Below are 57664 nucleotides of genomic sequence, written 5' to 3'. Positions count from 1 at the left end.
GCTTTGAAATGAAGACAATTTACTAGTTGAATAGAGATAAAATTTAATCTGACTGTCAAGTTAGACAACAGTGAATGATAAAGAGTTAATTCAATCGGGATACTAACTGATGATATTTGCGTGAAGATGCTTCCAAATGATATTGATTTTATCTTGTACCATGGTGTTAGCAATGACATCAATCTTTGTTGTACATAGTTCAAAATGATTACCTGAAAATCTCATTTCCAAAGATTCCCAAGGAGCTAGATTAATGTGCGAGATAATACTACTGTCAAGATGAACTGTCATTTCATATCTATCTCAGAAATGCTGATCAATGTTACCATTAGGTTACTTGTCGTGAGTTTCATCATATTCATTCTCTTCTGCATTTGTTGCTACTATGTATAAATTTAACTATGGGTTTTGCAATTGATTGAGTTACAGTTTTCTCCATATTGTTATAACTCCATCTGATTTCATTTGTTAATTTGGAATGTTTGTTGTTATTTTTGTCCTTTGTATGTGTCACACTATGTGATATGCAAGTAAAACATGTTCATGATTTAGAGTTGCTAAATAGTTGAATCATAACTGAATTTCAAATCGATTCACTGCGTTGATCCTGAAGAGAAGAGAGTACTTACAAACAGAAGATATTGAAAGCACCTTCAATATTGATCAAAATTTCAATTTTTTTTTGCTAAGATCATTGTCCTTCTCCATTACTTGACACACATCCTCCTCGGTCTGAGACCCTGGTGGTCCCATTCAAGTGAAGCATGCATGCATGCGTATCTTTCTGACAATGTTGATGTTGTGGAAGATGATTGAGGACTTTTTTGTCAGTATAGCAAACAACATGAGTAGCAGTAAAATAGGATAGTTAGAGATGGATAGATAGATAGATTATATTATCGTATTCAGAGGTCAAATATGACCTATGAATGGGTAGGCTTTTCTATCAAAATCTGAGAGGGGTTGAATTCGAAGATAAAAAAAAACCTGTTATTTGGGGGGTTGCCATAAACAAGTTTTGACACTGTTTCTCCACCCTTCAGAAGCCTTTTTCTGTTAAGAGTGATCAAGGAAGATGTGGATATGGTAATGAATTATTTGAGCAAATTCTTGATCAAAATGGTTCACAGATGCCAGGCTTTGGCATTGGAAAGAAACGCCAAACCCTCGTGCAATAGCAATGTTGATGGGCTTACATTACAATCTTGTGGAAGATGGATGAAGCACTATTATTTCAACATGAATGCAATGTAATAATTTAGTTTGTCAGCAATGTTGAAGGGCTTACATTACAATTTTGTGGAAGATGGATGAAGCACTATTATTTCAACATGAATGCAATGTAATAATTTAGTTTGTCGTGCATCTATAGTGATATCAATTTAAAAGATGAGTAGTTTCATTAGAAGCTTTATAACTTCAGATTGATTACAAAGAGCCAAAGAGAGCATTGTTTACCAGTCACATTAAAAACAATAACCTCCAATAGTATTTGATGTCACGGTTATGTTAAGTCTATACACTATTAGTTTGGTGACAATAGAGGAAAGAGGTATTGTTGATAAATAATGGATATGGCTAGAGGAGAGGCTTTGTATAGGAGAAGGGCGGGCTAGGGAGAAGCCTAGATCAAAGGGAGGAGACCTCAATACAAAATCCACTAGTGTATGTTTTTGCTTGGTTGGATTTATGTACATACATGTACACCATAATCTACATTACTAAGATGTTGGTCATTTCCTATGAACCCCATTATCTACATGTTTGACCATCTCTTATGTTCTTGCATGTTTTGTGTCGTAATGTTGGATCCACAACTCTTTTTCCTAAATAACCCACAGAAGGGCTATGGCTATTTCTTCAGATGAGATTGAAAATCCAAAGATAGTGTTGTTGCAAATCAATAAGGACCTGCTTTGGTCTCTAGGTAATGAGCATATGAAACTCTTCTCTTCAATACATGTCCACTTGGTCCCCATTAAACTTTTCCGGCCACTATTTTCATTGCACGACCGCTTGGTCATGAGTTTGAAGAAAAGGCCCCTTGGCTCTTTTATAAGTACTTCTAGAACTTCAACTCGTAGTATTTATGTTATTTCTATATTCCATATATATGACTTCTTTGAAACAACTTGATGTTTTGTTTTATTTGGGTGTTGCTATGTTTCTTATGGAATTGAAAATCAGGTCAAAAAAAGATTGTGAAACAAACAATTGGCTTCATATCCATTAAATCACTAATGAAACCGACAACTGAATTCTAGCTTATGACAAAGTAATAAAACACTGCAATGTGTAAGTTTGTTCTAAAACCATACAACAGAGTCTTTCTAATTGACATTATCGTTAATGGGTCATAAAGTATTTATGGTCGTTGATAAATGAACATGATAACGAATTTTCTCATTGAGGAGGTTAACATTTATTCAACTAAATGCCTTTTTGGTATTTAGTTTCCAAACGTAATTATGTCCTCATTTTGGAGGTTCATGGTTATCCAATACACTCTTTTTGGCCCTTTGCATTCCAATTCACTAAATGTGGCAAAGATTTGAAAATGCATGCATGTGATGGTGAACCATCATAAAGATCTAAATTTTTTGACAAAGTGGCTTCGCATCACTTTGACATTTGGCTTGACAATGTATTTGTGTATTGAAAGGACAAGCTTCTTGGGTCCCTTCATAGACTTTTTGACTAATAGATATCATGCATCACTTTGACAATTAGCTCAACATTGTATATTGTGTACTTAAAAGATCAAGCTTTGTGGGGGCCCTTATGAGACTTTTTGTCGAAATGGCATCTTGCATCACTCACTAGCATGCAATGGGAATAAAAGTTGGATAAAAAGGACAAACTTTTCTACGTTTCGATAACTGATTGTAATTTCATATTGTACAAATGGGGGTTTCTACTTTTTGCTAACTCATTGTGATTTCATGTTGTACAAATGGGGGATTTCTAACTTCTATATGTACTTGTCTAGTACACTAAAGAATTGGGCTATACCAACAACAATATGGAGGTTATATGCTTGGCTACATACTAGATGTAAAGATGCCGAAGGACATGTGGAGAAATGTTTGTAAGCTGTTAGCCGTGAACACAACCACATGCAAGGTTCAACTCTTACATAAGTTTAATGACATGCAACAAAACAATATGTTTGTCAATTACTACACCCTCATTCTAATCCAACCTATAATCAAAGTTAATTGAAGAGAACGATGGCACAATATTCTTGTGGGTTGTAACAGATGATATTAATCACACGTGTTTACTCTAGTTGGCTATTGTGAGGGCCATAGCCAAGAAAAAGATAGAAAGAATAGGAAGAATTTAATTGCATTAATGAGAAGAAGAAGATTAAAAGGATATGCCAAAGACTGGCATCGAACCAATCATCAATGGCCAAAGAAACTTCTTATATAGCATTGTTGAACCCATACATATTGATATGGGATACATACACACAAGTTACAACCTTGCATTTGTTGATGCTTGTGGCATTTTGGCCATCATGCATTAGTTTGTAATATTACATGTATAACGTATATTATTTACGAGCCATAATTAGTAAATATTAAAAATGATAACTTTTTGGTTAAAGCTTAGATATACATAATATTTGGAGTCATGCGTTCAAATTTCTCTATAACTATTTTTTTATGACTATGGTATTACAGTTTACTCACACACACACACACACACACACACACACACACACACACACACACACACACACACACACACACACACACACAAATTATGACATTATCCCTTTCTATTGATGATGACTTCCACGAGTCATCATGCATGAACTAGGACTTGGTCTATTGGGATATTGATGATGAAATTCAATTATAACTTCCATGACATTAGCAAGATTTTCAACAAACTCCCAAGTTCGATCATTAGGTGTATAACCTAACCAATCAACCAAATAATATAATTTGTTGAGCACAGCTTTAGAGTTCAAAATGGTTTTCACCTCGTATTCTAGATCAACTACCTAATTACAATCCAAAATAGAGCTTAAAGCATAAGGTTCCAAAAGTGATGCATGAAACATTGGATGGAGGTCCATATGAGGAAGGAGATCAAGATGAAACATGACTTCATTGATTTAGCCAATGATAACTTATGAACCATGGTGTTGATAATCCAACTTATTGCAGGGTAGAATGATCTTTATGTTACTACTTATGAGCCATACATGATCCCCAACTTCAAACTTAGGTTCTTTTGGTGATGAGTGAAGATGAAGGTGATCTAGAAGCTTCTTACATGTGGCTTGAGCATTATGTAAATGATGAGAAAGAACAATGTCAATCTCTTGTAGCCGAAGTAGATGATTTTCAATGGCGAGATTTTTTGAGATTTTTGTATGTTCAAGCATCCTCTAATGGGGATAACATCTTGTGTTGGCAAACACCGGAGTATATCCACTAGAAGAATATACAAAATTATTGTAAGAAAACTTCAAAAAGTCAATCCAATAATCTTATTAGTAGGTGATGAAACAACAAATATATTGTTCTAATGTTTGATTTGTACTAATTTTAGTTTGACCATTAATCTATTCTATTAACTTTTACTATACTATATGTAATTATGTTTTATCATTTATGTGAGTTATTTGCATAAAATAGGAAACGAATGCAGCTCATGTACACATGGGCCATGTTTCACACTTGGGAAGAGGCAACATAATTGCCTGGATATAGCTCATTTTGTATGTTTGTTTTAACGTTTTATTATGTAAGCAAAATCTATTTCTATAATTGTTTGTAAGGCATGTTTTGACTTAAATGTAGAGGGGAGATCATGGGTGTTTTACTACAATTTGTGGGCAAAAGACAAATATTTCACAACCATGTGCCCTTAATTGAAACGGATGATAAATGCATTTTAGATAACAGTAATTGTGTTGTGCCAACTTGTCTCGTAACATTTCATCTTGTTATTTCATTTTTATAATGTTCACTTTAACACGTTTCAGACATTCATAGAATGGACAACATTAATGAAGTCAATTGAAAAGAACGGATCAACCAAAAAATCCAGATCCAACTAAGGATAAACTGAAAAGACTCTAGGGAGGAGAATAATGAATCATCAGTGGAGGAAGACGATAGTTAAAATTATGTTATTGAACATGTACAAATATTTCACAAACATGCATCCTCAATTGACTCTAATGATAAATGCATTTAAAAAAGAAAGTAATTGTGTTGTGCCAAGTCGTTAAATTTTTAGATTGTTTACTTTAGCCCATTTCGAAAATTCATGGAAGGAACAACATTGATGAAGTCAATTGAGAAGAATAGATCAACCAAAAATTAGATTTGGCAGTAATCCGGTTGAGGGATTTCCGACCGTGAGTCGAGAGAAGACCGATGGAGTTTCTGGTCAACGAGTTTTTGGCATGGGCTTTGTGGGATCGACGTGCAATGCACTGTCCCACGGGCGTGCCAGGTGTTACCCGTATAAGTGTACGGGAGGGTTAGGTGTAATGTGGAAGGTGTAAGGTGTAATATTCAATGTTAATGTGTGTGTGAGGTGGGGTAAGTAGGCGTAACTACCCCCATTTGGCTTTTTGTAATGTTTGATCAGATATTGTACTATTTAAACCCCACCCATGGGGCATGGAAAAAAAGGAGAAAATATATTAGAGTTACCCCTCAACTGTGTCTATCTCGATTCTTCCTCTCTCTTGTTCATTCTTTGTGCATCTCTCTCCCCTCACATTCGAACCCCCTTGGGAGGGGGTGGAGCCGATCTTGGCTCCACCCCCCACCCATAAACAGGAACTAGAATAATGAATCATCATTGGAGGAAGATGATAGTTAATTATGTTATTGGACATGTACATTTCCTTTTGTAAAATGACTAACTGTAATTTTTATATAATTCAATGGAAAAATGAATCGATTTATTTTGGCTTATCCAACTTATTTCTTTTGGATTTGGATTTTAAGAATGATGAAGAGATTCAAGGAGCATGAGAATTGTAAATTTTGGAGAGCATGACTTGAGGTGGAAGATCATGAGAGGTAGAAAATGTGCTCATAAGTGAGAGTGAAAGAGGGCCAAGAGCAAGCAAGAGAGTATGATAGAGATAATGAGAGAATGAGAGCACTAGGGTACAAGAGACACGTTTTTTGTATTTATATATTTTTATTCATTACAAGGTTCGACATAATACACAATGTTCAACGTGGCAATGTAATACTCAATGTATGCAACACATTTTTTGCGGACGATAAAAGCGGTTCACGTTTCTATGATGCTAAACGTGACATTTAGGAGTAAGACATTGAAGCGACAAGGTTATCCATGGCATATGACACTTTGCACTAGAGCTTGTGAAAGTGTATGGTCAGATGAATGCGAAAGTTTGTATGAGGACTTGCAAGGTAAAATGTGTACAACAAACAACACAGATATGCAGCACGTGGAAGAGGAGGAAAGGTAGACGATAGACATAGATTAATCTTCAATGAAAGTTCTCTCTTATTCTCTTCTCTGTAACTCTTTTCTCTCCAAGACTATCTTTACAACGTTATGCTTGAGCTTATATATTCAAGCCCTAGTTAGAGAATGTGTTCACACTAAGGATACAAAATGGAAGGAGTCGACCTTTTATGCCAACAAACTCCCCCGTAAAAGGGCAACAAATAATCGGGGTTATCTCCCCCATGAACCTAGATTACAAATCTAATCTATAGTTACAAGTATAAATACAATACTGTCGGCATTTGACCGAATCTGCAGAGGTGAAGTCGGGCTCTAGCCTTATTCAGCTAGCTATCCGAATCGCATGTCATCTGGATCGGCCTGTCTGAGTTGGTTGGATTGACTAGTTCGAATAATCTTGCGTCCGAATCGGCTCATGCCCAATTCTGATTCTTGGCCTCTCGTCGATCGTCTGCTCTCTGTATGCGCTTGTTCCTGTGCTCCTCGCTAAATCTTCGATCTGTCTTTGGGTTCATTTGCCCCTCAATTCATTCCTTTCCAGTCGGTATCCTTGCTCAGTGCCGCATCTTCAACCTCTTGGCATTCCGATTGTTTTGATTGTGCCTTTTCGGCTCGTCTGATCGGGCCGGTCTACGACTTTCTTTTCACTGCTATTTGTTTGGCTCTCTTTTGCTCGGTCGCTTGTCGTAGTCCCATCATTGTCCTCAATGCTCCGAGGCGTTGATATGGGAGTGGCTTCATCAGGCAATCGACGATGTTCACCTCGGTGTCGATCTTCCGAACTTCGACCTTCTTCTCTATTACGAGCTCTCGGATATGATGAAACCATAGCTGAATGTGTTTTTGTTGTCTATGATGTTCGATGCGTATGTGGAAGTATGTAGAGACATGTTGGTTATGTGCTCAACAAACAACACATAAGGTATGACAGGAGAATAGACAGAAGCATAGACACATTTTTTAGCTTTAAAGGAAGGTTTCGTTATTTCTCTGTTCTCTCTCTCCCTCGGAGACTCAAGATACAAGAATGATCAAGAAGTTCTCAGTTACAACGTTAGGTTATTGCTTATATACTAAGCCATAAATATTTGGACGTGTTCAGACACTAGGATACAAAGTGGAAGAAGTCGACCTTTTATGCCAACAACCTCCCCCGTTGTCGTAAAGATTGTGGTTGTGTGTCATAACCGTCGGTGGGTCTGTGACTCGGGGATGATCGTGTGGATGGTGCAATGACAAGAAGTCGAGAAAGCAAGATAGATGCAACATTATTGCGAAAAGAAATTTATTTGTAAAACACCACTTACAATATTTATTTGCCAAAAGTTGCTTGGCAAGACTTGAACTCATGACCTCTATTTAAGAAGATACGTTTAAGATAGACCACTTCATTGAGATAGTAGATAAACCACTTCAACTTCTCAGTTTTCTTCTTTTCCCTCTCTTTTCTTTAGTTTTTGTCTTCTGTTAAGCAGGCCCCTAACTTCATGAGCGACCTCTGCATCCCTTCCTCTTGCGAGCTTCCTCCCTCACTTCCTTCCTTCTCTCCCTTCTTCTTCTCCTCTTCCTTTTTACCGCTCTACCCTTCCCCTTTAGCCACCATGGGCGTGGCTTTTATAGGGTGGTCAACCACCCTACCACCCTCTTGAGGCGGTTGACAGACTGCCTCATGTAGGCGGTTATTATTATTTATTTATTTATTTATATTTATAAATTCTTCAAATTCGATTTTGTAGTTGTACATTTGAGAAATTACAAAAATGGCCCTTATTTAATTTCGAATCCCCCTTTTTACATAATTACATTTGTGTGCCGAGTTGCATTAGTCCTTCCGAAGCTTGTATCTTGGGCTTTTGAACTCGGATTCACGAACCAAAAATTCCTACATGCTCATCGTCATAAGATCCAGATGGGAAATGTGCTTCTATAGATTTTTGACATTGTTTTGACATCGTGAAGCAACAACATCATGACAACGTGCAACGAAAAGGAAAAATGTGAATATGGGAAGTAAGCATTGAGCTTCTTGTCAAAGAAAGAGGAGAAACAAAATACCTTATATTGATATTTCCAAGATGATTACAATAATATAGTTTGTCTATCGTATTACAATAGTATTTCCCATCTACCATTATTGCCCCCCTTGATAAGATTACTCACCCCCTTTTTATACATGAGGAAGGTGGGTCCATGAGTGCCAAGTGTCACCCATGCATGAGAAAAGTGTTGATCGAATATGCGCGGAAGCGTATGTGTGTGTGTATGAGGACCTGTTGTATGTGTTCAACAAACTACATAGAATGGAGGCAAGAAGATACAATAGAAGATAGGCACAATTTAAGCTTTAATGGAAGCTTTGTTATTGCATTCGTTTTCCCTCTCTCGCTCTCTCTGAGATCGCTATACAAGATGATCAATAAGTTCTCTCTTTACAATGTTAGGTTATTGCTTATATACTAAGCCCTAACTCTTTTGGATGAATTCACTCTAGGATACAAAATGGAAGGAGTCGGCCTTTTATGCAAACAAAAAGTGGGTGCATGAGTGCCAAGTGTTACCCATGTATGAGGAAGGAGGATGCATGCGTCCCAACTATCATCCATGCATAAGAGGCACCTACATTAGTGGGTAATGGCTTTAATAGCTAAAATACCTGATAGTGATCATAGCAAAAATGTGCTTTGAATACGTATTTAGCGTTAAAAGTGGGTAATAGCTTTAATATCTAAAATACATGATATAGTGATAATAGCAAAATGTATTGATAACAACTATTTAACTTTAAAAGTGGGTAATAGCGAAAATACTTGATAGTGATAATTATAGCAAAATGTGTTTGATAAGAGCTATTTAGCTTTAAAATATTTTACTCGATGTTATGTTTTTTTCGTAGATTCAACTAGCTATTTGCACATAATATTATCATCCTATGGCGAGTGGTTCTTATCAAGTTATTCGCTATCGCTTAGCTAAACAACCATTTACAAATATTTGAATCAGTTCGTATACTTAGGTAGTGGTTATTTTTTCATCGTGGCACGAAAACCTCACGACAACGTCATCTCTACATCACTAACTTGACATTAAACATCATGTCATGAGGTGCTTTATTCCTATGATAAATACTGCTACTTTTTCCACACCATCTACTTGAAAACTAACTAAGTGTCTAGGTTTTAGATCCTAGACATGTGATCTTGTTCAATTATCCAAGCATGCATCACATTTAAAGAGTAAATATTTCATTATGCCTAAAACAATTCCATATAGGCTTTCTACCTTCCATCGTGCTCATCCAATGAGTGTAGATGGGCGTAGGAAACTCTGGAGTAAGTGTGACTATCATGTCCTAAGGTAAAAGGCTAGTTGGTTGGGTTAGTGTGAACTCTCCAACCTAAAATATACATAGAGAACGAAGGCTTAAAAAGTCATTTGATTAGGATGATAGGCCCTTGTTGGATCTACAAGACTTCTAGTATCATTGCATCAATGTTGGGTACCATGTTGTAGGAAACCAAAAATGGTGGTCATCTTGAATCTCCACAATGTGTATTTTTTGTTGAGCTTTCCCACTATACGCACTACCAATTGTGACCTTGAGTTGTCAATGTGTACATTTACACTCCACTTGCTAATGCTAGAATACTTATGATACTACTCTTAATTTGTTGACTAAGTAATGTTAAACATTGCATGTAAATAGAGTTCTATACAAATCTTAAAATGGAGCTATCAAATATTATATTAAACAAAACATAGAGCACCCTTATACCACACTTATATGTTCAAGTGCTCATGACTAATTACATGTACAACATAGTTACTACATTTGATAAATGAGCTTACTTCTCAAAACCAAGGTTTTTCAAATACATTAGAGTGTTAAGATTATCAATTTGGGCCTAACTGGTTAAGCATTGCCCAAGCCAAATTGGTTAAGCTTTAACTGGTTTAGAAGATTTCAAACTTAAACCGGTTAAGCCGTAACCGGTTTAAGCTTAATATTAACATCTATAAATTTGCAAGAATAAACATGAATATTTCCAAAAAGGGTTGTGTTTCATAAACCTAAAGTATTCAAAACATCCAAAAATTCATCACTTTTCCAACTCTTAATTAAGAAACTAGTTAAATCTTAACAAGCGCTTGAATGTTAAGCATACATGCATATGTATATGTAAAGAAAAACAACAATTTCATATGTATTAATTGCAAACTTGTCTTTGTTAATATGAGAATCTTCAACACACATACAAGAAGATGAGTGACTAAGGTGTAGCTAAGTTGTACCTAACCCTAATTACTCTACTTGCTCAAGTGACAGATTAAGAAAATCGAAGGAACGATCTCTAGCTTAGGTCACATGAGCAGAGAAAGGTCAATTGAGGAGATAGAGAAGAGAAAAGATCAACTACAAAAGTCACCAAAGGAGGTTTCTCCTTTGAAAATTATGCAATTACAAAATTTACAAAAACTGAAAATGAACATATATAAAAATACCTCGGGGTCAAGAAACATTATGATTCAAGATGGAATAGACTTTCTTCTCGGAGGGTGACTCGACCGAGTTTATATCCCATAGGTATATGATTATTATAATGTGATAATAAATGATTGATTACAAGTGTTGTTATTGAGAGGGTTGGGTACTTTGAGCCACTCATGTAATTTTAAGCATGCGCAATTAACCAGGACTTGGTATATTATTTGAATATTCTATTGTGAGTGTATGATCAACAAACTCATGAGTAATAGCCTTGTTACCTATGGTACAACTCCAGACATCTCTTAACTTTATAGATTGTTGAAACATTATTAGAGTTGATTTTCCATCTAGCATACAATCTAGACTTGACAATTTTCTCTCTATTTTCATGCATTTTAAAAATATAGCTCTACTAACTTTACTTGTGTGAATAGAATGTAGTATCTTCCTTAACTTCATAGTAGGAGTAATAACCTCTAATGCAAACTTTACACCAAGTTGATATGTATGAACCATGCACCTTAACATATGACATGAATATAAAATGTATATTTGTCCATTGTGGCTAAGCAACCGTTTAGCCTATTCTTTTGATGTAGTTATATTTTCACTAGCACCATCAAATGTTGTGGATGGAAAATGCAAGGGAATATCAAATTAACTTAGACTCTAGAATAAAGCTTGTTAAACATGTTTTCCTACCCCACCTCCTAGAAAGACATCTAGAAAGTCTAAAAGCACACTAACTGGCTTGTTTGGCTCTAAAGAAACCCAATGTAAAGTCAAATTTGAATAAAATCCTTTCAAACTATTAATTGTCCACCCTTTGTCATGGTCATGACAATAATCATGTCAAGATTCAAACTATTGACCTCTTGTATTATAATGAAGTGTTATGTTTTAACCAACACATCTTAGTATATTATCTATAAATTTATGTTCTAGGAATTTTTAGAAGCTTCCAAAAAGCTCCAGAAGTTGGAACATTCTAGAAGCTTCTGCATAAAAATAGGTCTCTACATGGAACTATATGTTGAGCCCACAAACATGTATAAATACACGGGTTCACCTTGATCGTAGTCAAGGTGAACAACACCAGTTACGAAATCCTTTATTCAACTTTGTCTATCTCTTGCTTCTCGCTCTATCTCTCAGTATCCTACCTTTTGCCTTGCTCTGATTTGCTCTACTCTATATGTTTGTGACACTCATCATATGTCATAACATATTTTTCTTGATGCCTACATGCTTTAATTCCTTCTCCTTAAATAAGTGTTTAAATAAGAATGTATGTGTTGTTGAGTCCATGTGTGTGAGAGTGCATGTGATGTATGCGATGTGTGATCGCCACTTGGCGCACATGTCTCATGTGTGATGCGTGAAAGTCATGTTGCTTGTTTGATTCACCATGTATACAATACTACATAAGACATAATTATAATAATATAAATTTGTAGAAAAACTTATCGTAATGGTTCACCCTTGGTCGTTCATGTATGAGTTTATGGGTTTGAGCCTAATACATGGCAATGTTAATAATATTTAAATATGTTTTCATTTCATGAAGCAACAATGTTTACATATATCTCTTTCCTTTGATGGAGAGGATGTGTTGCTTAGTTCATGAAGATATTTTTCTTGCCCTTGTTTTACATCTAGGAATTGAGGTCGATGCCACCTCAGATGGTGAAGATAAATGAGTTGTAGCTTGATTATCTTCCATATTTATGCATTCGAGGATCTATATCACAAATTAGAATAATGGAGCTAGAAAACAAATAAATAAATGCATGGTATACGACCTGCCAAAGAGTATATGTCTACACTCTATGTTATTATCCAATATAAAAGAAAATGCACCTTCATTCTTCAAGTAAATTTGACATGGTATCAAACGCATTAGGTAGTTCTTGTAGCTCTACCCTTACAAGGGACAAGCTTGACTAGCTTCTTTGTTGGTGAATACATATATTATGCTCTTTGATGATATTTCTCACTCGATTCCGTTGTGTTTCTATATTTTATTTGTTGTTTGTGACTTTGATGTGTTACATAACCATTTTTTCATAAGCTTCACTTACAATGCTTGGTATGTTGTTTGTTGTATAACATACTCACTTTCCTCATAGTTGTGTATACCCATTATGATGTTGGCATTGAGTAAATTATCACACGGTTTTGGATACACTTCATGGATTTTCTTGCCTTTTGGCATTATCTCAACATTTTCTGACATTTGGTCTTGCGAGAGACATTATTTAAAGGTTTCATCAATTTGCACTTCGAGATGCTTACTCATGGATCACCCTAGTTTCATTTGCTTGTCTATCTAGAGCATCTATGAAGTTTTCCTCATGCTTCCATGCTCTTCTTGCTTGTAGAATTCAACTACAAATCATGACACAAAAGAGTTTAGAAGTCAATAGAAGGAGTTGCGTTGTCACGAAAATCTGCCAGTGTGTGTGGATTGTGAGGCGGAATTGCCAAGGTTCTAAACCAGAAGAAATTAGGGCTTAACAAATTTAAATACTTAATTATACTTATGGGCAAGCAAAACTTGGAGTATGAGAGGGGAAACATGAAAAGTTTTATTACTCAATTAATCACGACAACACTTAATGCTTAGAAGAAGTCTACAAAAGGGTGATCCAAGGATAATTAAAAGAAATTATAAATGACTTAACCAATTTAAGGTGGTTAAGCACGTTCAAGCCAAACCAAACTGAGCTCAAACTAGTTAAGAAAACTTAGGTTTGAATTGAGTCGAACTGAACTGCCAAATTGATTAATCAAGGCTAAATGGTTTGGTTTATGTTGGACTCACTTTTTAACCATGTAGTCCATACTAACTATATACAAAAGTTCAATGGACATTAATTCACTTCAATAATCAAAGTTTATTATGAAAGTTTTGTAGGCATAACCTTATGGATCAATTTGATTGCAAATTATATTATGTTAAGGGTTGGATAGTCAGGAGTTTGATTATCTTAGGATTTTGGATAGACCCATATGGACTTATGACACATGAGAACACATGATGATGTTGGAGCCTTAGATGCTGAGTTAAATAAAGGAAACTAGCTACACCCCTTCAACCCTTAACCCATTAAAAATTAGCTATAGAATTGGTTCGTAAGGTTATGCCTATAAAATAAACAATGCAAATCATATCTTCGTTGACCCCTCATGAAGACATTTCATCTACCAAGTGGCGAAAGAGCTCATGGAACATGACACCACATGCACAAATGATTGAATGGAAAGCTATGTTAATCGATAATATTGGAATGTCAATGCAAAAGTAGTGCAATACTCAACTAAAAGAAACTTGTATCTAAATGGTCGTATCAATTATTGGGATAATGTGGGGAAGGAAATAAATTGGAAAAGCAAAAGTGGCATGGCCATGTACATATATGTAAGTACAATTTGGGATTTCTATGTCAGCATAGACAAAATATGCACATGACATCAAAAAATGTGCAAGCATTCCTTTTCAGAAAGCTTTATAGGGACAAGGAAGATCATGGCATTGTGGCGTATGAGGAGTCAAATGAAAATGAAATTAACGGAATATGATAATCCATTGTTGGCTTGAATAAACGAATGTTAAATGCTAGTGATAATGTATGTGACCTTTTATTTCACATCATAACCTTGAATGCCAATAAACTAATAGGTTAGGAAACAAGAAATATTTATTTAAACAACCTAGTTCTTTAGACGATTATGAGCAAAAAAATCAAAGTATGATATTCAATATCCATTGATGGACATTGTAATTTTTGGTGACCTAGTATTTCTTTTTAATGTTTCATGAGAAGATCCATATCGTAAGCATTGGAGAATCGTGATTTGTCCGTGAAGGAGAGATAATAGTCTTATCACAAAATTCACAATGACTTTTGTTAAACATTCTCCTTTACATGTTTGGAAATTGGAGAAGTTGCTTGAAACTTGAAGGAGTATGTAAATTAAACCTCACACCTATGCTAGTACATTTTATCAAGAAAGATCGACTTTATGCATCAATAAAATATTGTGAACTCAATATGGTTCAACATTACATATAACATAGTACTCGTAGAGAAAATAATCATAATGATGTGAGAAAACATGGTTTTCTTCAATTAGATATAATCATATAAGATCATGGATTTACATAACATCAATAGGTGATATGTTGAATATAATGTATTTTAAGAGAATTAGACGTGTTTCATCGTTCCATCAAGAAACGTCTTCAAATAAACTAGAATAACCCAAATCATAAAGTTATATAGCATAATAAGGTTACATTTGATGTTCCATCAACTATTCATGAAAGAAATTAAATATGGAAGGAAAATGTTTTCTACATGGGTTGAACCATTGTTATAAGGAGAAGATGTCGAAGAAATATTTGTGTACGGCTATGAAAATACTAAGTGCATTTGTTGGGTTATACATTTGACGATTGGTGATGGATTAAGTGGATTTGATGGGTTATACATTTGACATTGGTGATGGATTATACATTTTATGTGTGGTAAATCCACGAGAACTATTTTCCCTTTATAATACTTGTCACTTTATAATGAACAAAGTTTGAACCACATGAAGAATAATTGGTATTCAATGACAAGTATATGAAAAACTTGTCATTTTATCTTGAATATTGTTACCAAACATCACAAATTGAATTACACATGTGATGTATCTTCTAGACACTAACAAGTTTTTTTTTATAGAGAAAGGAGATTTTCTAACAAGAAATGGTTAACTTACCAACAAAAACTACATAGTATGTGAGGTATATGGCCATAAATTCATTATTCAAAATCAAATCATTTATGTTGAATGGCCAACAAGTTTATACAAAGGAACACATATAACATTCGTGCTATTATATGCCCTATGACAATCTCCAACAACTTCCATTTGTACTAGCGTGATCCTTGTCACATTAATAGTATATTGAGTGATCATCTAATACATAGGTCTATTGGGGCCATATTGTTTCTTCCTCTTTCCGATCACTCTCATTAGATCTTAGTTATTTTGTGCTTCCTCACTCGTATTAGTCCTTAATGATCAAATTTAACTAAGAGTCTTGGGTTCTGGTTTTGATTCCCAATGCCCATATGTATATGGTATAACAGGAAACCAAACGTCGGTTACACCTTGATGTTTGCTTGTACATGTAGGCTTCATAGAAAAGAAGAAAACTAGATATTTGTGCTTAGTAATTCTTGAATAATAAAGTTCATAATTGTATGATCAAGTTAGAAATAATGTTGATGCAAGCAAGGAATGGGACATTTCATGGATTAGGTATGTTCATGTGAGAGATAAATATTAACAAGACTAATGTGCTTCATTGTCTCATCCTCGAAGGAGTCCACACCTAAATTGGTAGTTCGAACTACTGATTCAATGGGATAAGAGTGCACAAAACTCTTATATTATGAATGTATGTGATTATCTTGGATTTTGTTAGTAATTCATTTCATCCGATAGTCTAGGCTAAAGCCATAGAGATTTGGTGAAGAATAATTCATGCAAAATATGACTAATTTTACACAAACCGATGAAAGTTAGTATATACTGGAACGACCACAATGAGTGAAAGTAATCAGGTACAAATGGGCAAATTTCTTTAAGTTGGAATGACAAAAAAATAAGTTAAAAAATGTTTCTTTGTCCTCGTGTACTCTAAAAGACAAACACGATAGTTTTAAAATAAACACAAAGTCACCATTTTGGCAAAAGATAAACAACCATAAAAGTAGGTAAGGTAGGAAAGATCGCCATATAAAGTGTCTCGTACATACTCAGTCTATAAAATGAAATATAGATGAGGTGGTTCATTTGATAAACACAATGGTATGCATATGGGTAAAGGTTATTCAAAAGTGCATGGAAACTATATTTGTGTGATACATATGCTTAGTTGAAGAAAACCCACCAAAGTAATAATTGTTGGAATTTTAGCACCCAATGCTTTGGAAGACAATTCAAAGTGTAAAGACGAAATGTGTTAGTAACTTGGATGCTAATATGTGACGAGGAGTTATGAAATGGCCGTTGTGTTTTGAAAGACGAAGTAAGAAATTGTTATTTCATACTTCAAGCATGTTTTTGGAACCTACACTACATATACACATGTTGCATGAAAATGTCTTGATCATCCTCAATAAAATCTACAAAAGAGCCATCTTAGTACTAATCATGAACATACTACCATAATTAAATAGCAATTAGTAGTATCATATCATATTAATCATCTCATAATCGACAACATGTCACGAAGGAATATTCATAAATCGTATACATGCTTGATCAAGATAAAATAGTTTATATCTTCCTTGATCCTTTTTCTAGAGCCAGACTTGATCCCCATGAGGGCACTATTAGAAAGAGAATGATTACATCTTACGAAAATTTATTCAACACCACCAAAAATTTCTCTTTACACTTGGTTCTCAATCTGAACGAGTCACACGGTTCTTAGTGAAGTTGGGTTTTCTATTCAAATGATTGCTAAATATTTATTAACAACATAGAATTGATAGAACAACTATTTTAGATTTATTGTTTGGTTTGTGGTATGGTAGTGAAACTTCCCCAAATCATACACAACGTGAGGCGCCAATACATAAGCTAAGGATACATTTGACAATTGTCCAACATTGGATCAATCACGAGCTAGGACATAAGCTATTGGCCTACAATTGGGTCGTGATGGTGGCAATCATCTTTAGTTATTCTTTACCTTGACGACCTTGATATGATAAAGTATACTTTTTTGTTTGTTTTTTAATGTATGGTTAGCGTGATTTTGCATTGGTTTTGGTATTTATATGTTTGCTCTTGTCCTTGTTTACTTGCACTTGGAGTGGTCAGTGTCATGTTCTTCTTAGAATCCCGATCTCTTATTTCACTTTATAGAAATTGGTTACAAAGGTAAACAACAATGCACTTTTAAAAGAATATGATAAAATGAAAAGTCTTCCATGTTTTTGTTATATTAATGTAGATGAAATTCCGATAAGAAAAGTTGTATTTGATGTTTTCCCTAGGATCGTTTTCCTATGAATATGAATCCATATTGTGATATCAAACTTGAGGATATGTTGCACAACAATCTAAAGAATATTTCCATGATAATGCTTGCGTGAATCGTTACAATTTCGAATTACAAATTTCACCATTTTGTAACAATCAATTAAATATACTAAGATGTTTGAATAGTCTTTCCACTTATCTACATGCATGTAAGTCAAACTACCTACATTATTTTATAATGTTTTACTTAGGTCATTTGATTCGCTATATATTACTTTCCATAAGAAAGTTATTGAACGCTTGGAATAGATGTACACGAAATTTCAAATGACTACCTACAATTATAAAATTATCGAATGTACAAAAGTCGTAAACAATGTCAAAATATCAACTGAAAAACAAAAGATTACCATCATATAATGTAGGTTTTGATTTTTCTCGCCTAGTGTTGGTTGCATTGTATGGGTTAAAGAGATATGTTAAATGAAAAGTAAAAATCATCGATACATTAGAACCAAACAATAGAATGTTCCCATGATGTATAGTCAAAATGGGCTCATCGATTACTCAAACAAGTTGGCGTTCTTTGACATATATTTTCCTCAGTTTTGTTTTTATAGCTAATAAATCATTTAAAGGAACACCATTTATTTGGTCATGGGTCTCCCCTTTAAAATACAAAGTTTCCACATATAAATCATTGGATGGGAAGTTTCGGACAAATGAGACATATAGACCTAGATGTGCATATGTTTGTGTATTATGGAGAAGACCTTCCAAGATTGAACCTACATGGTATATAAATAAATATTAGCATGTTGCGTGAGCATGTGTTGATTATCCATGTAAATCTACATGAGACATGTTTTCACAAGCAATAGTCGTGAAAAGATTGCCACAATCAAAGAGAAGTTAATAACATCATATCACACTATTCATTTCGTGTTGTGGACTCATGTCAAGAAGGGGAAATACGTCAATCAAGTACATATTTGCTCAAGATGAAATTGTTTGTCTTCCTCAATCCTTTTTCGAGTGTTAGATTAGTCGCCATAATTTGCTGTTGGAATGAAAAATGACCATTCTTAGGCGGGACAATTTTTAGTTTTTCTCTTAGGCTCTACTTAAGTTGGGTCTTATCATAATTGAAAAACACATGAAATGAGCTTGTAATTTTCTGGTAGCAATTTTAATCATATATTCATGATGATATATAAACCAAAACACTAACAAAAATCTAAGTTGCATGTGTGTAGATAGAAGCGTGTCATGCAGACCTTTAGGGCCTATGTAAGTTCTTTCCGTACTATTCCATAATTTCAAAGTTTGTTCATTACAAAGGCACCCCTTTTCATATTTTAAAAAGATAATTTGGAATTCACGCAATCGGTCGTTACATTTCCTTTTGTACAGGCTGCCTTGCAAATTATAGTAGGATATCTATAGTTTCTTGCTAAACTCATATCATCTTAAAATTTCCTTGGGAGTTCATATAAGTGAAGTTTATCTTGAAACGAGACATCAATATTGAAATTGGCATTTAACTTTAACAAGGCTAAACTTTTAGCCATCGAGTGCACATGCACGAGGTGATTTACATTTGTAGTTCATACAAACTCATATTTTTATATGATGAAGCAAGGTTTTTTATATACTTTGGTAGGGAATGACTTGATATCCATGCGTACTAATCATGATAAATAATGAAATCCTCTGTACAGATAATATTGGATCACCACAATGAGGCAATTCCCGAAAGTCTTAAGAGGTAAGTTTGTAACTATAAAGATATCAAGAAATACTGTAGAACGGTTTAAAGGAATGAGTAGGTTAACAATGCAGGGATTTTCATGTGGTAAACCTTTAAGGGTCTGATGTTTTAGAAACATGACCAATAGATTAAGCCTTAAGCGGAAGTGAAAATGATGGAACTATGGTTTGGTTTCTCAAATATTAGCTAGTGAGAATATTACAAGTTTCTCTATATTGTTTATGCATGCTAAGTCAAAAAGGGATTCCCTAAGTTGCATGAAAATGAAAATTAGGGAGTCTACAGGAATTCTCTCTCTATCTCTCAACAACTTTTTGTGTTCCATGCTAACATATTCTCTCTATCTCACCAACTTTTTGGGTTCCATGGCACATGTTAGCGATTATATGCTCACAGTGTACATTCGATCATGCATTATAGATGTAGTAGCATCCAAATTGGATAAGGATGAAGTATTCTAAGAAATTTGCAATAATCTTACAGTCGTGTAAACCTAACACGTTGGGTCATTAACAAAGGTTAATGGAAAGATTAAATCAATAACATTGTCACTCCCATTGTACTTAATAGCGAGAGTAGGGAAATCACCCTCCTAATGCTTGTCATGGTCTTGAAATCAAGATTGGTGCTTAAAGGACCAGCTCAAGCAAATTGTATATGCGATATGCACATGCTGACCTAATTAGGAAATTGCGGAATCGGAGAATCTCACACTAGGATATGAAACATTCTTGGCCATCCCCTAAGGTTTCCCACAACAAGTTATCACGTGAAAAAAAACCTTACAAACCTTCTCCAAGTTGAACACAATGCCTTACAAGTCTCTCTAGGCACATAATGTATGTTTTAGACGTACGTGTGGGAGTGATGATAAGGAAAGTCACGAGCCACATGTGGCTTTATTATGTATGCATAACATAGGCGAGAGTCGGTCACTAATATTTACAAAACATGATCTTGAGAATCAATGAATGGAGAGTCTTTTCGATAAAGCCCATCTATTCAAGGGGCCTAGGAAGAAGTAAAATATGAGCCCTAGCTACACTCATAAGACAACATTACACCGAACGGTTGATGTTTTGAAACACTGATGATGCAGGCTAGGCTTTTGTCACAATGATCATGTTACCTCTTCCAAGGTACTAGTTAGTAGTCATCTTCATATTTGTTAGTCTAGGACATCGATGGTTGGTTGGCTACATGTCTTGATCATAGCTCGGGATGGTTGGGAGGATTGGGTTCTTCCATCCAATCTATTTACCTTTTTTTCTTGAATTTGGTACGTTGATTAGTGAGAGATTCTTAATAGACTTCACCCAACATATTAGGAGAGTAGACGAAAAGGATTCTCATGACCCTCTTTTTGTGATTGCCCATGATTTATGACTTGTTTAGGACATCAAAAACATAATCTTCTCTTTGGATTAGTGACTCTACTTGATGCTCTAGTGATCATTAACAAGACTTAGTTTTGATTGCCCAAACCCTCACCCATTCCAATATATATCATGATCCCATAGGATCTATCGTTGGTTCATTTCTCCCTGTTTTTTATAGTCCCAATATTTATAAATTCCTTTCCATGGGTCATTTTTCTACCCCCATATAAAGGAATATTTGTATGTTTGGTTTTGGTTGCATGGATTTATATTTGATCACACCGGATTATAAGTAACATCGATGTATCTCCTTCTCTATATATATACCCACGTAATTCATCACAAATTATTACGGTAATTGAAGTGTGTTTGAGATGATGTTCTCTATGAACGAAAATTTCTACGAAGGTGGTGGAGAAGGTGCAATGCAAAACATATATAACTAACTATAGGGGACCCGAAAGAGAAGAGAATTGCCAAAATAAGATCGTATGGATGACTTTTTTCTTGTCATTAAGCATGAACAAAAATAATATAGTGGAACATGAAGCACACTTTGTATAATATGTGGGAAACAATTGTCAATGAAAACCCTAACCCATGACATTATCAATGTTTGGAATTATACAATTATATAAAAGTATAGTTATTAAGATCATCATACAAATAATACACACACACATACATACATACATACATACATACATACATACATACATACATACATACATACACACACACACAAATATATATGTATATCCACACCCCCCCTTTCCATTATTGAACCAATTGATGGCTTCTTCTTCTTGTTCTATACAATCATCCAAATTATGATTTAGCATAACACACATCTCTCGCATAATCGAGTCCTCTTATTGGGCGCGAATTAGTTGGTTTCTGTATATACATATTAGTGGGCGATTTGATTGATTGATTGATTACAGAGACGCTCAATCGAGAGCAAATAAATAATATCTATGCATCTATTTATATCCATAAAAGTGGGAGATCTAATTGATTACAGAAGCATTCAATTGAGGGCAGATTAGTTATATGTAGCTATATAATCTATATTTGGGCGATATTGTGTTGGATCTCAGAGAGGATTGCTTATATGATGAAGGAGATAGTAGGAATTGAGGTTTCGAACTCAGGTCGATGGATTGGGCGATCGCCCCTCTCGTCTGTGTCTAATTCTACGTCCTCATCTATCATCTCCAGTTCTGTCTCTACTTCTTCTACACATTGGCGCCAAAAAGCAGAGGATCTCCTATGGCTGGCTTCCGCTATATTCATCCTCTACTATGGGGATCTCCACTCCAATTTCTTCTCCCTCCTGGCCCACGACCCCCGGATATGGAGGTAGTTAATTACTATCCTGATTCCTATCCATTTTTAAACACTTCCATTCCCTTGGCTATATATATCTATCGGCGCGATTAATGGGTTTGCTATATATATCGGTGCGATTAAATGGGTTTGCTATATCTATCGGCGCGATTAAATGGGTTCGCTATATATATATATCGGCTCGATTTTAAATGGGTTCGTTATACATATATATCGGCTCGATTAATCGGTTCGCTATATGTATCGGCATGATTGATCGGCTCCCTATATGTATCGGCACGATTGATCGGTTTGTGCTTGTCGAGTCGATCCCCCCTCCCCCTATGTGTGAAGCCCTTCTTGTTCGCCTTCACGAACCCCCATGCCCTAGGGCAAGGCCGAAGATAGTTTTACTATATACCTAAGTGTACATTGCTTCCCTTGTGTCTTCGGATTCGTACTCTTGGCACTTGAATTTGATCTTTTCGCTAGGTCTAAGATACATTTGTGTCGGTCCACAAGCCCCATAATCATGCCTACCCTCCCCCCTTGTATGCCTAGCAATATATCATTTTGCTTAATTTCGTCGTGCTCATTTGTCTTAAGTATTTAGATAGATAGGATAACAATGTATTAAGACAAGCCTCCTCTTAAGCCTCTAACCATCAGATACACTCCCCCATGTTTTGTCTCAGTTATAGTAAGGCCTAGCTAGGGGCATATGGGTGTCACAAACTCCCCCCCCCCCAAAAAAAAAACAAAAAACAAAACATGTTTTGTCACTTATAGTAAGGTCTAAGGGAATATGGGTGTCACAAATTATCCGGACCATACATCCATTGTGTACCTCGTAACCACCTGCTTCCATTGTACTTACCTAGGTAGGCATCACATGTGGTGCCCATGGTTAGGAGCTAGGGAAATTGATTGAATATCATAGGGAAATGTACATGGAAATAACCGTCTTTCTATAAAGGAAAACTAAAGCTTATGTATGGGAGGATTAAAACATCTTGATATTAAATACTTTGTGATTAGCAACGCTATAATCTCACAAATAATTATTGCTAATGAGCATGTCTTCTCTTTCAATGAAGTTGAGGCTAAGTATGTGTATGTGTGAATGTTTATTGGCTTGGTAGCCTATTTGAGTTTTGTTGATCATGTTGTGGTTAACTAATGTAATTTACACTTATTCACTTTGCTAGGGGTCCACTCCACATTGGTTCGATCTGCCTATTGGTGGATTTCTTTTTGTTGCTTAGTCTAGCCATCTCGTTGCAAACAAAGCAAGAGAAAGCAGAACTACTCATTCTCAATTCCATTCAAGCACCCACAATCATTGGATTTGTAGCATTCATATTGTAAGAGAACATTTTTCTCTCTCCATTATTTTCGTACATAACCATATACTATGTATCATTGTACCTTCTGGGTTCTTAATAATTAGTTGTAATGGTGGGACACATCTTTAAAATTGTTGGATGCAAAACATGTAGAATTGTTTTCCTTACAATGGATCAACAAGTTTTTTGTCACTTGCTATAGGTTTTGTGCTGCGCTTTGGCCAATTTGGAATATTCTTACTATACCGATGTTGGTAAGCCTACCTTCTCCACGTAGTTCATGACACAAATAATGAACTACTAGTACATAGAGTGTTGGGTTTTTGAATAATTAAACCAAGTATATGCATGCACTATACATTGTGAGAGTTTGTATGGTTTCTAACTTGGCTTCTTTTTATATTTTTTATTTATAGTTTACCTTGTTCATGGCCTCGGTGGTCATGTTTCCATATCTTCTACCTTACATGGATGTGAAAATGGACTTAGAGTCTTTTGGTTACCTTTCTTTTAGATCATAAGGTTATGCGCCAATGACTTTAATGGTCTATATTAATAGTACATAAAGAAAAGGGGGATTATATTGAGACAATATGCTATCTACATTCTTATATCCTTGATATCAAAATCACGTTGTATACCATGTCCTTGCTAAGAAACTGTAAAGATTTACACTCGATGAACATATTTTGATTTAGATTTTCTATAGAAGATTGTGTTAACTCCACACTGTCTTCAATCTCTAAAGTTGTAATATAAGCTTCTCTTATATTTGGATAAAAACCCCAAAAGAGGCTCAACGCTAGAAATAAAGTATATTATGTTGAAGGTCAATATCTTGTCACATGTTACTAAAAAAACAATATCTTGTCACATGTTCCTAAAACTTTATACGATGCTCACGAATGAATACATGTGAAGTTGTTTTGTGCATTCTTATTGTCCATATGCCTGCAGTGGTATTGTTTTCCACCCTTGAGTTGTGGAAAATGATTCGTAAAGCTAATATTTTTAGGAGCAAACTATTACAGTGCATCGAACAACACAAACAATTGTTTTTAACAAACTTCGCATCCAACCTAATTGATATGCAAAAAATTATTTTTAACAAACTTAGCATCTAGCATATTTGCTTGAGACTTCAACACACCACCTTTACAACCACACCATTATGCTTACACGTTTAAGTTTAAGAATTTTAAATAACAGTACCTAAGCTTCTAACTCTATAATTAACAATTCTTTATTCTAAATTGTGGGGATTTTTGAAGTGCCTGGTATGATTTATAAAGGTTTTGAATTAGGCTTTTACCTCTAATATCTTGGTTCTCTTCACACAAGCAGTTGAAGAAACAAAACCATTTCTCTAAATACATGTACGACGTTGTCGACTCTTTTGAATCGCTATCTTTCTTCCCACTCCACTACTAGAAGCATTTAAATTTTTTAGTTATGTTCTTTTTATAGTCGAAATATTCCTCATGAACTAGATTTGCATAGACATTGCGACCTTTAGTTTGATATGAAGCAAAAAAAGAAGTAACCAATTCGTGTTTTAGCATTATCTTAATTGAACAAACACGAAAATTTGTAAGTTTTTCCCCCACATTCACGCTTTTATTTAATGGCATAAGTGGAACTTCGTCGTTGTTAATGTTACATATAGAGATGAGGTGAATAATATGCTTCATGAATTCATATCATTTAAGTTGCGCCCTCAATTAGTCGTAATAAATCTAGTGATCGTGATGTCTAATTAGCTTTGCTTACCATTGGATTCAAACCAATGGCTTGTGTATGAAAGAGGTATATAATTGTTCGTTCAAGTAACCGTTTTATTTTTGTGATCACATCTTACTTTTGGAGCTTGTAATCAACACAATATTTCATTCAAGTTACATTAGTTTCACAAACAGGTAGGCCAATTGCCTCCAACAAATAAACAAAATCCTTAGGCCAATTTGGATGGCAATATTGACATGTATTGTCTAAGAAAGATGTAGTTGTAAAGTGTGGTAGGCCCACTTCATGAATTCTACAAATTCTTCCTCTTAGTATGTCATAATCAACATAAAAATGCTATCCAATCAATGAAATTTTGTGAATGAATTTCATTAGTGGTTATGTTATGATTATGGATACCAACCATAGGCAAACTTATACAATGAACGAACTTGGAGACAAAATCAAAGACTACAAGAATAATAAATATAAGTTTTAATAAGTCTTCCATTTGATCATGTATAATCTCCATTGACAACTTGTGATAATAGAAGAAAATGAGATAAGTGCATACAAGGAATGATAGAATTGTATTAGGTTGAATAATGGTTGTAATCATAGTATGAACCATACGCACCATACGTAAATTCGCATTCGTGAATGTTTCAATCATTCTTGTAAGAAAAACACACTCAAAGAATGATCAATACCATACTTTTGGATTAACTATTTATTATGAGGTAAATAAGCCTAATAAATGAAAAAAAACAAAAAAAAACATTAAAAATTGGGGAAAAAAACAAAAAACACACACAAGAATGTTTGAATAATATTCGCATTTGTTTTCCAACGTAGGAAAATGAATGTTATCCTAGACGAACATGAATTTTACGTACTATGGTTGTAACACTTATGATGAATGCTATCCAACACTTGGTAAGCCATATTTATACTAACTACAAATGTGTCATTTCATGAAGAGGTGTTTCTTCATGTTTGTGACTTTTCACATTCTGCAACATCAAGAGTTTAGGGTTTAGATTACATTTTGTAAGCAAGACCAATTTCTTTATAACAAAGTTCATGCTTCAATTTAGGTACAACTTTGGTTAGAAAGTCGGTTCATTGATCTAAGCTTGGCGTGAAGCATAAATCTATGTGTTTTCCCCCTCTTTCTTCAATGAGTTCTTTGATATAGAAGTAATTGTAATCGATGTGTTTAGTCTTTTCATGATATTGATTAGTGCTATGCATGATTGATTTTCGACTCGTAGTTGAAATTTTGTGATTGTCGATTGTAGTTTATGATAGAGTAGATATTCATCAAGCTTAAATTCCATGAGTAGTTGTTGTATCTAGGCTCCTTCTCCAACGACTTATGCCACAACTGCAAATTCACATTTTGTTGATGATAGGGGTATGGTGGTTTGTTGTTTGGATTTCCATGATATTTCTTCTTTTGCAAGTAGAAACACATAACCAGAGGTAGAGTTCTGTGAATCCAAGTCATAGTTCCAATTTGAGTCAGACCATCCTTCGATTGGTAATGGAAAGTTTCCTCTATATCAATACATACTACCAAATTTGGAGGTGTATTTGAGGTATTGCACAACTTTAAGAAGTGCCTTTGAGTGTTGTTGTTTGGGTTTGTGCATGAACCCGGAGAGAAGGCCTGTGAAAAAGGCAAGTGACCAAGTAGCGAAGGCTACCAAGTATTTGCCGATAAGGTAGTTCTAGAACACGATCATTGTTGTTTTCCTCTGTTGGACTCATATCAACAAACAATTGTTGGTTTAGTAGTGCGGGAATAGGGCTTGGATTAATGTTCTACATTATATTTTCTTAGAATTTCTTGAATGAATTTTTATTGATGCATGAATACGTCTTTGATGTGTTGATCTCTTTCTACATGAATGCCCAACATGTATTTTATTGGACTACCATTAGTCATTTCGAACTTATTACAAAGTTCATCCGTGGCCTTGTTCATAACATACAAGCAAGAAGAGATGAGTAGAAGATCATCTACATAGACCCCTTTGTGGTGGAGAATAGAACTCCACAAGAGTAAGAAAGTAGAAGACAAGCATATGCATCTAGGAAAGAAAATCAAAATGCATAGGAAGCAACGAGCTATGGTCCACAATAAATATCTCAAGATTGAAACTAATGTTTTGGAATTATAGAGGATTTCCATGGAATAAGGGTTTAGGACTGAATGATGTAGCTGAGCGGTGTGGATATTATATTTTTGGTTGAAACATGAGGCAACGCGTACACCTCAGATAGATAGTTACCTCATAAAATCAATATGGCCTTGGTCCAAAGGGAATATTGGGCATGCCGAGATAGCATGTATCTACCATGAGAGCTTAGATAATTTTATCAAGGTATGCAAATATGATGACTATAAGAGATACATATGGATTGAGGTTAATTTGGGAGAGATGTATCATCCCACCTTCCTACAAAGAAGCTAAGATGTATGTGAATGAAGTGGAGAACCATTTGTTAAATTTTTCTCTAAGAAACGATGTTAAAGAAAATTGGGACCATTTGAAGGATATCATTCGTAAGGTTGGATATTGATCAATACTTTAAGAGGCATGTTGGTGGGCATAAAATGTCTAGTTTTCCATGTAATTCTTGGTTTGATGATGCATGTAAGATGTATCTCAAATGGTTTAAGTCTATAGAAGGGGAAAATGAACTTAGGATTGTCGCATGTCACCTATATAAGGAGGTAGTGAGGAGAAAGAAAAGAAGATATTTCCAAATGCAAGAGACGAAAAACAAAAACTTGTTTAAGCTCAAACCAAAATCAGCATGGGGACAACTTAAGGGTAAGAAAGAAGACGTTAAAGGTCACTTTACGAATGAAGTGATGCTAGAAAATGTACAAAAGCTATATATGTATGAAGGTGTGGCTCCTATGGTTGAGAACTCTAAAGAATTGGGTGTGATTCTGTGCAGTGAAAAAGATATGTGTGTGTGTGTGTGCGTGAGAGAGAGAGAGAGAGAGAGAGAGAGAGGGAGAGAGAGAGAGAGAGAGAGAGAGAGAAAATATGTTCTTAAGTTAAAAGGACTTCTTTTGTGGCAATTGACAGTGCTAGAGAAGTCACAAAATCTAACCCAAGAAGAGAGAGAACTCTGCAAGGTCACATATCATCATATTCGCCATTTGAATTGGTGTGTAGGGCGGCATTGAGTTTGGTGTCATAGTTTTCTTTAGATCCCTAGATAGAAGGGGTTCTTGTAAACGTGAGTGTTTGCGGAAGCGTAAAACAGAGAACAACACAGAGAGAGAGAGAGAGAGAGAGAGAGAGAGAGAGCAGAACGTAATTTCCAAAATTATATCAAGACTCTACGCATTTCACACTGTGCTAAGTAGTACTATTTATACAAGTCCTCTTAGGACTGACAGAAGTACCATGTACTTCAATGCTCACACGAGCATCTAACACTTACTACGAGACTATAGATACCTAGTAGTCTATCCTATTCTAGGCTTCCGATTGGACTGCCGGTTATGGATTGCACCCGGCCTCCACTGCTTGCCAGTTTGGTTGCTCACCGTCATACCGATCCGTTTCGCCCGATCCGTCTCACTTACCGGCTTCGGCTTATTCAGCCGATCCGGCTCCGATTGAGCTTGCCGCTCAACACTCCCCCTCAAGCTCAACCTGAGGTGGGGTCGTAGTGTCGACCTCTGTGGCAGTCGGTTCTTTCAACCGACTTCTCTTGGCGTCACTCCGCCTTGCTCACGCTCCTCGTCCGGTCCGGTCCCGTTTGCCGCGACCCCTTTGGTTCTGCGCGCCTCGACCCTCTCGGTCGGCATGTCTGCTCAATAGGCCCATCTCAGTAGTCACGTTGCTGTGACTCCGGCGCTTGCCGATTCGTCGGTTCTCCCACGATGGCATCAACTTCCGCTGTGTCCGTGTCCCCTTGGTCTTCAGTTGATCCGACTCATCCGGATCCATCTGTTGATCTGAGTCAGCTGTCTCCGACTCGTTCCAGATCTTGTCCGAATCGGTACACTCCGATTTGACTTCCGGCTTCAGGCCTCTCACCACATTGGACCACTTCCGTGTCTTGGCCTTCTCCATGCTTCCCTCGACTTCTGCAGCCGGTGAACCGAAATCGAATTCTTCATTCGACTCCACATCATGGTCAGTATCGTCGTGATGACCTCCGCACAACATGCACTTCTCTTCCTGAGTGCACAACTCTTCTTCACAGTCGCTTGCTCCGACCTGTTCGGATGTGTCGACTTCCTTCGCCGACTCGGCTTCCTTTATCTTCTTGTCTCCTCTTCTTCCGGCTCTCCTCTTACCGACGGGTTCAACAGTATGTTGGCCTTTGCCCGTTTCGGTAGAGACTTTGTCTTGCCTTCTCCCCCTCAAGTGCGGCACGTCGAGATGCTGAACACCAAGCATGTCGGTAAAGTGCTGCAACTTGTCCGATCCGAGCGGCTCGGTGAAGATGTCGGCAACTTGCCGATCCGTATGAACATACCGTAGGTCAACTTCACCGCTCAGGACCCACTCACACACGAAGTGGTAGTGGACCTCGATGTGCTTTGTGCGAGCATGGAACACGGGGTTCCTGGCGAGCTACAAGCTGCTCATGTTATTGCAGTAAATCGAGATCAGGGTCAGTACCTCGATCCGCAAGTCTCGCAGCAGTCGCCGAAGCCAGATGGCTTCACAAGTGGCAACGATAGTGGCCCGGTACTCAGCCTCAATGCTTGACAAAGCCACTGTGGGTTGCTTCTTGCTGGTCCACGCAACGGCTGCGCTACCTATGGAGAACATGTATCCGGAAGTGGAGCGGCGATCAGACGCATCGCCGGCCCAGTCAGCATCTGTGTAACCGACAAGCTCTTTGGGTATACCTCGCCGGTATAGCAGTCCCCGGTCCTTAGTGCCGCTGACATACCGTAATATTCTTTGTGCGCACTGAAGGTGCTCCACGGTCGGCTTCTGCATGAACCGACTTACCATGCCGACTGGATAGCTGATGTCGGGTCGGGTGATGGTTAAGTAGATCAGGCTTCCGACAACCTGTCGGAACCGTTTCTCATTGCAGGCCGGTCCGTAGTTGGGACGGAGCTTCTGGTTCCGATCCAGGGGTGTGGAGACAGGTCGGCAATCCGACATGCCGAACTTATACAACATATTCAACACGTAATGTCATTGTGAGAGCAATATGCCGTCGGGGGTCCGGAACACTTCGATCCCAAGAAAATAATGGAGGTCCCCCAGGTCCTTCATTTCGAATGCGTCCGACAACTGGGACTTGACGCGGTTGATTTCCGGAAGACCCGGTCCGGTGATGACTAAATCATCCACATACAAGAGTATACATACCGGACCGTCAGAGCCTTGCCAGATGAACAAAGAAGAGTCCGACTTAGAGACAACAAACCCCAGCTTACGCAACCGGTGCGTGATCTTCGCGTTCCAAGCTCCGGGGGCTTTCTTCAAGCCGTAAAGCGACTTCTTCAGTCGGCATACCGCCGATGTGTTCATCTCTGATTGAAATCCGGGGGGCTGAGTCATAAAGACTTCTTCTTCAAGCTCTCCTTGAAGGAAGGCGTTCTTCACATCCATCTGGTGAAGATGCCACCCCCTTGCCGCAACAACTGCCAGTACCACACGAACCGTCGTCATCTTCGCCACAGGAGCGAAGGTCTCGTCGTCGTCGATTCCGTGGGTCTGCGCGTATCCCTTCACCACTAACCGGGCTTTGTACCAGTTAACAAAACCGTCGGCGTTGTACTTGACCTTGTGCACCCACTTGCATATGATCGGTTTATAGTGACGGGGAGGATCAACTAGGTCCCAAGTTTCGTTGGCATCGAGTGCCCGCATTTCTTCGTCCATAGCGGCACGTCAATTTGCGTCCTTTGCTGCTTCTGCATAGCTCTCCGGCTCGCGCACTTCTGTCACCTTAGTCATGTATGCATAATGATGCGCCATGTATTCATTGTACCCGTACTGCACGACGGGATCCTTCTGACGGGTTGATCGGCGCAACGCACCGTCACCTGATTTGAGGCCCTTCTTGGCCAGTTCGGTCTTCGTTGCCGAAGATCTGCCTTTCTCCTTTCCGGAGTCGGATATGCACCGATCCGACTCATCGTTGCCGGTTTCGAATTCCGGCATCTTCCTCTTCCCCTTCTCTTTGTGCGTGAACCGTTTCCTTGGTTCCTTGCGGGGGGAGAGCACGACAGAGTCTCCACCACTTGCCGTCTCTTCATCTGACTGGTCCAACCGACTCAGTCGCTCGTTCGATCCACTCAACGCAACGATTCCGGACTCTCATCTTGAGTCCCGGCTTCATCATCCTCTTCCAAGGCTGATTCAGGCTCACTGGCCTGATCTTCCGGCATTCGGTCGGGATCGGAAGTCAGAGTCGGTACAGAGTACCAGGATGCCGATTCATCGAACTCGACATCCCGGCTAACTCGGACTTCCTTCGTCCGGGGGTTATAGCACTTATACCCCTTTTGCTCTTGAGCATAGCCGACTAGGATGCATTTTTCCGATTTTGCATCCAGCTTCCTCCGCTTCTGATCCGGCACATGCACATACGCTAGGCTGGCGAATATCCGAAGGTGTCTTAAGTTCGGCTTGCGCCCGAAATACAGCTCATGAGCTGACACCTTGTCACCAATGCGGTTTTGTATGTAGACGGCCGTCTGGACCGCCTCCGCCCAGTAGAACCGGGGCATGCTCTTCTCTAGCATTGTCCTTGCCGCTTCGACGAGTGTCCGGTTCTTCCTTTCGGCCACACTGTTTTGCTCTGGTGTGTATCTGCAGCTGAACTCTCGCCGAATTCCCTTCTGCTGCAGATAACTAGTGAATTGGCCGGAAAAATATTCCTTTCCGCCATCCGACCGAAGGCATTTGATCTTCCTCTCCGATTCCCGTTCCACCATCTTCTGGAGGCTCCGGAAACAGTCGAAGACTTCGCTCTTCCACTCAATGAGGTAGATCCAAGTATGTCGAGTATAGTCGTCGATGAAGGAGACAAAGTACCGGCTCCCGCCAAGGCTTACACTTTGTGCCGGTCCCCACACATCCGAATGGATGAGATCGAGCTCGTTACGGCTCCGGTTCCGTTCGGTGGGGAATGGAAGCCGGTGTTGCTTCCCAAGTTGGCAGGCTTCACAAATTTCGGCTCTCCGGCCGCTGAACTTTGGCAAATCGAAAATGACTCGTTTCGTTTGCAGGTCTTGAAGCCTCCAGTAGTTGACGTGGCCTATCCGCTTGTGCCATAGGTCGATGTCCGACTCGACCTTCTGTCGTTTCGCGAACAGAGCGGTGCCAATGTCATTGGTGTTGAGGATAAACATCCTCCCGTCTCTGCGCCCTTGCGCAATGACTTCGCCCTCATCTTCAATGAAGCACCCGAGGTGCGTAAACCGCACCTGCATCCCTTGGTTGACAATCTGACCGACGGACACCAGGTTCTTCGTGATCGTCGGAACGTGTAATACGTTCATCAACTTCCCTTTCTGTCCGACGTGGCTTAGAGGGACTTCTCCGACGTGCACGATTGGGTGTGGAGTGTCGTCTCCGGTTTCGACTGCTCCTGGTTGATCCGGTTTCTCCAGAAAGGAGAACCACTCTTTGTGGCTCGTCATGTGGTTCAACGCGTCGGAATCAACATACCACACTTCCTCCATTTTGGAAGTGGTCTTCTTCATTGAGTTTGCCTTGTGATTCATCACCAAGGCTGGCCCCTTACCGGCCTTTCCGGTTCCGGATCCTCCTGATCCGTTTGCGTAGTGCGAGTTTTGCCGGCCATCCTTACCGGTCTTGCCGGATCCGGATTTGTCCGAATCGGCACGCTTTCTCCAACACTCGCTTTCCCTGTGGCCTTTTTTGCCACAGTACCAGCATTCCGTAGCAGATTTGTCTTGCCGGCCTCCGGCACCGCCTTGACTCCCCTTGCTTATGGAAGTCCCGGAACTGCTGTCGGCACACTCATAGTGCCTCCGTTCCTGCTTTTGCCGGCCGCCTCCATTGCGTGCCGACCCACCTCTTCTACCACGCCCACAGTGCCGATCCGTTCCCGTGTACAACATCCGGCTGTTCGGGGATGCACTGGTAGATGCACCGGCGTGGTTCTCCTCTACAAGGAGCATCGACTGTAAGTCGAAGAATGTGGGGGTATTCTCCCTTGTACACACCGCAGTCCGGAACGCTCCGAACTTGGACGCCAGGCCTCCGAGACATACCTGCACCAGCTCGTCTTCCTCTACGGTAACATTGATAGAGGCGAGTGAGTCGCAAATCTCCTTTATCCGGCCCGTGTAGTCTGCCACGGACATGTTCTTCTGTCGAACATTGCTCAACTCCTGTCTGAGTTGCAGCTTCCGGGCAGTGGTGCTTGCGGCGAAAACCTTTTTCAGGTTCCCCCAAGCATCCTTCGGTGTCTTGGCGTCACGGATGTGGCTGAGCAGCTGATCGCCAACACTGGATGCGAAGCAGTACATCACCCTGCTTGCCACCTGTTCCCATACCGGGAAGTCCTTGTGTGCCGAGTCTGGCGCCGCATCATTCGCTCCTTCGACATAACTCTAGTACCCGTGTCCAAGTAGGTACTGGTGCATCTTGTAAGAACAGGATGCGTAGTTGCTCCTGTCGAGCTTTTCCACCGGGAGCGACGTAGCCATGCCTCTATCCATGTCTTCTACTGTGTCTGTTTTCGACCTGTTAGGGTTTTCTTCTCAAGAGTAAATGTCTGCAATAGAGGTTCTCAACCCTCGCGCTCTAATACCATGTAAACGTGAGTGTTTGCGGAAGTGTAAAACAGAGAACAACACAGAGAGAGAGAGAGAGAGAGAGAGAGAGAGAGAGAGAGAGAGAGAGAGAGAGAGAGAGAGAGAGAGAGCAGAACGTAATTTCCAAAATTATATCAAGACTCTACGCATTTCACACTGTGCTAAGTAGTACTATTTATACAAGTCCTCTTGGGACTGACAGAAGTACCATGTACTTCAATGCTCACACGAGCATCTGACACTTACTACGAGACTATAGATACCTAGTAGTCTATCCTATTCTAGGCTTCCGATTGGACTGCCGGTTACGGATTGCACCCGGCTTCCACTGCTTGCCGGTTCGGTTGCTCACCGTCATACCGATCCGTTTCGCCCAATCCGTCTCGCTTACCGGCTTCGGCTTATTCAGCCGATCCGGCTCCGGTTGAGCTTGCCGCTCAACAGTTCTATAGTTTGTTGTAAATTAGTCATGGTGGTGTTTTTTCTTTCGTAATGAAAGCCATTATTTACGAAAAGAGAGAGAGAGAGAGAGATGACACAAGATATATAGAAAATAGGAAAACTATATTGTTGATGGGTCCCACGGGGGTTTGAATGTGAGACAAGAGAGGGGGGGGGGGGGGGGGGGAGAGAAATAGAGAATGAGAGGGAAATCGAGACTAACACGAGTTGAGGGTAACTTCACTATATTTCCTTCTTTTTTCATGCCCCATGGGTGGGGGTTTATATAGTACAAGATTGAGTTGGTACAAAAAGCCGAATTAGGGGTAGTTACACCTACTAACCCCACTCTTGTACATATGCACACAAAAAGCCAAATGTGTACACACACACACACACACACACCCTTCCTCACACATTACACATTACACATTACACATTACACCTTACACATTACACCATTAACCCTCCTGTACACCTATATGGGTAACACCTAGCACGTGTTGGGAAAACAGGTCCCTCCGGATGGGAAGAAGAGAATGAACCGAATCGAAGACACATAGGTAATTCAACCGAGGCCGAAATCGAAATCGAAAACCGAAATCGAGAATCAATTTAATAACTGTTTCGGTGGACTATAATTGTAAATAGTCAGAATGTGCCCTTGGCGGGCCATATTTGTAAATAGCCTTGAATGTTGTATTAGTATATAAACATCTAGGGCAATCATTATCAAGGTGTAGAGTTGTTGTATATTGATACAAAAGGTAGTTGCCTCTGTAACTATGTGAGAGAGAGTGAGTGAGAGTTGTAACTCTGTAGCCGTTTGTCTGACGAAGGAGAGCTTAATGTTTTTACCTTGGAGCTTCTCGTTGTACTCCTCACTTTATAGTGATTTGTTTGGAGCAAGGTTGTTAGGTACGGTACGGATACCATACGTATTTAACGTATTAATACCCGTATAGTACCTCCCAATTTAAAAATACGTTAAATACGTTTTCTTAATATGTTAAATACTTATAAAATACGTAAAGTGTGTAAAATACGTATTTTACATATAGTACGTTAAATACTTCTAGAATTTGAAAATTATTTACCTTTCTAAAAAATATCTATAATATTGTAAAAAACATCTATGTTTACACAATTTTGTGATGTACAATATAGTTCTACATCCTAAAATGCATATAAGACAGTTGAACATTTCACATCCTAAAATACCTGTAGTAATATGGATGTCGACATTCCCTTATTCTATAAATTAGTGTAAGTGTATATCACGATGTTCTACTTCAAATTGTAATTATTTGCAATTATGCCTTCATACATTGAGGAATTGTCTACAATTATCACACTCATGATAGGTTTCTCTTTTCTTCGTTTTCTTCTTTTTCTTCTTCTATCTTCTGCGATTATCACACTCAGGACAGGTTTATGTCTTCTTTTCTCTCTTCTTCTTCTTCTTCTTCTTCTTCATCGTCGTCTTTTCTATTCTTCTTTCTTCCTTCCTTTGGCTTCTTTTTCACTAAAATCTTTTTTTTCTTTTGCTTTTTGTTAGGGTTTTACTTACATTTTCTTTATAAATACGTATTATACCTGTTTTTTTATAAATACATTGAATACCATATTGGACAAATGTACATGATATTTGACTGAACAACATTGAGGTATAGTACGTACTATACAAATAATGAGGTACTATACGTATTTAAACGTTAAATATGGGTACGTAAACAACCATGGTTCGGAGTTCGAGGACTCCCGTGGTTTTACCCTTTCGGGCTTTCCACGTTAAAAATCTATGTCTCGTTTTCTATTTTCTTCTGTCTAAGCATTACCTTGCTTGTTTTCTTTGCACCCGAACACGTATTTGTGAGCATAACCGGTTGTGGCCGGTCACGATCCTAACAAAGTTGTATTAGAGCGATGGAAGACTCATACAACGACATGTTCAAACTTACCGGCTCCAACTACTCAGTGTGGAAGTCGAAGATACGAGACATGCTTGGTTGCCGGTGTAGTTCGAAGATAAACAACCAGACAAGATCGATGCAGCGACCTAGGAAGTTTTGCATCAGAAGGCAACCACATATATAAGGTGTTTTATAGACATGAGTCTATATAACAACTTTGGTGAAGAAACAGAAGTGGATGTCCTGTGGAAGAAGATCGACATTATGTTCAAAAATAAAAATGTCATTAAGTGAGTATCAGCCTTCTAGAAGATCATGAGACTGAGGTATCCGGATGGCTCTAGCATGGCAGAGCACATTAATGCCTTCCAAGGACTGATGAACCAAACCACCTCTCTAGAAGTACCTCTTGCCAACGACGTACTAGCACTGTTGTCACTGGGATCCCTTCTGGATAGCTAGGAGACGCTCGTTGTCACACTGGGCAACATGGGACCGGAAGGGAAACATCTATCCCTAGAGTAGGTGAAGTCAAGCTTACTAAACAAGGAAGCTCGCAGTAAGGACCGAGAGTCCATTGCCGACCCGAAGGACTTAGTCACGGAAAGTGACACAAATCGAGGAAGAGGCCAAAATCGACGTCCCCAAAATCGAGATAAGTCGGGGACAAGGTCGAAGTCGAGGGGAAGGCACACGTGTTTCTATTGTGGGAAGTCGAGGCACTTTGAAAAGAACTTCCGACACTTTCGAAAGGAGAAAGGGGGAGCTGATGGTGTAGAGCCGAAAGAACACCTCAACAATCGTCGTGAGTGTAAAGGAGCTGTTGTTCATTTGTGAACAAAATGAAGTCAACATCGCCGGCGAAGAATCGACATGGGTGGTCGATTCGGGTGCATTGTTTCACCTAACCCCCGACTGAAAGTGTTTCTCATCATACAAGGCCGGAGACCACGGTCTTGTAAAGATGGGGAATGAAGGAGCATGCCGAATTGTCAACATTGGAGATGTGTGTCTGGTAACGTCGATTAGTGCTGAAAAGATGTATGACACGTTCTGAAAGTCAGATTGAATCTGATATCAGCCGGTCGGTTGGATGATGAATGCGTCATGACGTTTCTGCAAGGGGAGTCTGATCGTGGCTCGAGCCCGGAAAACCAACATGCTATATATAATGAATAGTCGATTATGCCGAAATGAGGTAAACGTGGCACCTGACACAACCGGTGAGATCTGGCTTAAGAGGCTATGCCACATGAGCTAGAAGGGAATGCAGATGCTAGTAGAAAAAGAACTCTTACCGAATGTGAAGAAAGTGCATGTAGATAAATGTGTTGATTTCCTGGCCGGCAAATAGAATAGAGCCACATTCCAACCGAGGCCTCCGATTTAGAGGAAAACCTCCTTGGAACTCGTAGACACCGATGTATGCTATGTAGACGCGAAGTCTCATTCAGGTGGACAATACTTTGTTACCTTCATTGACAATTACAGTCGTAAGTTGTGGGCTAACATGCTAAAGACGAAAGATCAAATACTAGGTATTTTCAAGGAGTTCCAAGCGAGAGTCGAGAGAGAAACCGGCCGAAAATTGAAGACAGTCCAGACAGACAATGGCGGAGAGTACCACAGATCGTTCGAAAAATATTGCCAAGCACAGGGAATCCGGCTCGAGTACACCGTGCCGAGGAAGCCAGAGCTTAATGGGTTGGCCGAGAGGATGAACCATACCATAATGGAGAGGGTCCGCAATATGCTTGCACATGCAAAGTTACCGAAGACATTCTGGGCTAAGGCATTGATGACGGCATTGTATGTGATAACCGACCACCCTCAGTACCCTTGGACAGTGATATTCCACAAAGGGTGTGGAGGTCTTGTACCGACATCTAAGGGTGTTCAACTGTCTTGCCTATGTGCATGTTGAAAGGACCAGAGGGGGAAGCTAGACCCGAAATCTCGGTCATGTATATTTCTCGGCTACGGCGACGACGAATTTGGCTATCGGCTATGGGACTTAGTTGAGAAGAAGATGATTAGGAGCCGAGACATCGTTTTCATGGAAGAGAAGAAGATTGCCGATTGGGAGATTGAGAATAAGTCTCCAACTACCGAATTGAGCCAAGGCGATGCTCAACCAAATCGAGTAGAAGTCGATTCGATCGAAATCGAATCCAAGCCAGCCAATCAGCCGATTTAATACTCGGCAAAATCAAGAACCAGCTGAAGAACAAAGGGAACTTGTCGAACAAGGAACCGAATTCGACTTGGCCAAAGGAATCGAAGAAGCATTGATTGTGCGAAATGGAGGTAGATGATATCCCCTAAGAGAATGAAGCCGACTGAGAAAGAGCCTGTATGGGCTGAAGCAGGCACCTCGACAATGGTACCAAAAGTTTGAATCTTTCATGGTGGATCACGGTTTCGGCAAAACACAAGCTTATCATTGCATCTTTGTCAAGAAGTATGATGGAGGTAATTTTCTAATCCTCTTGTGGTATGTTGATGACATGCTAATTGTCGGACAGGACCCGAACAAAATCAGAAGCTTGAAGAAGGCCTTGAGTAGGTCATTCTCGATGAAAGATATGGGTCCAACAAAACAAATCTTGGGAATGCACATTGTTCGGGATCGAACAAAGAAATTGTTATGGTTGTCACAGGAGAAGTACGTGATAAAAGTGCTTCAGAAATTCAACATGGAAGGTGTGAAACCCGTCAGCTCGACAATGCCAACAAACTGTAAGCTGTTCAGAAGCGAGAGTTCGAAATCAAAAACCGAGAAGGCAGAGATGTCAAAAGTCTCTTATGCCTCGACAGTCAGAAGCTTGATGTATGTAATGGTTTGCACCAAGCCGGACATCGTGTATGCAATCAGAGTGGTTAGTCGATATATGAGCATTCCCGGAAGAGAGTGTTGGGCTGCTGTGAAGTGGATACTTCGGTGCCTAAGAGGCACCCCGAGCGTTTGTCTCCAATTCGGCTTAGGTAACCCCACATTGGAAGGTTATACTGATTCAAATATGTGAGTTTTAGACCATGAGGTCGATACAAGGAGTGTGAACGGTATACAATCGGTGGGTGTATGTGAGAGGGAGAGTGAGAGATAAAGAATAGAAATGTGAGTCAAGGAGAGAGAGGCTAAAGCGGAAGCCATCAAGGAGATAATTTGGATGAAGGAGTTCATTGGAGAGTTGGGAATTCGGACTCCACTGCGATAACTAGAGTGCCATCCACCTTGCGAAAATGCTGCCTACCACTTGAGGACAAAGCACATCCAACGGAGGTACCATTGGATCTAGGAGCGAGTGGAAGAAAAGGAGTTCGCTTTGATGAAGATCCACATGACCGTATATAGATTAGACTTGCTGACGAAAGTGTTGTCAGCAGAAAAGCTGAATGAGTGCCGATAGAGGGTCGGATTAATGAAGTACCCCATGCTAGAGTGAAGGGGGAGTTTGTTGGGAAAACAGGTCCCTCCAGATGGGAAGAAGAGAACAAACTGAATCGAAGACACATGGGTAATTCAACCGAGCTTGATAGGCCGAGGCCGAGGCCGAAATCGAAAATCGATTTAATAACTGATTCAGGGGACTATAATTGTAAATAGTCAGAATGTGCCCTTGGCGGGCCATATCTGTAAATAACCATGAATGTTGTATTAGTATATAAACATCTAGGGCAATCATTATCAAGGTGTAGAGTTGTTGTATATTGATACAGAAGGTAGTTTCCTCTATAACTCGGTGTGTATGTGTGTGTGTGAGAGAGAGAGTTGTAACTTTGTGACCGTCTGTCTGACGAAGGAGAGCTTAAGGTTGTTGCCTTGGAGCTTCTCGTTGTACTCCTCTCTTTATAGCGATTTGTTCGGAGTTCGAGGACTCCTGTAGTTTTTCCCTTTCGGGTTTTCTAACTTTGTAGTCGTCTATCTAACGAGGGAGAGCTAAAGGTTGTTGCCTTGGAGCTTCTCATTGTACTCCTCTCTTTATAGTGATTTGTTCGCAGTTCGAGGACTCCCGTGGTTTTCCCCTTTCAGGTTTTTCACGTTAAAAACATGTGTCTTGTTTTCTGTCAGGAATAGTACTAAAACATACGTGAACTTGTTTAGGGCAAAGTGTACATAGCCGACCACTCTCATCACTTGTGCCCCAATGCCCTGTTTCACATCGCAATGCATATGAGCTAAGTCGCATGGAAGCAATGGTTCAAATGGTAGATAACGGTATGGGCTCTAACATGTATCGATGTGTACGATTTCCCCGTTCCACAAAGAATATGGTTTTGTAGTTAGGTGCAACATGTGTAGTATAATGTGTGAAGCGTGAGCCTCCACATTTGTCCAATGTCATGATACATTGGTGTTGCAAAAATGCCTCATTTACAGAGGAATCTAATGATGCATCATGAAGCAAGTGTCTCGCATCCCATCTACAAAACCATTTTTCTATATCTTGCATCCAACCGGAACACAAAATTTTGCTTTTATGCGTCTTTTGGATATTTTTGCTTGCTTCCCACGCAATTCTAGGAAGTCGATGTGAGGGACTTTTTTGAACCTTAAGCATGTATTCAACAACCCTTTCCATGGCCATGATCTCAATGGGAAGCGATCCCGTCTCAAGGAGGAGGAGGGTGTAGGGCATTTGTTTCTTAACTTGTAGAAACTTGGTAAGAAAATGCTTTTGGACATTTTCAAACTCTTTCCACATAGATTTAGGGATGCTACTACCCCATACTTCCACCCCATAGAGAAGAACCAGTGTCACCAAAGTGTTGAAAAGATATTTCTTGAGGACCCAACACTTAATATCTCCAAGATTGCATGTGTTCTCAAATGCATAGTATGCTCGCTTACCCGCTTCTAAGCGGCGTGTAGCACATTCATTCCATCTATGATTTGAAGGAACTTCAAGGCCAAGATATTTGAAGCTTTCCACACATTCAAGTGGCTCATTGTTGTACATAATGCATGGTTTATCTCTTTTTTGGTTCTTCACAAGCATAATCTTTGTTTTAGAGCTATTGACACTTAATTTAGTATGCATGCAAATTTTTTCCAATGCCTTCATAAGCTTTTGTGCATCTCCTAAAGTATTTGCAAAAAGCACTACATCATCTGCATATAGCAAAAGTATAATCACAACATTCTTAATGGCAACTTCTTCAACACATTCTTCCTTTGCAAACTTGGTAACCATTTTTCCAATTCATCAATGCATAGACCAAATAGTGTTGGTGAGAGTGGGCATCCTTGCTTAACACCAATAGTGCTTTTGAAAAAATCTGAAAGTTTATCTCTCATGCGCACACAACATATATAACCTTCTCATAAATTCAGGAAATTGCAAGCATATATTCACTTCCTCCATTCGCCTCCAAAGATGCTCACGAGGTACCATATCAAAAGCTTTCTTGAAGTCTACAAAGCAACAATATAAACCTTTACCTCTAAGGCGACTTTCCTCCATTAATACTCGAAGGGTGATAAGGTGATCAATGGTGCTATGGTGTTTTCGAAAGCCAACTTGTCCATAAGCTCTCTTACAACTTTTTTCAGTCCATACACTTATCTTTGATTCCATTATACATCCAAATAGTTTTGCCATTAATGAGCCAACCATGATGGTTTGATAGTTGTTTACATTATTTATATTTCCACCTTTATGTAAAGGTTTGATCCAATTTGTAGTCCAATCGTACGGCATACCATGTTGCAATGCATCATTAACATATCGCTTATCCATATATGTGCTTCCTTTCCCGTCCATTTGAGCATTTCAACCTTTATACATTGAAGATCGCTTGCCTTTCGAGAGGCCAATTTCTTAAGTCCTATGCATATATCTTCAATTGTAAAGAAGGGAGGCATATGTGAAAGAGAACCATAACACATCATCTTTCTGACAAGTGATAACTCATATAAATTCTTACAATGCATAGACAAGTCGTGAAGAGTTAAGCCACCATAACTCTCAACACGTTTCCCCTTTAGATTTCCCCAAAATTTAGCACATGCATGTGCTTTCTCTTGCGTTTGGATAAATTGTTGAGTAACTTCCCATATTCTTCTCTTTCTTTGAATAAGCCTTTTATACTCATGCAAATGCTTTTGGTAATTCTCTTTATCCTTAACTACATCCAAAACCATAAGGCACTTTCGAGCTTCACGACATTCTTTATCAAACTATTTTTTCCTAAGTTTCTTGGTGCATTTCCAAGATGTGCGGTTGGTCGAAAAACATTTGTTTGTACATGAGAGAATGACTTTCTTGAAAGCTTCCCATTTGCATTCTAGTGTGGCACCATGTTGTATCTTTGTCATTTGTAACATATCCTCAACCATCTTGGAATACATGGGTGCTCGCTTAAGGTTCATGCTCAAGTGCGGTTATTTATTATCTTCAATAGCCTTCTCACAATCAAACCTATGCATACATTTGAGATCAATACATAAAGGTCTATGATTGGATTCCAGTGTCCATTCACCAAGTGAGAATTTATGTATACGATCCAAAATACCTTCGGAAAGTAGCACATAGTCAATCACACTATTTCCGTTGTGTTTTCTACATGTAAAACCATTAGTGTTGGGCCATAAGGAAATACCATTTGCAATAAGCAATCCGGTACTATTGCACATTTGTAGGAGTAACTTCCCAAATTGGTCCGGATCTTTTTCATCGCTAGAAGAGCGGTTATACATTTGCATATCCTCTTGCATCCTTGAGATATGTGGCATGAAAGATTCTTGTGAATCAAGTTGGAAACTTCTTGTACGAGCATTCATGTCACCAAAGACAATAACTTCCCCTTTGGATTTGATATAAGCAATATCATCTTCTAGATTGGCAAATGGTTGATCTTTATCCAAATAAGCATAAAAGTTAGAATCCTGATGAGGAATGTAACATCCAACTACAAAAGTGGGCAAATCATTAGGTGTTTCTATTTTGAGCCATATGTAGCATTTATTTTCATCATTTTTTATGATTGACACATATTTCTCTATTTCCTTCTTAATCAAACATGCCACCCCTCCTTGTCCTCTTCTTTGTCTTGGATTTTTCTTCCATATCAAAGAGTGTACATTATAGTTTCCTAAACCTTGAATCCTTTGAGTATCATGCTCCCATGTTTCAACAAGAAGTGTGATATCCGAGTCATCGGTGAACTCCTCTATGCCAAATCCCGCATTCCATGGGTATCCATTGCAATTCCAAAAGCATAGTCGTAAAAGGCGTGGGTTAGTCTCATAGATCACGTGTCCCTATTTGCCTACATTTCCATCTCTAGGCACATCCTAAGTGGAGCCGATGGTGATCTTCACGATTGATCATGTGTCGTGGAACCTGAAGCTGATTCTGGTGCCACAGGCGCATATTCCGAAAGTCATTGACTTACTCAAGGAGAAGGTGGCGATGGGGATTCTAGAGCTGTCAAACGTTCCGTACTCAAATCGATGGTTTACGGTTCTGAAGAAGAATGGGTCACTCTGGTTTATTCAAGACTTGCAACCGGTGAACAAGTTCATGATCCGGAACTCCGGAGTCGGTCCGATAGTGGACGAATTTGCGGAAGCATTTGCCGAACGTGCGATATACTCTATCGAAGACCTATACTCCGGGTATGACCAATTCCAACTAGCCATGGAGAGCCGAGACATCACTTCCATGCGGACACCAATAGGATTAGTTCGAATGTGCACACTACCACAAGGAGCGGCAAACTCGGTTGCACATATGATGAACGCGATGAACAAGGTGCTTCAAGATTGCATTCCGGAGATAACGATGCCGTTCCTATATGACATTCCGATGAAAGGATGCACGGTAGAAGAAAAAGATGAAACTATGGATGATCGGGGATACCGAAAGTTCGTAGTCGACCATATTCGTGATTGCGAGAAAGTGCTTCGAAAGTTAGAAGATGTGCACCTAACACTTTCCGGGGAGAAATCGGCATTCGGGCAAGAAGAGATATTGGTAGTCGGACATCTATGTGGGCCCTACGGCCAAAGACCGTCACCAACCAAGGTCGATGCGATTCAAGCTATGAAAGAAGTATGCGAGTCACAATCTGAAGTCCGAAGGTTTCTTGGAGCTTGTGCATTTTATCACATATGGATTCCGCACTATGCACATATTGCAGACCCACTCTATCACTTATTGCGGAAGGGGACGAAGTTTGAATGGAAACCGGAACACACCAAAGCCATGAATAAGCTCAAGAAAACACTACGGAGGGTTCAAGCACTTAAGAAGCCGAGCTATGAGCGACCGATCATAGTAACGGTTGATATCGGATGGGTCATCAATCAAGCCGACTCGGATGGGTTGCGATATACTATCCGATTCGTAGCAAAGGTTCTCAATGAAAGTCAAAAGAGAATTATGGGGAGTCATGTCGGCAATCAAATCGGATCGAGATTATTTGATCGGAGCCGAAGTAGTGATCGAAACAGATTGTCTTCTGATACTCGAGATGATGCGGTGTTGCACGATACCGGATGTGGCTATGCTAAGATGGATTGCATATGTTAAGTCGCTTAACCCGGATGTACGTCATATCTCCGGAAAAGACAATGCGGTAGCGGATATGCTATGAAGGGCTCGGTTCGAAGACGACATAGCCGAATCCGATAATGAAGAAGTTTCTGAAGACTACTTTGGTTCGGAGCACATATGCCGAGTAAACGTAATCCGAGAATTCCGAGAAGAAGAATACGACGGAGAAAGCTTGATGATCGGGAAGGTGCTACAAGAGATTGAGGAATCATCAGACGATAAAGAGAAGAGAGCCGAGATCCGAAGGAAGAAGAGTCAAGTCCAAAAGTTCTTCTTGAAAAATGGATTAATATGGAGGGAGCCGAAAAGACTAGATGGCATACCACTTTGGGTAGTCGGGACGAAAGTGTAGGGAGTTCGACCCTTCTATTCCCCTTCACCGCTCGGCCACAACCGAGAAATCGCGAATCAATGGAGCAGAAAATAGGAAATACAGAGAAAGACACGATACACAGGGTATAACGTGGAAAACCCTAAACTGGAAAAACCACGGGAGTGCACGACTCCAACTATCACTATACACTGGAATATACAATGGCGAGCTGCAAGGCGACGACCTTGAGCTCGCTGTCCTCGCCACAGGCGGCGGTATTACACAGAGGCGTCGACCTCTTCGGTTCTCTCTCTCTCTCTCTCTCTCGGCTGCTCTCACTTCGCTCCCACAAAAAACAGAAAAATGAGCAACAACAACATAAACTGTTTGCCCTAAGTCATATTTATACACATATGACTTTCGGGCTATTTACAAATATAACCTCAAGGGCTCTTGGCAAACATATTCACAAATATGTCCCCGCATCCGGATCTCTCTCTCCGGGTACATTCGTCATCCGGCTCCGTAGCCGGGGTCTTCAGCATCCGGCTCCGTAGCCGGGGTCTTCAGCATCCGGCTCCGTAGCCGGGGTCTTCAGCATCCGGCTCCGTAACCGGGTACTCTTCATCCGGCTCCATGCCGGGTACTCTTCATCCCAAGGTTCCGTAACAGCCTCCGGGCTTGCCGTCATTCATCTCCGGACATCCCATCCGGAGGGACCGAAATCCCAACAAACTCCCCCTTCACTTCGGCATGGGATGTCTCTCCAACCCGATCCTCTTCCGGCATGCTTCCAGCTTGTCGGGTGTGAGCACCTTGGTCAGCATATCCGACCCGTTCTCGTCCGTGTGGATCTTCGTCAGCACGAACTCCTTGTCTTCTATCCTTTCCCGGATCCAGTGATATCTTCGCTGGATGTGTTTCGTCCGGGAATGGTAGGCCGCGTTCTTCGCAAGGTGGATGGCACTCTGACTATCGCAGTAGAGTCGGTACTCCTCCTGCTGGATACCGAGCTCTCTAATGAAGTCCTTCATCCATATTATTTCCTTGCCGGCTTCAACAGCTACCATGTACTCCGCCTCCGTGGTTGACAACGCAACCGTCTTCTGCAGCCTCGACTGCCACGAAACGGCTCCCCCTGCATAGGTCATCACATACCCTGATGTGGACCGGCTGGTATCTGCATCAGCCGACATATCCGAATCGGTGATGCCGTCGAGTTCGGGCTTACCGGAGCCGAATCGGAGGCACACGTTTGCCGTGCCCTTCAGGTATCGGAGTATCCACTTGACCGCGTTCCAATGCTCTTTGCCGGGATTGCTCATGTACCGGCTCACCACTCCGACTGCGTATCCAATGTCTGGTCTTGTACACACCATTGCGTACATCAAGCTTCCGACAGCAGAGGCATATGGTACTTTCATCATGTCCTCTTTCTCAGCCTTTGTCCTGGGGCTTTGCTTGCTGGACAGCTTGCAGTTTGCCGGGAGGGTTGATCCGACCGGTCTTGCTTCCGACATGTTGAACCGTTGAAGCACCTTTGTCACGTACTTCTCCTGTGACAGCCACAACTGCTTCTTGCTCCGGTCCCGGATGATGTGCATCCCTAGTATTTGTCTCGCCGGACCCAAATCCTTCATTGAGAAGGTTCGGTGAAGAGCCTTCTTCAGCATCCGTATCTTGACCTGGTCCCGTCCGACGATCAACATGTCGTCCACGTACAGGAGGAGTATTAGAGAGTCTCCTCCTTCGAACTTCTTCACAAACACGCAGTGATCAGACTGCGTTTTGTGGTAGCCTTCGTCGGTCATGAAGGAGTCGAACTTCCGGTACCATTGCCGGGGAGCCTGCTTCAGTCCGTAAAGGCTCTTCTTCAACCGGCATACCAGGTGCTCCTTCCCTTTCTTCTCGAATCCTTCCGGTTGCTGCATGTAGATCTCTTCATCGAGGTCACCGTGAAGGAATGCCGTCTTCACGTCCATCTGTTCTACCTCGAGGTCCATGCTTGACGCTATGCTCAGCACCGTCCGGATGGAGGTCATCTTCACTACCGGGGCAAATATCTCGTCGAAGTCGACGCCCTTCTTCTGCTGAAACCCCTTCACCACGATCCTGGCTTTGTATCTCGGGGGGTTTCCGGCATCTCCCGGTTTCAGCTTGAACACCCACTTGTTTCGAAGTGCCCGCTTTCCTTTCGGCAACTCCACAAGTTCATATGTGTGGTTCTCATGCAGGGAATCCATCTCGTCCTGCATGGCACTCAACCACCTACGGCTCTGGGTGTCGTGCTTTGCTTCTTCAAAGCTCTCCGGCTCCCCTTCGTCGGTTAGCAGCACGTGCTCTGGTTCCGGAAATCTCCGGGGGGCCCTTCTCTCTCTTAGAGGATATCTCCGTTCCGGAGCTTCGGTAACCGGTTCTTCCGATTCTTCTTCATCCGAATCCATTTCGGGATCGGGGCCGGTTCCGGTATCATTTTCATCTTCTTCGGCCGGTTCTGTTTCTTCACCGTCTTCGGCCGGATCCTCGAGTGCTAACCGGTCTCTTGCCGGTCGGGACTGCTCCTCGTAGAGTTGATCCTCACCGGTCGACTTGGAGCTCTTCATCTTCTTCTCCGACTCCCAGTCGGCGAGTGTCTTGTCCTCCATGAAGATGATGTCTCGACTCCTGAATATCTTCTTGTCCACCGGGTCCCATACTCGGTAGCCGAACTCGTCGTCGCCGTAACCGAGGAATATGCATGGCCGGGTCTTTGGATCTAGCTTTCCTCTCCGGTCCTTTGCCACATGCACGTATGCGAGACACCCGAACACCTTCAGATGCCGGTAGGACACTTCCTTACCGGTCCACACTTTCTGCGGCGTGTCTCCGTCCAAAGGTACTGAGGGTGATCTGTTTATCACGTATGTCGCCGTCGACATTGCCTCAGCCCAAAACCCCTTGGGTAATTTCGCATGCGCCAGCATACTCCGGACCCTCTCCATTATGGTCCGGTTCATCCTCTCGGCCAGCCCGTTCAGTTCCGGCGTCTTCGGCACAGTAAACTCGAGTCGGATTCCCTTCGAGCGACAATACTCCTGGAACTGCCCCCGGTATTCCCCTCCGTTATCCGCTCGTATCGCTTTCAGCTTCTTGCCGGATTCCCTTTCCACTCTCGCGTGGAGTTCTTTGAAGACGGACAATACTTGGTCCTTTGTCTTCAACGGTGCCGTCCACAGCTTCCGGCTGTGATCATCAATGAATGTTACGAAGTACTGGGCTCCGCCATGTGACTTCGTTTCTACCTGACACACATCAGTGTGCACCAACTCCAATGGTGCGCTACGTCTCATCGGTGGCCTTGAGTGGAAGGAGGTCCGGTTTTGCTTACCGGCCAGGCAGTCGGTGCACTTCTCCAGGTGCACATGCTTCACTGGAATGAGGTTGTCTTCTGCAAGCCTCTTCCTCCCCTTCTCACTCATGTGGCACAGTCTCTTGTGCCACAGCTCATCGGCAGTGTCGGCTGCCACATTCAGCTCTTCCGGACATAACCGGGCATTCATCAGGTACAGAGTGTTGTCTTTCCGGGCCCGAGCCACTATCAGGCTTCCTTTGCTGAACTTCATGACACCGTTCCGGATGCTCCCCGTGTAGCCTTCATCATCTAGCCTCCCGGCCGAGATCAGGTTCAATCGGACCTCCGGAACGTGTCGCACATCCTTCAGCAGCATCTTGCATCCGGTTGATGTCATCAGCCACACGTCTCCTATGCCGGCTATCCGGCACGTACCTTCATTTCCCATCCGGACACAGCCGTGCTCACCGGCTGTGTAGGATGAGAAGTATTTCTTCTCCGGGGTCAGGTGGAACGACGCTCCGGAATCGACCACCCAGGTCAGCTCTACACCGGCAAGGTTCAGCTCCCTCTCTTCGGTAATAAGCATTATCTCTTCTTCACTTGCCGCGAGTGCCGTCGTTCCTTTCCGGTCCTGCCCTCGCCGATCCGGACCTCTCCGGTCCGTGGCTCCCCGGTATGCACCGTTTCTCTCCGGTGACTTCTTCGAATCGGTGTCGTCGGCTCCGTTGTCCTTTCGGTAATGCCGACAATTCTTCCGGAAGTGCCCCGGCTTCCCACAGTGGAAGCATGTTGGCCTTCCTCTTGACTGCGACCGGGTCCCCGACTTCTCCCGTCTTTGCGGACTCCGGTTCCACTGTCTTCCTCGTTCCGATTCGGTAAGCAGCGCCTTCGAGTCGGAGACCGGTTCTTTATCTCTCCGACGCGCTTCTTCGTTCAAAATACTTGTCTTTACCGTTTGTAGAGACAAGTTATCTTCGGTGCAGGAGGTGCTGAGAGTCACCACCAAGTTCTCCCAGCTGTCCGGCAATGTACACATCAGGATGATGGCTTGCATTGCATCCTCCAACGGGAACTTGATCGCCGCAAGCTGGTTCACGAATCCCATGAACGTGCTTACGTGTTCCACCATACTCTCGCCGTCCCGGTACTTGAGGTTCACTATCTTCCTCATCAGGGAGGTCCGGTTCAACGCATTCTTCCTCTCGTAGAGGCCCGACAGCTTCTTCCACATCTCATATGCGTTGGTGTCGTTTGCCACATGTTGTAGGACGCTTACATCGACATATTGTCGGATCGTCGCTACGGCTTTCCGGTTCAGGAGCTTCCACTCCGACTCAAGTACCCCCTTCGGTATTTCCGACCTGTCGATCGGTTCGTACAGGTCCCGAACAATCAGAAGATCCTCCATCTTGATCTTCCAGTCGGCGTAATTCTGAGCGTTCAGCACCATCATCCCCGGCTGCCCGCTGCCGCCGCCTTCCATTTTCTGCAACAACGTGCTCTGATACCAGTTTGTAGGGAGTTCGACCCTTCTATTCCCCTTCACCGCTCGGCCACAACCGAGAAATCGCGAATCAATGGAGCAGAAAATAGGAAATACAGAGAAAGACACGATACACAGGGTATAACGTGGAAAACCCTAAACGGGAAAAACCACGGGAGTGCACGACTCCAACTATCACTATACACTGGAATATACAATGGCGAGCTGCAAGGCGACGACCTTGAGCTCGCTGTCCTCGCCACAGGCGGCGGTATTACACAGAGGCGTCGACCTCTTCGGTTCTCTCTCTCTCTCTCTCTCTCGGCTGCTCTCACTTCGCTCCCACAAAAAACAGAAAAATGAGCAACAACAACATAAACTGTTTGCCCTAAGTCATATTTATACACATATGACTTTCGGGCTATTTACAAATATAACCTCAAGGGCTCTTGGCAAACATATTCACAAATATGTCCCCGCATCCGGATCTCTCTCTCCGGGTACATTCGTCATCCGGCTCCGTAGCCGGGGTCTTCAGCATCCGGCTCCGTAACCGGGTACTCTTCATCCGGCTCCATGCCGGGTACTCTTCATCCCAAGGTTCCGTAACAGCCTCCGGGCTTGCCGTCATTCATCTCCGGACATCCCATCCGGAGGGACCGAAATCCCAACAGAAAGATCAACGAAACCAGATAATGTCCGAGTTTCACGAATCCGATTGGGCTGGACATCGAGGAACATGGGCAACTTTTGTGAAAATCAAACAAAAATATTGTTGGAAGAATATGTACAAAGATATAATGGAGTTCACAGTAAGCTACGAGAAGTGTCAAATCTACTCCGGAGTTCGACATCGAGATGAGTTACATCCGACATTCTCACCGACAATCAACTTCAAATGGATGTTCGACATTGTAGCCATGCCAACCGGGATCGGACAAAAGAAGTACTTGGTGTTAGCTCGGGAAGATCTCACGAACCAAGTAGAAGGTCGGGTGCTACGAAGGAAAACGTGTTCTGCGGTATACCAATTTCTTTTGGAGGTGTTTTGCAGGTACGGGTGCGTAGGACAAGTGATTGCAGATTGGGGAGAACTCGACTCTGATAAAGCTAGGGAATTCTTCACCAAACATGGACTTCGGTTAACACTAACAACGGCATACAATCCGGAGGCCAACGGGAAAATCGAACGAGGACATAGTCCGATCATCAAAGCACTTGCCAAAGCATGCGACGGAAGGGTGAAGGATTGGCCTTAGATGCTCCCGTATGCACTATGGGCGTATTGGACAACACATAGCTCCATAACCGGTTATATGCTGACAGAACTTATGACTGGACAAGCACCGGTAATGCCGATAGAAACCGCGATCGTGACATGGACAATGCTACCGTGGAAGGAAGGGATGAGCCGAGAAGAACTACTAGCGATCCGGATACGACAACTAGAAGGAAGACTGGAAGACATAGCGGAAGCAACACGCCGACAACAAGAAACACGATTCCGGAACAAAAGCCGGTTCAACACAAATCACCGACTACGACCACGGAAGATTGAAGAAGGAGATTGGGTGATTGTCTATGACAGTAGTTTGGATCATCAACATACTATTAGGAAACAGGTCCCTCCGGATGGGAAGTGAGGAGAACAATGTCGATGAGCAAACTCGGCCGAAGTCGAAACCGGATGAGGAACACCCGGCTACGGAAGACCCGGTGAGAACCGGATGAGGAGTACCCGGCTACCCAGAACCGGATGACGAGTGCCCCGCAAGCGCCGGATGGTGAAGGCCCGGTGAGAAGTGCTCACCGGATGAAGGGACATATTCGTAAATATGTTTTCCTGAGAAGCCATCGGGGCTATATTTGTAAATAGCCGAAAAGTCATATTAGTATAAATATGACTTAGGGCAAACTTAAAATAGATGTTGTCATTCTTGTTGGTAAAAGACTAGAGAGCGCGTAACAATGTAAAGAGAGAGAGAGAGAGGAAGAGGTCGTTGCCTCTGTTGTAACCGCCGCCTGTGGCGAAGATCGTGAGCACGAGGTCGTTGCCTCTGTGAGCTCATTGTTGTAATCATTGTGATATAGTGATAGTTTGGAGTCTGTGGACTCCCGTGGTTTTTCCCTCTCAGGGTTTTCCACGTTAAACATCCTGTGTACTCTTCTCTCCTTTGTGTCGTGTGTTCATTCCCCGTTTTTTCTGTGTTTTATGATTCTAAGCTCGGTTGTGGCCGAGCGTTGTTCATCGGGAGCGTGTGTTCCTGTCACATACAATGATACGGAAGTTCGCGAAAAGCTGGTTCGGGCCATACGAGGTTCAGAAATTTTTTGACAATGGAACTTACCGACTATGCGAGTTGGATGGAACGATACTACAAGTGCCTATATCGAAACGGGTAAAGATCTTCAAGAAGCGGACTGATGACGAACCCTATGTAACCCTAGACAAGACCGACAACGAGGAGCAACCGGACAAAGATCGCAGTGATGCGGAAAGCAAAGAAAGTGAACTTCAACTCGTAGTCGACATAAGGGGAGAATCGGAGAGTGCTACGGATGAAGGCGAATAATGAGCATCGCGAACTTCGGCACATACCGGAGGATGTGCAGGTTCGGCGGGGGCAAGTGTCGTAGTGTAATTCGCACACTACGTGAAAAATGCATTTTTGTCCCTCCGGATTGGACAAGGAGGACCCGGTAAGGAGAATCGATGAGAACCAGACGAAGGAGGAACCGGCAAGGAGGACCCGATAAGAACCGGATCAAGCAGAACCGACAAGAGTCGGATAAAGAAGGCAGGTGAGAGTCTCTCACCGGATGGAGAGACAAATTTGTAAATTAAAGAAAAGATCGTTACATGCATAGGGCAAGATTCAAACCCTATACCTCCACGTAGACAAACCCCAACCTTACCATTGTACTAACTTATCCAAAGTGTTCTAAATATAGATTTAATACATATAAGACCTTTATTTACGCCTACCTTTATTAAAAGGTAAGTCATGCATTTTTAGAATGCGTGAATACTTTAAAGAAAAATGTACACCAATAAAAATTTACTCATGCACATTTAGTGTGCATGAACACTTTAGAAAAAGCATGAAGCTATGCTTAGCCTCTTCCATCCTTATATAAGGAGGAGAGAAAGATGTATGGGGTTGTTGATTATTTTACAAGGATTGATCAATCTAATATATTCGTGGATTCACGAGTTTATCATCAAAATTCTCTTTCTTACAATCTAAATATTGATTAAATACACTAAACACGTGGGATTCACAAGTTTTATTTCTTACTTCTCTTTCTACCTATTCATAACTAGCCTTATATTGTATTCTTCTTTCTCCTACTCCAAAATCTCAGTGGTTCCCACCTGACTCATGCAACGATTCGGAGCTGAAAGGCACGACAACGTATGGTATCTATACCGTACCTAACAACCTTGGTCCCTCTTGCACATTTCTCCTCGCTCGGACGTGATTCTCCTCGACTAGTAACATTGACTGAAGATCGAAGGAGGGAGATGCCAAGCATCCAAGGCATATCTACACCATTTCATTGTCGTCAATGTTGACATTGATTGATCTGAGGGCGTCGCACAACTCCTTGATTTCAAGGTGTAGTTACCGATTGACAAGTCCCTTTGTTGAATATTGTTCAACTCCTACCGGAGTTGAAGTTTGCAAGCAATCGTATTGGCCGCGAAGATTTTCTAGAGGTTCCCCCACGCCTCCTTCGGCGTTTTTTCCTCTCAAATGTAGTCGAGTATGTGGTCATGTACGCACGACACAAGGCAGTACAACACATAGCTTGCAGCATGCTCCTAGGCTGGGTTGTCAATGTGTGTTGGGTTGGGTTGTGTTTCTTGTGCTCCTTCAATGTAGCCCCAATAGCCTTGGCTAGCAAGGTATTGGTGCATCTTGTACTCCCAAGATGCAAAGTTGTTTCTTTCGAGCTTTTCTGTAGGAAGGGCGCTTCCCATCTGGGTGCTAATGTTGACTCTTCTCTGTGATATGGATTGTGTAGAGGCTGCTACAATAATCGATCAGTTCTTCATGAACGTAGGCTTTAACACAACACATGTGAATAGGCTTGGATTAGACTACCAATCACTCTGATACCATCTAAAGAAATGAGAGTTATTATGTGCAGCCGAAGATATATGTGTGTGAGAGAGATCTTGACGTATATACAGAAACAAGTAAAGGCTATATTATCAAAGAAAAAATTACAAGAATGACCAACAACACAAATGAGGTGGGAAGGTGCTTATATAGTCACCTTGTCTCTATATTCTCTTCTACAACCACCTCTTAACTAAAGGGAGGTGGAGACTTAACTACATTGAATATGTGTCATAGAACTATAGGATTCTATGACACACTAGTTACTACAATAGGTGTTAGGCTGTTCACACACTAGGGTGTGTTGAGTTTGATTCTCAACATTAAGGAATGCGCTCCTACACGATGTCGAACAAAGTAGTACGAGCCAACTATCCACAGCCAAAGCCAAAGCCAACGACCAAAGCGAACCAATTATCCCGACTAGAAGTTGTGTTTGAAGGGTGTGGGAACGCACCTTAGGAATACCCAAATGTGTGAACATCCTACCTCCTTGTATCATAAACTAAGTGTCATAGAAGTTAAGTCCTATGACACATACCCAAGTGTGTGAACATCCCACTTCCTTCTATCATAAACTAAATGTCATAGTAGTTAAGTCCTATGACACATATTTAGTAGGTAGTTATGTCTCCACCTCTTTTCCAAGTAGTGGTTGTAGTGAAAGAACATAGAGAGAAAGTGACTACATAAACACCTTCTCCTCGTCTTTGTAACTTGTTGGTTGTTAGTTTCCTTGTTAATACATGTTACCTGTATAGGTGTACAGGAGGATTAATGGTGTAAATGTGTAAGGTGCAATGTGTAATGTGTGAGGAAGAGTCTATGTGTATGCACATTTGGCTTTTTGGGTGCATGTGTACAAGAGTGGGGTTAGTAGGTGTAAAGAATCAAGAGATGGATTCTTTTGAAGCGGAAGAGATGTGAGTTATGTGTGTGTGTAAGAGAGAGAGAGAGAGAGTGAGTGAAACACAGAGAATACGCAAGGTAAAAGTATATTGACAAAGGAGAAAGACTCAACATTATACAAGGTGGGAGGATGGTGCTTTATGTAGTCACCCTCTCTCTTCATTAAGTACAAGCCTCATGGAGCATGGGGAATGTGAAAGCTCATAAGTTATGTGTCATAGAATATGATTCTATGACTTATACTAAATGCTAGAATACAAAGTGGGGACATAATGGTGACTCTTGACCGTTTGAGTGTCTCTTCACTCTCAAGGTGAGTTCACACACTAGACCAAGTTGAGCTTGATTCTCAACACGCCCCCTCAAGCTCAAGTTGGGTCGGTTTCATACGGTATCCGAAATCCGCTTCAACTCGCGTTCCGGAGTCCGCGTCTACTCGCGTCGACTCGCTTTATGTGGAGTTGCGGAATCTGTGCTCCAGCTTGCGTTGTGCGAAGTTTGTGCTTCGGCTTGCGTGCGTAGTTGCGAAGTCTGTGCTTCGGCTTGCGTCTTTCTTCGCGGCTTTGCACGGTAGATCGGCTCTTCGCTTCTTCGTTGCGTGGTTGCGAAATCCACGCGTTATTGCGTAGTGTCTTCAGTACTCCCCCTCAAGCTTGGCAGGTCAGGGATCGTCAATCCGAGATCGGTCATGAATTGCCATAGCTTGTCGGTTCCTATGGCTTTAATGAAGATGTCGGCCGTTTGAAGATTGGTGCTAATGTGTTGTAGGTCGACATCACCAGCCAGAACACGCTCTCAGATGAAGTGATAGTGCACTTCGATGTGCTTTGTCCGCGCGTGGAACACCGGGTTTTGAGCCAGATAGATACTGCTCATGTTGTCGCAGTAAAGGGAAGTCGGATCCTTGATGGGTACGCCCAGATCCTTCAAAATCCTCTTGAGCCATACGGCTTCACACGCAGCTACGGCTGTGCCCCTGTATTCCGCCTCCGTACTCGAAAGAGCAACGGTGGGTTGCTTCTTGCTACTCCAGGATATTGCTCCGCTGCCGAGGGAGAAAACAAATCCGGAGGTTGATCTTCTATCAGCTTTGTAGCTGGCCCAATCGGCGTCTGTGTACCCCTCGAGTCGTATTGGCATCGCGGTCTTGTAGAGGATGCCGCAATCCATTGTGCTGCTCACGTATCATAGAACTCGCTTAGCGCAATCCAAGTGAGTATCACATGGTGTTTGCATGAATTGGGTAAGGAGATCGACCGGATAACTGAGATCGGGTTGTGTGATCGTGAGGTAGATCAGACTCCCGATGAGTTGCTGATACTGAGTCGGCTCACACGCTTTGGTGCCGGAGTTCGCATCTAGTTTGAGATTACGATCGAGCGGGGTTGCCACAGATTTGCACTCAGCCATCCCGAACTTGTATAACAAGTTGAGGATGTAGTGCCGTTGAGAGATCATGATTCCGGCCGGAGTCCGAATTACCTCGATGCCGAGGAAGTACTGGAGCTCCTTCATGTCCGTCATCTCGAACTTGTCGGAAAGGAGGGATTTGACCTTAGTGATTTCGTCGAGATGCTCACCTCCAATGACTAGGTCATCCACATATAAGATGATGATGATCGGAGTTCCGGAATCGCTTCGTATGTAGAGGGAGTTGTCCGATTTTAACATACGGAAGCCGATTTGATGAAGATATTGCATTATCTTCGAATGCCAAGCACGCGGTGCTTGCTTGAGGCCGTAGAGTGGCTTCTTGAGTTAGCATACGGCTTTTGGATGAGTGCTCGAGTTGAAGCCGGGTGGTTAGATCATGTACACCTCTTCTAATTCGCCTTGTAGAAAGGAGTTCCTGACGTCCATTTGATGGAGGTGCCACCCTTTCGCCGCGGCAATCGCAATTACGGTCCGCACCGTCGTCATCTTTGCCACCGGGGCAAAGGTCTCTTCGTAGTCGACGCCATGTGTCTGAGCGTATCCTTTCGCTACGAGTCGAGCTTTGTAGCGGTTTACGGAGCCATCGGCGTTATACTTCACCTTGTAGATCCATCTGCATCCGATCGCCTTTTTGTGTGGTAAGGTGGAAATGAGATCCCACGTCTCGTTCTTTTGAAGTGCCTGCATCTCCTCGTTCATTGCTTCGATCCATCGCGGCTTCCGAAAAGGTTTCCGGCTCCCGTACTGTCGCTACCTTCATCATAAAGGCATAATGGTATGCCATATAAT

General features: G+C 41.1%; 1 protein-coding gene across 1 annotated transcript; it reads left to right on the top strand.

Annotated features, from left to right (window-relative positions):
* The first annotated feature begins 22170 nt into the window (after window positions 1-22170).
* Window positions 22171-24678, top strand: LOC147860300 (uncharacterized). The gene is made up of 4 exons (XM_087324188.1): window positions 22171-22531; window positions 23707-23862; window positions 24047-24098; window positions 24261-24678. The coding sequence occupies exons 1-4, from the start codon at window positions 22284-22286 to the stop codon at window positions 24363-24365; spliced, it is 561 nt and encodes a 186-aa protein (XP_087180314.1). The 5' UTR covers window positions 22171-22283; the 3' UTR covers window positions 24366-24678.
* The last annotated feature ends 32986 nt before the right edge of the window (window positions 24679-57664 follow it).

The sequence above is a fragment of the Azolla caroliniana genome, unplaced genomic scaffold (assembly GCF_043228905.1).
Source record: "Azolla caroliniana isolate FFs.n. ecotype wild unplaced genomic scaffold, voAzoCaro1.0.p SCAF_9, whole genome shotgun sequence".
NCBI classification, from domain to species: domain Eukaryota; kingdom Viridiplantae; phylum Streptophyta; class Polypodiopsida; order Salviniales; family Salviniaceae; genus Azolla; species Azolla caroliniana.
Note: the sequence above shows the minus strand (reverse complement) of the source record. Positions and strands in the feature narration are given on the sequence as shown.

Coding starts and splice junctions, on each gene's coding strand:
- LOC147860300 (XM_087324188.1), top strand. CDS start 22,284: ATGATGAAGGAGATAGTAGGAATTGAGGTTTCGAACTCAGGTCGATGG. Junction 22,532..23,706: donor CACGACCCCCGGATATGGAG/GTAGTTAATTAC, acceptor TCACTTTGCTAG/GGGTCCACTCCACATTGGTT. Junction 23,863..24,046: donor GGATTTGTAGCATTCATATT/GTAAGAGAACAT, acceptor CACTTGCTATAG/GTTTTGTGCTGCGCTTTGGC.